The 72,089-nt window shown below is 34.6% G+C and overlaps 1 pseudogene; it reads left to right on the top strand.

Moving 5' to 3' along the window:
* Positions 1-34,788: 34,788 nt before the first annotated feature.
* LOC101671181 lies at positions 34,789-52,078 on the top strand (annotated as a pseudogene).
* The last annotated feature ends 20,011 nt before the right edge of the window (positions 52,079-72,089 follow it).

Raw genomic sequence — 72,089 nt, 5'->3', positions numbered from 1 at the left:
GTTCAGCATGTTTGTATGCTGCTGTATTGGGTTCAAAGTAGAGGAAAAAGTTTAGAAGAAAGGAGTTTTGTGAGCAGCACAGTTTAAATAGAAGAAGGGGGAGTTTAATTGAAATTAGAATTAACAGAACGGGAGACTGGGAATTCGGCCACAAATATATTCAGTTTAATGTATTTAGTGAATATATATTTTCTGGCCTAATATTTTCCATTCTTTCAGCAAAATAAGATGTAGATTTTCAATTTATCAATTATGTATGTTGAACTTGGATATATGTACTCCTCAGATAATCACTTTTATCATTTAGTTAAGATATGACAGCATTAAAGGCATAACACCAACATTTTTTTTTTCTGAGTTATAAAACCTTATAAAACTATTTATTGGAGAAAAACTACTTATTGGAGAAACTATTGGAGAAAACTATTTATTGGAGAAAAAACAAATATTACAAAAAAGAGGCAGAAAAGTATTATGAAACTTCAAGTACATATTGCTTAAATTCAACATTATAAACTCATCACCAATTTTTTTTTTTTTTTAAGATTTATTTATTTTAGAGATGCCTGGGTGGTTGAGTTGTTAAGTGTCTGCTTCGGTTCTGGTTATGACCCCAGGGTCCTGAAATTGACTGGGGTTGGACTGCCCACTTAGCAGGAAGTCTACTTCTCTCTCCCCCACTCCCCCTGCTTGTGTTCTCTCTCTGTGTCTCTGTCAAATAAATAAATAAAATCTTTAAAATAAAAAAAAAAGGATTTATTTATTTTAGAAAGAGAGTGAGAGCACATGTGCACATTTAGGAATGGTGCAGAGGGAGAAAAGCCCAAACAAATTCCAAGCTAAGTGCAGAAACATACCTGGGACTCAGTCTCACAATGCGTGAGATCACAACCTGACTCAAAACCAAGAATCAGGTACCTAACCAACTGAGCCTCCCAAGTGCCCCAACTCATCAACCATCTTGATTTACTTTTGCCCTTTACAATTCTCTTCTCCCCAGAATAAATATAAAACATAGCCCAGACTCTCTTTTGTTTTGTTCATTAATAATTGGCATATATCTTTGAGCTGGGGTTTATAACCTCCCAAAAAATAATAATAGTAATTCATTAATACCATAAAATTATCAGGGTTCAAGTTTACCCAATGGCCTTGTCAATTATTATTATTTTTAATATTTTATTTGGATTTGGATTATCATAATGCCTGAATTTTGCAATTCATTGATATTTCTTTTAAGTCTCTTCCATAGCTCCCTCTTTTTTGTATTTTATTTTTTAAAAATATAGGCTCATTATACTGAGAATTATCATGATATCTGAATTTGACTTCTTTGATCATTTGGTGTCCTATTCCATCATCTGATTTTTTAAAAATCAGTGATTAGAGACAGGTTTTGATCAGATGTAGACTATATTCACTAAATAGACAACATTGTGAACATTTATAAAAATGAACATAATGCAAAACATCTCTTATTTTGTGATGATAATGGTCATTAGTGATCATTGCCATAATTTTTCTTTTCTTTCGTCAAGGTTTACAACATGGCAATGTTCAAATTTTATATTCCACTATTTGTTAGCTAAAATGATAGTATAAATAGCAACTTTTCTTCATTAAATATTTGTTTTTCTTCACTGTTTATAGAGGAGGGAAATTCTTGATTTTTTTTCTTTTACTAACCATTTCTCTAAATAATTAGTTGATTCCTCAGCAGCCTTTAAAGCTGATTAATTAGTTGCAACTTTTAGTTTTTTAATTATCATTAACTGGTTAATTTAATGTGCTTCACTACTTGGACATTATTTTAATGGATGGTAATTGTCCCTGGTTAGGTCAGGCCTGTTTAAGTTGGCCTCTGAGTCCTTTTGATATGATCTCTGTTGTCTTTGATAGCATCTTTGACTTCTGATGTGGCAAAATGTCCCACATTTGTCTTGTATATTTTTCACCACTATTCTAAAGTAAATCACCTCTCTAGAGCCATTATTTCTTTTAGTAGGAGCCAGTGTTTGGACAGCACAATCAATTAACTACATGTCATCATTGCTGTCTTGGTCTTTGCTTTAGCTTTTTAGGTTTACACAGCTAGAATACATCTTGACCACAAGACAACAAAACAAAACAAAAACAAAAGAACATTGTGGCTCTACAAGCTTGGAAAGACAAGAAAACATGTTCTCCAGCCTTAATGTCACTGTGAAGGTGTTTTGTTGTTGTTGTTGTTGTTTTTTGTTTGTGTTTTTTGTTTGTGAGAAGAGATTACATTTTAAAAAGTAGACTTGATTAAATTAGATTTCCATCCATAATGTGAATGCAACTCATTCAATCAGTTGAAGGGTTTAAGAGAAAAAAGACTGAGGGCCTCCAAGGAAGAAGGAATTCTGGCTCCATTCTGCCTTTGGACTGAAGTTTTAATACCCAGTCGGTTGGCATGCACTGCCAATTTTGGACTAGCCAGCTCCTATATTTAAAGGATCCAACTTCTTAAAAATTTCTTTCTCTATTTTTCTTTCTTTCTTTTACACACACACATACACACACACACACACGCTTGATTTAGATTTTCCATAGAAATGAGACTACTATACTAAATGACTCTTTTCTTCCTTACCTTTTCCCCTTTCATAAATGGAAATGTCTATAATTGTTATTCTATGCTAACCTATCATTTTATTTTGGGAACACAGATCTGTTACTAAGTTTCATAGGCTTCTAGATAGAAAGGAACATTCCCCAGGATGGATCATACTCAAAGTTTCACCAATATCAATTAATTATCTAGATGAATTTTTGGACTTTTGAAATGATCATATTTATGTTGATTTTGATGCTATAATAGGCTTATACTTTTGAGGATGTTAGGATAAGTGAAAGTATTTTTCATGCACATGGTTTGTACATAAATCTATGGAGCAAAAGGCAGACTGTCGGGTGCTGTATGCTAGATAATGGCCCCAAAGTTACCTGGATCTTAACTGACAGAACCTGTATATATTATATACAGTAACAGGGACCTATCAGATATGCTTAAATTAAGGATCTTGAAAACAATGTGACCACTGACACAAAATGGTACACTTGTTGGCTTTAAAGATGGAGAAAGGGATCACAAGACAAGGAATGTACCTCTAGAAGAAGTATAAGACAAGAAAACTAATTCTTCCAAGAGATTCTAGCCTAGTGAACCTTCAGACTTATGTCCGAAAGAACTTTTAGAGAATAGCTGCTACTTTAAGCCATCAAAAAAAATGTGACAAGTTGCTACAACAGCCATAGGAAACTAATAAACATAGTATTTCCTTTTCTCCTACATCAGAAATCTCAGTTCCTAGTAACCAATAAGTACTCATTGCTTTATCCTATGAATTTTACACATGTCCCAGAATAATAATACCAACTCTACTGCAACAATTTGATACTGAAAATAATTTAAATTTTTTTTTTCATTTTTTTGTTTTTAGGGTATTTCCCATTATGGAAATATAAATAGTGATTTTTTAGTAGTGTGTTTCAAAGTAACTTCTAATTATGCAAAAAGTCTCCACACATATTAAGTATATCATCATTGTCAGATTCCTCTTTTTGTTGCATGAGCTCTAGACTTACTCCAAACTGTCAAAGTATCCAAAAGTCTGTGAATACATCATTGCTTGGGAAACTGCAGAATAGTGCTCCAGTTCTAGGTCACTCTTTTGAGGACTTTTTCTTCCTACCCATAGGGACTTGTCTTAAGATTCTTAATTTCCTCTCTAAAACAGCCAACAGTGCAGATAGCCAGTTGTACCCATTACAGTATGCACAGTATGCATGGTGTTTAGGGACCTGGAATGTGGCCCAGAGTGCCCTTGTGTAAATCCCCCTCCTGCAATTTACCATGTATGGTAACATCAGAACAATAGCTTAACCTCTCTGTGCCTCAGTACCTTTACTATACAATATAAGCATAATGGGACACCTGGGTGGCACAGTCCTTAAGCATTGCCTTCTGCCTCAGGTCAGGATCCCAGAGTCCTGGGATCAAGCCCCACATCAGGTTCTCAGCTCGGCGGGAAGCCTGTTTCTCCCTCTCCCACTCTCCCTGCTTGTGTTCCCTCTCTCACTGTGTCTCTCTCTGTCAAATAAATAGATAAAGTCTTAAAAAATAACACAAGCATAATGATAACACTACTTATTAAATAGGACTAGTATACTACTTTAGCTAATCTGTATCAAGGACTTAGAAAAGTGCCACATATGTAATAAGCAGTATTACTATTATTACCATGGCTGAGATAAACTGTTCTTGAGTATGAGGTAATTGGAACAACCAAACGCATTTACAAATAAATTTATTTGTTAACTGAGAAACACTTAGTTATTTTTCTGTGGTTATACATCCAATGTAGTACATGTGCAAACACATACAAATACACACACACCATATATATATATATATATATATATATATATATATACACACTACATACATTACAAGCATTTACATATTTGCTTGTATTTGAACTCACAGAAGGCTGCAGAACTTCCCATAATAAAATTATCAATTAAGGAAAAGGGGAGAAAAGGTTTCCATGGTCAAAGATAGAAAAAATGCTTCTCTAAATAAACCTAATTTTGTTGATTTGACTTTATTTGCATATGTAATTTACATAATTTTATAACAATAGAAACTTTTTAAAAAATATTTTATTGATTTATTTGACAGAGATCACAACTAGGGAGAGAGGCAGGCAGAGAGAGAGGAAGGGAAGCAGGCTCTCTGCTGAGCAGAGAGCCCAATGCGGAGCTCGAACCCAGGACCCTGGGATCATGACTTGAGCCGAAAGTAGAGGCTTTAACCCCCTGAGCCACCCAGGTGCCCCCCAATAGAAACTTTTTAAAAATGTGACTACTGCACATCAAAGGCAACATGAAACTTGAAAATAACTATATATTAAGTTTTGTCTTAGATAAGTAGAAACTTAATCTGACACTTTTTTCTAATTTTATACTAGAAAAATATAACCTGAAATTCTTCCATAGAAGTATTTAAAGATGTTCTGCATTTCTTTTCGAAGTTGCATAATAGAACATTGAATGGTTTTTTCATGGCATATACAATTAATCACTTCTTAGTTTTTCTTTCTATTCTTTTGCTCTTATAAGTTGTACATTTGTCTTTTTGTTTTTCTAGTGTGTCTTTGAGATAGATTCTTAGCAGTGAGATTGTTGAATTAAAAGATAAATGGACATACAATCTTACTACATAGTGTTAAATTCCCCTCTGGCTGAATTACTTGTATTCCTTGAAGTAATGTGTAAAACAGCATATTTACCCACAATATCAACTGCAAAATGTGTGGTCAAACTTTAAGAATTTTCCCTATCTACAAAATAAAACAAAATTAAAAAATTAAAAAAAATAAAACTTTCCTGAATGTAGCCTTAATTTGCATTTCTAGGACTATAAATGAGGTTGGGCTTTTAAAATATATTATTAAGGCAATTTACATTCCTTTTTCTGTGGATACTGTTCTTATTTCTTACCTGTTTTCATCAAGTTTTCAGGCTTTTTCTCTCAATTTTTAGAAGCTCTTTACATATTAAGGATTTTACCCTTTATCTCTAATAAAACTAACAAATACAATTTGCTTATAATGTTTTTAGCTATCCAAAAATTTGCTTGTAAGTAAAATTTATCAATTTTTCTATTGTTGCATCTGGATTTTTGAATCATCAATAGGAAAAATTTGCCCCACTCCCAACTTAAATTTATTCATGTTTTCTTGTATTACTTGAATATTTTGGTTTTTCTTTTTTTAGATTTAAATATCTGATTGATGTGGAATTAATTTTCTGTAGATTATGAAATTATGTTCAAATATATATTTTTCTGAACATAAACCAGGTATCCTTCTAAAGTTTATTAAAAAGACCATTTTTCTTACAAATTAAAAAAGCTAACTTCACTGCATTTTACATTTATATAGAGAACTTGGTTTGCATATTATTTTCTTTGGTCTGTTGAATCTGCTATTAGTACACCAATATTGTATTCTTTTTCATTGTTGAGGTTTTAAATGTGTTTGAGTATTTGGTAAGAATAGCACCCCTCTTTGCCATTCTTTTAAAATATTTTCCTACTTATTTTTGCTGTATTGTATTTCAAACTGTTTGTTTGACTCAAAATAAACAGATAAGTAAAAATAAAACTTTAATAGAATTTTTATTAGTTTTGCATTAAATTAGCTTAGCAAAGACTGACATTTATATGGTCTTGAATTTTCTTTTTTTTTTTTTTAAGAATTTATTTATTTATTTGACAGAGATCACAAGTAGGCAAAAAGGCAAGCAGAGAAAGAAAAGGGGAAGCAGTCTCCCTGCTGAGCAGAAAGCCTACTGCAGGGCTCAGTCCCAAGACTCTGGGATCATAACCTGAGCTGAAGGCAGAGGCTTAACCCACTGAGCCACCCAGGCGTCCCTCGAATATTCTAAGAACATGATATACCTTTTCATTTTCTTAAGTTATTCTTGTGTCTTTTAGGAGTGTTTTTACAATGTTGTGTGTGAGATTTTGGACGTATTTTTGTTAAGTTAGGATTAGGCTGTTAGATATACCCATCTAATGCTTTCCTGATGTTGTTGCTCAGTGATTTAGGATCCTCTGCATGTATTTTGAGCTTGGGGAGTTACCCTGTCACTTGGTATTATTGCATAAGGTGGCTGTAATATTTTTTTTCTTATTTTATTTATTTTGTCATGTTCTATTTTGTGAGATGATTTAGGGATATTCATAAACTACACTGCTGCCACTGTCACTTTTCCTGGCATGTTTAAGTATTTTTGAATCTCCGTATTTCTTAATATAAAAACCCTTTTACCAAATATGCAAATACTGTTTCAAAAATTAAGTGGTAATTATCCCAAGAACACATCTAACCACAAAAGAAACAATACATAGAATAGTGCCCTCAAGTGCTTACCAATTAAGATATACAATACAAATAATATCTGCAAGAAACAGAATGATTAAGTTGGAACCAAAGCTTCCAGTTTGCTCTTTCTAGCTCTCCTCCTAGTATATGATCTGTGACTCTTCCCCACTTTAAAGAAAGCAGATATTTTGTTTCTCAGTCAAAATCTCCAATTAAACCATAGTTTTTATGTACACAAGAGATATTGTGAATTATCTTATAACATTGGACTTAGTAAAACTTAATCACAGGTAAGGAATTAACTGATTGTTAATATATAACTATCTACAGGGAGAAAGTAGGAAGTGATTCCCACCTAGAGCCAAGCCTTGGAGGCCGTTTTTCTGCCCAGCAACATGCTCTTTGTAATCATGTTGGGTCTGGGAAATTCTCTGAGAAAATCTACTGCCAACAGGTCAGTGCCACAATTTCTCATGAGTAGATAAAAGAAGAAATGCACCCTATTCTCGGAATCTGGAGTCATAGCATGTCAAAACAATAGTCTTCTAGTAGATGACCATTAATACCACTGGCTTACATAGGTGATTTATTTTTCTGTCTCATAAAGAAATCAAGAGGAAGGCAGCCTATGGCAGCTCCTTCTGTCTTTCTGCTCCACTGTTCTTAGTATTTGGCTTTCCTATTTGAGTTTACCTCACTTTTGCAAGATCTTTATGAAGATCCAGTATTATTTCTTGGGTTAATAAAGCAGGAGGAGGAAGGAAGGAGAATACAAGGGAAATGAGGGACTTGCTAGCTAAGCTGGGCCCCTTTCGAAGGTGGTCTCACGAGTTTTAACCAATGCTTTCCATTTACATTTCATTCATTCCTCATGGCAGTGAAATCTAAAAAATATAGGATTTGGGAGGGGGGTTGCCTTTGTTGCTGTTGTTGTTGTTTTAGCTGGTATACTCCTAAATGAAGTAAAATTGGTGCTGTGTTCCTAAGGAAAATGAAGAGAATGAGTTTTAAGTAGGTAGCCATCCTCCTCTGCCACAGGATAAGACTGCATTTACCATCTGTCCTGTTGCCTTCTTTATTGTCTGAATAGGAGGAAGTAATTGTAATACTTGTAAGTTAAATTTCAAAGAAAGTATTTTAGTAATTCTATTATACTCCCCCCCCCAACTATAGATATCATTAATATTTAATCATCCTTAAAAACCAGGTAAAACAAACCATAATAAAAGCATTTATTCCATGAATGACTGGATACTCATCTGGAAATTAAAGAAGGAGCTATGATATTCAATCCTTACATAAGTAGAAAGCCTTTGTTTGTATTCCAACAAACAAAAAGCATTCTATTGCTTTTTGTTTAGGAAATCAGTTCAGCAACCATGCAAAGTTTAACATCCAAGGCAGATCAAGATGAATGTAGCCATTCTTATTAAATAGGGCACTGTTCGCTCTATGGAAAGAAGATATATTACCAGGGTGGAATGATATATATATTTCTGCAACATCTTGTAACCACACTCCATTAGGAATGATTACCATCACAATGCTGCATGGTCTGAATTAGGTTCATATTTCTTTAGAGCACAAGGGCAGAAAGAAGCCAGCTGCCAGATTGGCATGACCCAGTCTACTGCTCTGCCTGACCTATGTCAGGAATAATCTCAATCAAAGCTGTAATGGCCACCATGTTAGCCACGGCACTTCTAACACTGGTGACTTGTTGTTACAGCACTTGGTCTAAAAATAACTACCGTCCATCAGTGTCAGTGCATGAAAAATTGAATTTCATCAGAATTTAAAAGAATTGTAGGCTAGACTAATGCCATAAAGTCAAGTCTCATGGCTGTAATTTGTTCTCTTTATTGCAACAAGTTGGCAGCCTTCTGACTAACATTTTGCCGGTTTCTCTAATCAGAGGAGAAATGACAGAGTAAGAGTTTTCAAAAATATTTACTCACTTTTATCCCATGCCTGAATATGCATACAAGAGTATTTTAAGAATATCTTGGTTTGAAATAATTTACCATCTGACAATTGCTCTCTTGACCTTTTGAATTCAACTAACAGTGAATGTATTCTTAAATATATTCCTCTTTCCAGAAGAAGCTTCATCAATATATAAATCTAAAGTCATTCTGAAAATTATGAAGTGATATCTCATTGTAGTTTTGATTTGCATTTCCCTGATCAAAAGTGATATTGAGCATGTTTTCCTGAGCTTGTAGCCATCTGTATGCCTTCTGCAAAAAAGTGTTTATTCATGATTCTGCCAATTTTTAATTGGGTTATTTATTTTGGGGGTATTAACTTTTATAAGTTCTTTATGTATTTTAGATACTAACCCTTTATCAAGTATGTCATTTGTAAATATCTTCTCCCATTCCATAGGTTGCCTTTTAGTCTTGTTGATTATTTCCTTAGGAATGGGATGTATCCCTCACACCTGTAAGAGTAGCTAAAATAAAAAACATAGGAAACAACAGGTGTTGGTAAAGATGTAGAAAAAGGGGAACCCTCTTGCATTGTTGGTGGGAATGCAAACTAGTCTGTTCATTGTGGAAAATAATATAGAGTTTCCTCAAAAAGTTAAAAATAGAACTACCCTCTGATCCAGCAATTACACCACTAGGTATTTATCCAAAGAATATAAAAATGTTAATTCAAAAAGATACAAACACCCTGATGTTTATAGCAGCATTATCTACAATACACAAATTATGGAAGCAGTCCAGTGTCCATCAACTGATAAATGGATAAAGAAATTGTAGTATATATATATATGTATGTGTGTGTGTGTGTGTGTATAAAATCAAATATTACCCAGTCATACAAGAAATGAAATCTTGCCACTTGAGATGGCACAGTTGGAGCTAGAGAGTATTATGTTAAGTAAAATAAATCAGTCAGAGAAAAACAACTGTATGATTGCAATCATATGTGGAATTTAAGAAACAATAAGCAAGCAAAGGGGGGTAAAAAAGAGAGAGAGGCAAGAACAGATTTTCAACTGGAGAGAACAAACTGATGGTTACCAGAAGGGGAGTGGGTTGTGGAGGTTGGGTGAAATAGATGATAGGGATCAAAGAGTCCACTTGTGATGAGGGCCAGTTGTCATATGGAAGTGTTAAATCACTATATTGTATATCTGAAATTAATATTACAGTGTATGTTAACTAACTGGAATTTAAATAAAACTTAAAAAGATCTAAAGTGTACATAAAAAAGAAGTCATAACAATGGAACACAATGGAAGTGAGAAATCGATTCAAATAAATACGTGATACAAGTGGCATTGATTAAAGTAGGTCAGTCATTCAATTAGTGTTGGAAACATTGAAATAGCCTGCAGGAAAACAATAAAAAGTTGTATTATTTTTTTATTATTACTATGGGATAATTAATCATTATCTTAGAGTAAATTTCAGATAAACTAAATATCTTCTTATTTAAAAAGGGCATATATTGAAGTTATGTATTAATTTGGGGATGAATACTCACTGTTAATGGACCTAAATTTTAATCTTAAAGTAGCATAGAAAATTTCACAAATGAGTCCTCAGCATCATCCAACTTGATGTGTAACAGGGATGGGGGAGAATATGAATGTCCAAAGGTCTACATGGAAATTGCTTTCTAATAACTTCTGAGAATTCACTATACTGAGATTTTATTAACTGGCTCTTTGGAGTAAATCTTCATTAACAGAATTAGAAACCAATCAACCCCATTAATTTAAATGATTAATACAAATTATCAAGCAAAAAAAAGTAGTTTAAAAATAATTAAGTCAAATTTTCTACTTATTGAAGTCAAACATGAATTCTTATTTATAACTGTTAATAAAGGATAAGAGTTGGTTCTTAAGAACAAAGGGGACTTTGAAACAAAGTAATCTCTTTTTGCTTTTGGGAATATGTCCTAAAAATTATTTTATTTGCAAAAAAAGACAGAGATAGAAACAGAGAGAGAATCATATGAGTAGAGGCTATTCATTTTTCATGAGAGATTTTTTCACTTATATTTATCAGTTTTGCAAATTTGTGTGACTGTATATAGAGAGATAATGTAAAATATACTTTAGTCTGTTGAATGCATTAAAATATGTAGGAAAGCCCCGGGCTTAGAGAACTGGTACATACATCCTAAGTACATCTTTGTGATAAGGCAATCAAAGAGACAAGATGACTTGGGCAAGGCATGCAAGGAACAAAATAAAAATAAATTAAATAAATAAATTTTTAAAAAGTTAGCTTACCACAAAAGATCACTATTTATAAGAAATTTTATTTATTTTTACTTTTTTAATATTATTTGTTTTTTTTTAAGATTTTATTTTTTACGTATTTGATTGAGAGAGAGAGAGAGATGAGAGAGAGAAGAGGGTCAGAGGGAGAAGCAGATTCCCCACTCAGCAGGGAGCCTGATGCGAGACTTGATCCTGGGACTCCACGATCATGACCTGAGCCAAAGGCAGTTGCTCAACCAACTGACCCATCCAGGCACTCTATTTATAAGAAATTTTAAAAATAAAACACTATAAGTACAATAAGATTAAGAACATATGTCTACAAAATAAAAGAGATAAAATAAATCTTGCCGTTCTTTCTAAACATAAAGGCATATCTCACTCAGTTATGTCATTTACTACACACTTAGGTGAAAGAAAAAACAGATACACAGTGGACAAAAAAACAAAACCATAACAGGAGGCAGATTAATACAATAGTGGTTATGACAACTGCCTCTTATAGTTAGAAACTTGGATAGGATAATTTCATAAAGTCTTAATAAGTAGTAAAGCATTGTAGTTTTCTCCTAGGAATATTATGATATAGGGCAAAGGCCAATCCAATGAAGATTAGAGAAAATAACAAAATGTGTTCATTAACTATGTCTCAGACTTCTATTTTCCCCATTCCAAACTGTTTTATATCCTTGCTATTTCCACATGTATATAGGTGATATTATGAGTAGTTATAATTATTCCCAGAATACTGGGTATTAGGTTTGTAGATTATATTATTTATATTATTTTGGTTATTTCAATTACTTCTTGTGTTTATAATATTCTGAGTCACAAAATCTCATTCAGATTTACCATATTAAGAACATTTAAACTTAACCATTCTGGAGCAGCTTAAATATCAGGATAAAATCTGATGATGTTGCTCTAGTTTCTTTTGATTTTATTTGGTTTTGTTGCTTTCCATGCAGGTTAGTTGCGTCAAAGAAATATTTGTTGAATATATATAAGCACAGGATGGAAAGATAAATTCAGTATCATGTAGTTTAGAAATCAGAGAAACTTAGGAACAAATTCAGGTTCTTACACATGCTAGCTGAGCCAAGTACTTTTATTCATTCATTCAACAAGTGTTCATCAGAAAATGACAATATCAGGCACTATCCTAAGAGCTGAGAATACTGCAATGAACAAAGTACGTTAAGTCCCTATTTTCATTGACCTGATAGAAGAATAAGATAATATTTTAAAAGTTCATTTTAAATGATAATAAAATAGGAAGAAGAATACAGATTGAGAAAGCTAGATAGTATAGACTGTGGAAACATTTTTTGCAGAGACAGACAAGAAGCGAGAGAGGACTTAGAGATATTTGGGAAAAGACTCTTCTAGGCAGAAATAACAATCTGTGTAAATGCTTTAAAGGTGGAGAGTGAATTATAGGTAAGAGAAACAGAGAGAAGGCATGAGAAGAGCCAAAGGACAAGTTTAGGAGATGAGAAAATCAGAAGAGCAACCAAGATTCATCATTTGATTTCTTGGGCAAAAGTGCTTATTATGTTTTTAAAACTCTAGACACTTGTCTTAATTCCACCTTCTATAACATTGGACTGGGTGGCTTATGAATAAAAAATTATTTCTCACAGTTCTGGAGGTTAGAAGTCTGAGATGAGATTGCCAGCCTAATCAGGTTCTTGGTGAGAGCCTCTTGGTTTATAAATGGCTTCTTCTCACTGTATCTTCTGGAGAGAGAGACAGACTGACAGACAGACAAAGAGAGGCAGAGAATGAGAATGAAAGAGAGACATGTTGGGTCATTAATGGACCCAAAGACCCATTAAAGGATCCATTAAAGGTTATTAAAGGACTAAGGACATTAAATCATGAGTGACACACCTTCAGGACCTCCTCTAGACCTAATTATTTCTTAAAGGTCTCACCTCCAAATATCATCACATTAGGCATCAAGTCCCAACATATGAAGTTTAGAGGGACACAAACATTTGGCCCATAGCACTGCTATAAAAAGAATAGACTGTGTGAAGGTAGGAGAAGAAGGCAACTTTCTTTGGCAAGGAAACTAATTAGGAACTGTTCTAATTATTTAGACTCCAGTCAATAAAAGGCAGTGGTTCAGATCACAGTTTTAGTGGGATAAGTAGTGAGAAGTAGACGGTTTCTAAACCTATTTGAAAGGCCTTGGTGACCATCTTTGCTAATTCATCGGGAGGTGCGAGGTCTGCAAGAAAACCTGACACCAATAAAGACATAATTAGCTCCTCCAAGTTTTAATTTCTTCAAGCATGCAACAGATATAATATAACAATATTATAGTTATATTATTAACTATAACATAGGATTGTTGTGAAAATTAAATGTCAATGTATGAAAACAATTAAGACAATTATATCTATATATCATGCAAAATCATTATTATTTATTATATTAGAGATAATAAGCAAGTTTATTATGAGCCTTGGCACAAAACCGTTTTAAATTCCTCTGTAGTAGTCAAGGTCTAGTCATAGAACTTGATCTTTCTTTACCCTTATGGAAATTTTCTTTTATCTTTTTAAAAGATTTTATTTATTTATTTGACACACAGAGATCACAGGAGGCAGAGAGGCAGAGAGAGAGGAAGGAAGCAGGCTCCCTGCTGAGCAGAGAGCCCAATGTGGGGCTTGATCCCAGGACCCTGGAATCATGCATGACCTGAGCCTCCGAAGGCAGAGGCTTTAACCCACTGAGCCACCCAGGCGCCCCATCCTTATGGAAATTTTCTATCCCAAATACTTTGTTATGTGCATATACGGGTAGCTCTTCTGTACTACCTTCTTTATCAGGCAGAGTCACTTTTAATTCATACTACATTAACTTATCTTAAAAGTTACCTAGTTCCTGGTGTCTCTTTTCCCATGATTCCAGGTGTTTGCAAGCCACTAGCTTATACACACCGCGGAGGTGGTCATCTTACAGAATTTCTTGTTCTTATGGAGGAGATGGCCTCAAAGACAGTTTCAAATAGAACAGATTGGTGGCATGCAGGACCAGCATCAGGTTTAGGGTTGTCTTAACGGCAGGCAGTCAAGTAACTTTGAAACTAGAGGACTGGGTGTGGCTGCTGAGACGATTGCATCCCAATTTCTGTTTATTTAGTGGTGGCACACTCAGAAAGTGATAACAATGCATACCATACTGATACATTCTATTTTTTCCCTAAATCATGTAATTAAAACACAAATTGTAGGAAAAATGTAAAATATTGAATTTGTATCAGTGTTCTATAAAATATTTTCAAATTTCTGGAGATATAGTTGACCTTGCTTCCATGAATATATCTGTATTGTTATCTGTATCTATATCAATATGTATTTTTATTGTTTTATTCTTGAAAGGTCTAAATACAATTCCTAATTATGTTTAATTTTCCATTTTTTTTTTATTCTTGATAGAAACCATCAAAGAGAAAAATTTTAAAGTTAAGAAATAGGGATGCCTGGGTGGCTTAGTGGGTTGAACTTTGGACTGTTGGCTTTGGCTCAGGTCATGATCTCATGGGTGTGAAATTCAGCCCCACTTCCGGCTCCCCTCTCAGCCTCAGCTGGGGCGGGGGGGTGTGCTTGAAGATTCTCTCTCTCAAATAAATGAATAAATCTTTAAAAAAAAAAGGAACGTGAAGAAATAGTTTTCTTAGTCTAAAAAGAGTCTACTTGGCATTGTCTTATGTAGATTAAGTTAGTCTTATGTAGATTGTTCATCAAAATTATATATTTGACTTTATAGAAACATGTAAACTAACAGTTATAAACAGGATGATAAATTATTTCAAACTGTGGTAAAAACAAAATAATGGATTTCATGTATGCAATTTCCTTCCTATAAAAGAGTTAATAATTGCTCAAATGTTGCTTTTTTCTCAAACTTTCATTCACTTATTTGAACAACTACCACTTAAAAATATCTTTTGAATTTACTCTTTTTTTTTTTTTAAGATTTATTTATTTATTTGACAGAGATCACAAGTAGGCAGAGAGGCAGGCAGAGAGAGAGGAGGAAGCAAGTTCCCCGCTGAGCAGAGAGCCCGATGCAGGGCTCCATCCCAGGACCCTGGGACCATGACCTGAGCTGAAGGCAGAGGCTTTAACCCACTGAGCCACCCAGGCACCCCTTACATAACATGGATTGGTTTTCATCAAAAACTGGAAAATTACAGGTCAGGAACATCATTTGTATTTAGTTTTTAAAAAAAGTGACATAATTATATAACAGAATTTTGTTCTTGTAAGCACACCTCTAATCTCTCAAATTTCAAAAGCCACAGAGTACAATAAACTCATATAGTACATCCACTGCAGCTAAATCTAAAGAAACCAATTGTTCTTATGATCAAATATTTTAACAAAAATTCTACAAAAAATGTATTTTCTTTCTTGGTTCAAAACCCTCAAAACTTAGTACTTTTAATATAATGTTGTTTTTCCATGGGGGGGGCTAATGAATCATTATTATTTTTTTCCTTAAAAATATTTCTCAAACTTGCATGCTTATTCTTCTACAAACTAGTTGTGATTAAAAAAAAAAAAGAAGAAGAAGAAGAAGACAAATCTTAAATTCTTACTACAGTATAAAGTTGTGTTTTATTATACTAAGATTTAGTGATACTTTATAATTCTATGTAGGTATATGCCTGCTAATATAGTACTTTGAAACTCAGATTTCTGAGAGTCTACAAGAGGTGAATAGAACAGAAAAAAATAATGGAAATCTTTAAATATATTGATAAACCCTGTGAGACTATGATGTATTCATTTTTAATTTTGTATAGATTATTGAAAAATTATTTTCTTCCTATTTCTAAGTATTCACTTTGGATTAATATAGCATTTTTAAATAACAATACTATTTAAAAATATGGTATTAACCACTCTGCAAACCAGTTAAACCTGTAAGTAACCTCCATTAGCTCATGAAGTCTTTCTTGGATACTCCAACTAGCAGAATAGGAACTTTCAGAGTCCAGAAAGTCAAAGACAAAAAATTTTACATCTTAACCTGTCAAAGTTTCTTTAGGATTTAACCTAGGCCAATTTTATTCTGATGATGTTCAGCTTATTCAAAAGATTTTAGACCAGGAGTTCTTAACTTGGAGTTCGTGAACAGAAATGTTAAGAGATTTGTGAACTCAAATGAGAAATATTTAAAACTGTTTTTTTCCCCCCACTGACCTCTAATGAATAGTATGCATTATATTCAATTTTGACTGTAGTAATTAAACCAGAGTAGTATTGCCTGTACTTGAGATATGAGGCTTTGTCTCCTCCATCAAAATGGTTATAGGCACCTCAAAATATTGTTACATTCATTGCTACCTTAAAATCATAATTGCCAGATCAATTACTAAATATTATTTTGTGTTTTAGTAAATAAACATATGTAAAATATATTTTTAATAATTTATCAGCTATGTCTCATTAATATTCATTGTAATTTGATGTATTTCTTACATGTTTTTTAAATTATCCTAAATCATCCACAGACTCACCAGATTTCATAGCAGTTAATAACAAAAAACTTAAGAAATTCTCTGTTAGTCAGATAAAGCTGACTAAGAGTGCAATTTAGGTCAGTTTTATGCTTAATGATTTTCTGCCTGTATGATACATTCCTTGATAAGCAAGGGGCATTGAAGTTTCCAATGATAACTGTAAATTGGTCTGCCTGTTTTCAGTTTGAACAGTTTTTTGCATCGTGTATTTTGACATTCTGTTGTTACATGCATACACATTTAGGATTGTTATATCTTCTTGGGGAATTGTCTCCTCTATCACTATGTAATATTTCCCTTTGTCTCTGATTATCTTTGTTTTGAAGTCAGGCTAATCTGAAGTTAAATTCTACTTTCTTAGTTTTACCCTGGTATATCTTTCTCCATTCTTTTACCTCATTTTTAATCTATGTGTTTTTAAAGTTCTTTTCTTGTAGACAGCAAATAACTGGATCTTGTTTTCACTTTTTTAATTCAATCTGACAGTTTCAGTCATTTACCTGGTATGTTACTTACCAGTGATTATTGATATAATTAGATTGAAATTTGTCCTCTTGTTATTTTTGTTGTTCATTCTTTTGGCTTTTATTTCTTTTTAATCTATTTTTCTGTCTTCCCTAGTTTTAATTGAGCAGCAGTTATGATTCTATTTAATCTCCTCTCAGAATATCTGAATTATACATTAAAAAAACATTTTGGTGGTTCCTTCTAGATGGGAGTAGATATTTTGAAATAATGTATATCCATTTTGAAATAATATTATACTTCTTCAAATTTAGTGCAGATATCTTTTATTTTATTTATTTTTACTTACTTATTTTTTTTTAAAGATTTTCTTTATTTATTTGACAGAGAGAGAAAGAACAAGTAGTGGGAGTGGCAGGCAGAGGGAGAGAAAGAAGTAGACTCCCTGCTGAGCAAGGAGCCTGACACTGGGCTTGATCCCAAGACTCTGAGATCATGACCTGAGCTAAAGGCAAACACTTAACTGAGACAGCCAGGAACCTTCTAGCACAAGTATCTTTAACAAAATAATCACAATTCTTCTCTCTCCTCCTTTATACCATTGCTATCATTCATTTCAATTTTGCTATGCTACATACATCTAATATAGTGTCACAATTATTTCTTTAGTTAGTTATTTTTAGGGAAATTAAGTATAAGTAAATTAAAATATTATATTTTACTTCACATGTTCCTTTTCTGGTGCTTTTCCTTATATGTATACAAGTTTCTAATTTATAACAATTTTTATTGACTTCAAGAACTTGAATTCAACATATTTTGTGAGGCAGTTCTCCTGGCAATGAAATTCTTCAGTTTTTGTGGTTTTTTTTTTAAAGATTTTATTTATTTATTTGACAGACAGAGATCACAAGTAGGCAGAGAAGCAGGCAGAGAGGGAGGAGGAAACAGGCTCCCCGCTGAGCAGAGAGCCCAATGCAGAACTCGATCCCAGGACCCTGAGATCATGACCTGAGCCGAAGGCAGTGGCTTAACCCACTGAACCACCCAGGTGCCCCAATTCTTCAGTTTCAGAATGTATCTCTCCTTCACTTTTAAAATCATATTAATATTTTAAAATTCCCAATTTACCGAAAAATTTAGATCTAAAGAAATTTATGTTGCATTTTATTAGAATTATTGTACCAATATCAACATATTATTAACTCAATTGCATAGTTTATTCAGTTTCCTTGTTTGTTTGTTAGTTTTTTCCAATGTCTTTTCCTCATTCAGAATCCTGTCTAGAATACCACATTACACTTTTAGCCATCATATCATTTTAGGTTTCTCTTGTCTGTGATAGTTTCTCAGATTCTCCTTGTTTTTTTTTTTATATTCTTGGCATTTTTAAGGAGTATTGATCACATATATTATAGAATGCTCCATTATTAATTTATTTAATTATTTGTTTATATCAGTATGGACTCTTGAGTATTTAATTTATACTTTGAATTATAATCCAAGACTACTTTACTTTTGTTGATGAATAGTTTCAGCATTAGCCACTGGGGTCTTACAGTTGCCTCCTGTGTCCTTTTGACATACCACATCAGTTATTTCTTTCCTTTTCTCATTTTTCTTTTTCTTCTTCTTCTTCCTTTTTTTTTTTTCCTTTCTGGCTTTATAAAATGCTCCAGGCTCATCTTGTATATTCCCAGTCACAGTCTTAGAATCAGCCATTTCTCCAAAAAGCCTCAGTTCCTTGTTTTAGAGAATGTTACTAGAAATCAAGATCTAGGGACTAGGTATGCTCATTGTCACTAGAGTGTAAGTGCTTTTAGTCCCTCTCAGCTAACAGAAAAAGCAATGTGTTTATATTACATTACATGTTAGTTTATGCTGAGTTTCCACCTCGAATCCATTACCACATGGATTATTCTAGCTTACCCTTGCTCATCTGTAAATACCCACTCCAACAGGGAGAAACCTAGCTCCCATCATCTTCCATCCATTTCTGTCATTGTTCAAACTATGCATCGATAACTATAATATGTAGTATCATACATATATAAATATAAAATAATATCAGTATATATAGGCTCTGTATATATATATATATATATAATTAAATATATACAATTCTCATACTAGTATTTACATATAACATGTATATGCATATAATATATAATGCACATATACACACATATAGATATATAGTAGTATCGGAATTTTATATCTTTATTCTCATAAGAAACATCTTGGTCAAATTCGTCACATCATATTGAGGGAAAGTACTATCAACAGCCCTTACATTTGTGTAACCAGCACCTTATTTATATGCGATTCATGTTTCTTTTGTTCTCATGGACTGTTCTCTTGTAGTTACTTAAGTCAGCACTTTTTCTCCTCTCTCCTACCGTGTGGTTGTTTCATACAGTTATAACACAATTAATTTCTCTTGTCAAAGTCTGTGGTTCCTTACTGGGAATACTTCAACTTCTCAAACAATTTTTTTTTTTTTCAATTTGCATGGATCAAGTTTCAGTCTTTGTGCTGTAAAGGTCTACGGGTTTTGATAAATGTATAATATGAGGTATCGAACTTCACATTATGATACAGAATAGTTTTGATGTCCTAATCCCCCTCCCTCCACCGTGCTTCACCTAGCTAATCTTCACCCTCTCCCCTGAACTGCTGGAAACCAATGATTTTTTTTAAATGTCTCTATGGTTTTGGGTTTTGTCTTTTCTAGAATTCCATATTATTAAAATCATAAATATTTTTAATTAACTAAAGACCATAATATATTCATATGTCCTTAGTTTTTACCCAACATCCTTTTTTTTTTTTTTTTTTCTGTCACAGAATTTCATCCAGAACAATCCATTCATATCTAAGAATGATGCCTGGAACTTGGGGGAAGGGACTCTCTATATGTGGGCAGGACCTCTCTATCATTTTCATTTTTTCTCTATCATTTTTTCACTTTCTGTGTCTGGTCTCAGAGCTGGTTGCTTTGCTAGACAGAAAGCAGAAGTCTTTGCTGTGGGTTCATTCAATATCTTTATGAAAGTGTTGATTCGCAGCTCTTTGGCATTCACATTATGAAGTAAGGGGAGTAGAATTAATAGTATAACTACTCTGTGTAACTTCAATTAACTTCCCTGGTTTTCAGTCTCCTGACTAACCTCTGATATTCCTAGTGTTTCCAAATATAAAGCCTTTCCAAGACTCTTTTGGGCAGGATCATGGACTTTCTCTGAAGAAAACTATGTAAGTCTTCTGAGCTGCAGCTCTGCTCACTTACCTTATCAATTACCATTCCCCATCTTCATTTAACACTCCTGCAATCCGTTGAAATCTCTTCTGATTTTTTTTAATGATTTTCACCATTATAAATCTATATACTGTGTACTTCTATTAAATCATTTAATTATATTTCAGGAAAAAGGTAGAAGAGATAAATGTGTATGCAGAAGCCTTTATTTAGTCAGAATTTCCACCTGAGATGCTTGAATTTTAAAAAATCATATAAAAATTTATTTTGAAGGATACTAAATATTATCAGTTATTTATAATATTTTTATGTTAAAATATTCAATAAATAGTTCAGAGAAAGCCATAGCAGCTCAGATTATTTTTCTGTAACTGTACTGACTTCCAAAATAATAAGGCATTGACTCATATTTCTTACAAAATTTTTGTATTTAGTAACTTTTTCAAGTGACAATTTTTCTATTTTTCCAAGTAAATATATTAAGAAAAAGAAAACAGGGAGAAATTTTGACTAAAGCTATTACTTCAAAAATAGGCATTCCATCATAAATGCAGAGGAAAAATTTCAACTCCTAATAATGATCAAGAAAGATAGTGTGACACCTTCCACATGATCTTTATCCTGGATTTGTATAATTCATAGCCTGGTGCTAGGAAACCAGTTGCTTAACACAATTATTAAACATGACCACATAGTCACAGTAGCCTTTAGTAAGCCCTTTATGACTGTGATGGAATTTAATCAAGACTTGCTGATTCTCTTTGCTGGCTTTTTTAAACAGCCAGCCCCAACAACTATGCTGACAAACAATGAATCACAAAAGCCGGATCAGGACTCCTGTCCTGTAATTCACCTTTTATTTGCTGGCTGGCCTACTGACAACCACAAACAGCACCTGGAGGCAGAAAACCTCTTAAACATACATTTAAAAGTATGGCCTGTTGTTGTTGTTGATTATTGATATGTTTGCTCCGCTAAGGAAATCGGAAGACAAGATTATTAGACACAAGACATCTTTAAAGACTAGATATTTTCCCCTATACTAGATCTATTATTAAAGTTGATATAATAACAAAATATTGGTTACTGGGATAAAATTTGAAACTTAATGGACAATGTTGATATGGAATAGCTGCGATTTATTCCACAATCAGTTGCAGCATCTTATTACTTTTGCATAGTCTGAAATTATAGATGAATATTGATCTGAAGCAAAATAATTAAAAGGCAGGGGCACCTGGGTGTCTCAGTGGGTTAAGCCTCTGCCTTCACCTCAGGTCATGATCTCAGGATCCTGGGATCAAGTCCTACATTGGGTCTCTGCTTGGCAGGGGGCCTGCTTATCTCTCTCTCTCTCTCTCTCTGCCTGCTTTTCTGCCTACTTGTGATCCTTCTCTCTCTGTCAAATAATAAAATCTTTAAAATAAAAGGAATTAAAATGTAAATTGATAAGTATGTCTGAAGAATTTCCAAAGGTTAGCAAAATAAAATTTTGAAAAGTACTGATGAAATTTACTGCTTATTCTAAATTAAATTTTGCACCATTTTAAAAGCCTCAATTTGTTCTTTAAAAATAGGTAATTGGTATAAAAATAATGGTGAATTCAGAGTAATTTTTTAATAAAATGCTAATATCTACTGCAATTATATTTAAATGCAACAGGAATGCTATTTGAAATTAAAATAAAATTCAGTTATCATAATTTTAACTTTAGATCCAATTTTAGAGTCTATAAGTTTGCCTTTTTATAAAAATGATTTAAAATATTTCTTGAGAAATAAATTTAATTACTTGTTTTAGGAAATATATGCTGTAGATTTAACTTATAATAATAGATAATTTCCTGTAGTCCCAATTGTTTAACTAAAGTTATTAAACTAGCTTGTATGATCATTTTTCCCCCAAATGCTGATATTGGAGCAGATCACATGGTAATTAAGTCACATTCGGGGGAGACAGGCGGAGGGAGTCAAAACAACAGAACTTTAGTCCTCTAAACCAGAATTGTTTCTGCTATTGTTTCCAATGTGGCATGTTTCCAAGGTGGCAAAGGATAATGACGGAAACAAAGCAATTTACAAAAACAGGATAAGAAGGAAAAAGCTGATGACTGTTATGATCTTGACTCATTACTTCCCTAGACATGACTGATGTTTTATCCTCTCCTTCAAAACAGTCTGTATTGTAGGAATTCTGAACTAATTTACAATAGTCAAAATCACAATACATTCTATGACAATTGTTCTTGAACCTATCAAAGAAATGAAGTCACAGAGTAAATGGCCATCAAGAAAATAAATCTGAGTGAGACAAAAAGTCACAGCTGAGATCTGCTTACCTGGAGCAGAAACTTCTGGAACCATAAACATGTAGGAACCTTTACGGTAATTTGGATGAAAGGCTGGAGGGCTTACTGTGGACTACACTGAGAGTAAGACTCTCCTGGAGAATACAGTCTTACAAGGGCTACCATAATTTTGTGGCTTTAACCTATAGGAATCCCACAAGCATTTAACACTGAAGAAACAAGAAAGATTTCCTAATGGTTTTGGTAGAATTGGGGTATGTAAATATTGTGAATACGCCTGGAATGTCCTACATAAAAAAGACCTAATTTCTAGGAAAAACACTTTACATGCCTTATTCCACCTGGGGAAAGGGCTTTTCCCTGAGACCAGACCCCCTCTAGCCCTACTACCTCACCTAACAGGGGGAGAAATGGTGCTAAAAATACTTATAAAAATCACAACCCAGGGACACAATCCCACGAAATGAGATTTAATCTTAAAATAATAGAAATCTTTTTGCATCTATTCAAGACCAATCTGACACAAGTTTCCAGCATAACAACAGTGGACACAATCGAAGGAGCTAAAAAATACTTTTTTTTTTTTTTAACTGAGAGAGAGCAGGGGATGAGCAGAGGCAGAAAGAGAGAGAATCTTAGCCAGGTTCCATGCCTACCCTGGAGACCGAGTTGGGATCAATCTCATGACCCTGAGATCATGACCTGAGCCGAAATCAAGTCAGTTGCTTAACTGAGTGAGCCACCCAGGGACCCCGAAAAATACACATTCTAATGAAGGAGGAGTTATTAGAGAAGCCTACAGGCATCAAGGGTCACACAAAACAAGGATACCAGGGAAACTTGAAGTCTTTAACACTTGCAGCTACAGGAAACTAAAGAAGACCCAACTCCTAGTCATATTAGCATAAAACTTGCCTCTAACACCTATTTACCTCAGTTTTTATCACCTTATATGGCATGTCCACTTTGCAAAAAATTACAAGGCATGCTAAAAGACAAGAAAAGGACAGTGTAAGAGGGGGAAAGCAAGTTTCAAAACCAGACTCAAACATGAAATAGATTTTGGAATTTTCAGACAAAACTTAAAATAACTATAATTACAAAGGCTCAAGAGACTATTTTAGGGCAATGAAATTATTCTCTATTATACTATCATTGTGTGTTCATTACATCATACGCTTGTAAATAACCCTTGAAAGTTAGAACGCAAAGAGTGAACATTAATGAGTGCAATTAAAAAATAAAACTAGTGAATCCCGCTGGAATGCAGGATGTGGCAAAATAATCCCATTGAATTAATAGATCTGGGGAATAATTTTGACTGAAGTATAGGGACAATAAGATGCTGACATAAGTAACTTTGGAAATGTGTGGACTTGTTAAAACTCAAGGCAAAAGGAGCTATATACATAAATACTTCAGTGAATAATGTACTTTTCAATAGGTACGAGTGAACAGTCCTGATGCTGCTACTCCTGTGTAGAAGGACGGAGTCATTGTGTAAATAGGAGCAACCACACTTCTCACTGATAAAATGAGAGTTCACAATAAGCAAGAGGAAGAAGCTAGAATGATCCATATGATAATGAATTAGAATTGGATATCAGCATAAACTCATGTTGAGCTTAATATGGACAGAGATACTATAGAAATATAAAATGGGTCATAAAAAATAACTTAAAACATAAAAAGTGGAGTGGCCTGACAAATACTGACTCAGCTAGGTGCTCAAAACCTCCATCAACAGTGATAAGCATGTGTGATAAGACGGGTTGGTAATATGTACACTTGATATGATGTGATGAAAATGGCATTCGACCTCTGTGTTCTTCAATAACATTCATTCTGTGGTATGATCTGTGGCTTATGGAAAATTAGGAATCATTAGACATGGGTGGTACTGAAATCATGAGAATGGAGATCTTCCTGGAAAGTAAAAAGGAGAAAAAGAGAAGAAATTGTAAGCTTAACTATTAAAAATGTCAACAATAAAAATTCCTTTTTTTTAAAATTAAAGATTTCATTTATTTATTTGACACAGAGAGAGAGACAGCAAGAGAGGGAACACAAGCAGGGGAAGTGGGCTTTCTGCCAAGCAGGGAGCCTGATGAGAGGCTCAATCCTAGGACTCTGGGATCATGACCTGAAGCAAAGGTAGATGCTTAACAACTGAGTCACCCAGGCACCCCTAAAAATTTCTTTTCAGTAAGAAATTTAACCCCTACAGCTGGTTAACTTTAATCAGTATAACTAGAATAATGATTTCTAAGTTTGTTCTTTGCTTCATTCTACGTGATCGTTGATTTTTGTTTGAGTTCCTTAAGGTATCATTAATATTTCTTTATATCTCTGTTTCGTGCCTCCTCTTTGAGTATATTATTGTGGAGCATTTAGTTGTAGATCCCAGGAAAAGCTTGGCTATGGCACAGCTTTGTCTGTCTTATTTGAACACATTTCTGCCATGGTCTCTTTACAAAGATTTTAAGATTTTATTATCTTTACAAGATGTAAACTGTGGAGAGTGCTTTCAAGACTCAGGCTCCTGTAGAAATTTTAAATAGAAAATAGAAAATCTGCAGGATTCTACTGTTTGAAAAATTCTGAAAAAAACATTAATATTAAATAACTTTATACCCAATAGTATACAAATAAGATAGGCCGTAAATATTTATGAGGAAAAAAGTACATGTGTTAGTATAATGCAATTTCTCAAGATAAAACTGAACATAGTAAGATATTGAACTAATTCTTATCTAGGACACAAAAGTTGCCTTTTGATTTTTATGTTTTTCTTTTTTACAGTTGAATTTCACACAGAAGATTGTCCTGAGTGGATCTTGTTTTAAAATTCTGCTTTTTCACCAGTTTTGGAAACTACTTCTAGAAAGGCATATTTTGTGTAGCCCTGTAGCAATACAAGTAGCTTCTCTAACTTGAGGTGTTTTATTTTGCAGGACAGCTGTTGTGGCTTCTAGCTGTTCAACCACCAGTATATTTAAAACAAATAGCTATCACCAAGTATGCAAGCCCTTCAGCAATTAGGTACAAAATGTATATAAGTACTGGGTAAGAAAAGGATTTAAAGAAAATAGAATAAGTCCCAGTATAGATACTTAGTTGAGTCAATGCCACTGGAGAAGCAGAAAGATGTAAGTTTGGGATGTTTAGCCCATGGTCACTCTATTCATTTTCCCTGCTAACTCTGATGAAACAAACACCTTAATATGAGTTTACACAGGAAAATGAATGATAAACTTTAAAACCACTAGAAAATCTATCATTAGAATATTCCGTAATTCTTTGTCCAAAACAAATTCTGGTAGTTAAGATAGCTATAAGCAAAAGCAAGCCTGTGGCACAGAAATCAGGCCTAACTTCTTTTCCTAAGATTTCTTTAAAGGTTCTAATCAAATTATGTCAAATTAGTCATTCTTTGATTGATTTTTCACAATAAGCAGAGTGTAAATTATTTATCATATAAATATAAATATAAATTAGGCAATATATCATGATATTAATTCCCTAAGTTATAATTTCCACTTTTATTAAAATTTATGTTTTGATCCCCTTCAGGCAACGATTTCCTTCTCTTCTCTTCTATTCTTTTCTTTACTGTTGATGTTTTTCTTATTTTTATATGGATAAAAATTATTATATTATACTGCAGGTATCCAAATATTTATTCTGCAGGTATCCAAATATTTATTCATTGAATATCTATTCCAGGCACTATAGGATAAATCTAGTTAATATTTTTTTCAATAGAGATAGTGATAGAAGAGAAATGATAAATAGATAGATACATAGATATAAATATGTAGATATAAATAGCATTTCTATGTATATATCATCTCTATATAAACTTTCATAGATTCTTTATACATTTCTCTATATATTACATAATATATATTTTTATTCCCACAATTAAAAATATAACAATCATAAAATATAAATACTCATGCAAAGAAAAATAACAAATGAACTTAATTTTTCTAATAATTTACTTTTTTCTTGAGAAACTGCCAATTTCAATTTTTTTCTCAATTTTTTTTTAATCTTGCTGACTTAGTAGGCAATGATAAAATCTAAAGTAGGTTAACCAATACCAAAAGACAAAAGTTTTGTTCTTTTTAAAATAACCATGATACTCATAGATACATACATATGGGCATACATGCAAGTGCTCATGTAGCTGACTTCTCCATATCAGCATATAAAGTCTGTAAAACTTAAGGACTTCCTTAATAGCGCATTCTACTTTTTTATATATTAAGAAACTTTGAGGAGAAAATAAAAAATAGTAAGTGATGAAAGTTTGTTTCTTTCCCCTTTTCTTTTTTTCTTTTTTTAAAGATTTTATTTATTTATTTGACAGAGAGAGATCACAAGTAGGCAGAGAGGCAGGCAGAGAGAGAGGAGGAAGCAGGCTCCCTGCTGAGCAGAGAGCCCCATGCGGGGCTCGATCCGAGGACCCCGAGATCATGACCTGAGCCGAAGGCAGCGCCTTAACCCACTGAGCCACCCAGGCGCCTCTCTTTCCCCTTTTCTAACTGAGTTTTCTCTTTTTAGGTCTGAATATTTCTCCATATATACTGTTAGAGAGAAGTTAGTAAGATGGTGGGAAAAGGTATAAACTCTTCTGTTATTTAAATGTAAGTTTTATGTGACCCCTGTCAGTTTCAAGGACATTTGAGGAACTAGTTCAGATAGAAATTGCTTTAAATTTAAAAAGATAACTGATTTTTGTAATCATTTTATCATATACCAGTGAGTAATCCTACAAAAGTCAGGCATAGAAATGAAAGAAATTAGTCCACTCTTACGAAGTCATTCTGACTTTCTGACAATGGTTACATAATCAAACAAAAGTTACAGGAGGGAGTCAGTCAAAATACTTATGTTTAGAATCTAAGACTGGATTTCTAAAGGTTATTTCATTAATTCCAAACATTACTCAACCATAAATGGCACAAAACTAAACCCATGAGTACTTTTATTTTACTGTGTTTTAATGCCAATCTTTAATTTTCAATTTTGTTTCTTTTCCTTTATTGTGTCATTAACAACATCTACCATACTTGATGAATGCTGATTTTGAACTCTTGCCTTTTGCTTGGTTAGTTCTTGGGCATAATACTATATGGAATGAATTATGAACAAACACAAAGAAAGCACACACGTAAGTCAAAATGTTCCTTGGTTTATTTGTATGATTGCTTCTTTGCTTTTCTTTATGTTATGAACATCTGAAAATAATAACTTTGGTTATTATAATTAAGAAATTAGCATAAACACGGTGCAAGAGGGTGTGTGGCAAAATACTTAAAGAACCATGAGTTTAGGAAATCAACCCTCCCAATTATTAAACAATAGTGGTGAAAGGGAGATTTGTTTAACCTCTCCTTGTCTTAGTTTCCACAAAGAAAAAAGTTGAAGATAGAACAGAACAATTCTAAGTTGAAAAAGAGAGAGAGAAAAAAAAAAGAGAGAAAGAAATATAAAATATTTTTGAATGAGGATTGTTATATAGTAAGTTCTGACTAAACATTGCTTAATCGTATTAATAACCACATCTGTTCACTGAGATTTATTGAGATTCTGTTCTAGCATTAAGGAATAAGATTACTGGCAAAATGGATATGATGGAGGGGTATACGATAAAAATTAAAGAGAAACTTGGTAACTTCAAATGGTAAAAACTGCTATAGACAATATACCTATATGAAATTCAAATGAAACTAAAAGCAATATTATTTATGTGGGGTGCTCAAAGGACTTTTCTTAAAAATGTGTCATAGTAATAAGAATAGCAATCTGATAATATTAAGTATACTTATGACAATAATTTTTAAAATAATAAATTAACAAATATTAAATGCTTCTAAGTACTTTCCTTAGAAATTTATATATTGTTCTATTTATTATTAATGAAAGACTTATGAAGCAATCCATCATTATTCACATTTTATTAGGACATTAAGTAAATTGCCTGAGATCATATAACTGTTAAGTGCCAGATTTGGACATTTAAACATAGGCTTGAGAGTGAGAAAATATAAAAATAAATCACAGAATATACTAAATAGCTTTGAGAAAAACACTGTGATGTCAGCCTTCTAAGAAATTCAATTCCACAAAATTTTACCTACACCAAAGATCCAGTTCTGTGCTAGATACTTATGAGAACTATGAATGAATTTTAAGTCCATCCTACCCTTACTTGACTTGCTTGTGTTGATTTACTTTTATACTCTCATCTCCTACTTTTTCTCTACCATTTTCATAATCTCTTATATTTACTCACAACACACTAGTGGGGAATATCTTTCAGATTGCATTTCCATTTTTTTTTCTCCACAAGAGAGGAGTGTCTGACCTCCCTCTGTGACCAGGGGACAAATGAAACCAATTGACCACCAGAGAACTTATCTCCAATTTAAAGGCTCATTAGCAATGTGCCCTAAGCAAAGAAGGGGGAATGGCACCTCTTTAGTTATGTGCCTATTTTACACTAAGTGCTAAATTAGTTGTTTGAAAGTCTTTAATAATTTTCTTCCACTGCACTCAAAAAATATTGTAAATCAAAAGTAGATGAGTAGGAGCGCCTGTGTGGCTCAGTGGGTTAAAGCCTCTGCCTTCGGCTCAGGTCATTATCCCAGGGTCCTAGGATGGAACCCCACATCAGGCTCTCTGTTCAGTGGGGACCCTGCTGCCTGCTCTCTCTCTCTGCCTGCCTCTCTGCCTACTTGTGTGATCTCTGTCTGTCAAATAAATAAATAAAATCTTAAAAAAAAAAAAAAAAAGGTAGATGAGTGGTATGATTATCACCTCTAATGAATTCCTTCTGGAACCCATACAATACAGTGGGAACAGTACAGAACTTAATAAATGTTGTTCCTTACTGTGCTATTTTTGAGACAAGTGTGACTGGGAAAAATTTTAAAAAATGTATTAGGTAACTATTATGTATTAGGTTACTAAATGTATGAGGTAACTATTCCTTGACAGGTACCATGCTCAGTGCTAGAGATACAAGGTGAGGAAGAGACTCTAGCCCCTTCACCTCCAAATCCCCTCAACACCTCCAGGGAAAGGCACAGGTAAACTACATATAACACGATGCACAAAAGGTGTAATACAAATACAAAGAACTTGCAGCGTTGAGTCTACGCCTATTTTTTTTAACCATTCTATCACTGTTGCTGGCATTTGTAAGTCATGTGATAAGTAATTTTAAATAAATGAATTAGAAAATAAATCTCATTTTCAAGTCTCATCAGAATGAATGAATGAGTGATTAACTCTGCTTGAAGGAAACCTGATGACAAATCAGATTAAAAGTGAGTAAGATTTTCACAGGAAAATAAGGCATTTTAGGAAAACAGACAAGATGGGTAAATTTATGGAAGCCCGAGGCATGAGCCTGTTTCAAGCGTTAGGGAAAGAATTTTTATTCTTTTTGTTACAGACCATAAATCTTTAGCAAAAAATTATGGATTAAAGTTGGAAAAAAGAACGTTGGAAAAAATGGTAAAGAATCTTATACTCTAGGCTAAATAAATTTTATTTCATTATAGCTTAAAATGCATGTTATTTAAATTTATTTCCATCTTAAACCTCAAAATGAGAATAACTTGAAGTGCTTTGCCTACTTTATAAGTTGTTTAATAAGGATGTCAGTCTAAAAACAAGAAACCTCTTCAAGAGGCAAAGCATTTATTTGGAATCAAGGAAATTTAAGGCGCACAGATTTAGAGAAAAAACCAAATAGGGTTTTGACTTTGAAAGGTGTACTCAAAGTTTTTACGGGCAAAAAAGAAGATTAGGTAAGTTCTTTTTAAGAAGAGTTTATTGATGCTGACAAACAGGGCTAGATTTATATGTCACTAATTGGTCAGAAAAAAATGGTCAGTAGGCTAAGTAAGGTTCAGTTTTATCAATCTTTTCAAACAGGATTTTCTTATTCTGCTGACTTCTTGGAAAGTTGGAGATTTGTTCCAGTTCAAAGATTTAGGAAATGGGATGTGCAAGGTAGATCCTCTGAAATGGTTGATTTGGCTCAATTTCTTTTTAATTTTTTTAATTTTTTTTATAAACATGTATTTTTATCCCCAGGGGTACAGGTCTGTGAATCGCCAGGTTTACACACTTCACAGCATTCACCGAAGCACATACCCTCCCCAATGTCCATAACTCCAACCCCCCTTCGCCCAACCCCCCTCCCCCCAGCAACCCTCAGTTTGTTTTGTAAGATTAAGAGTCACTTATGGTTTGTCTGATTTGGCTCAATTTTAAAAAAGGTTCTACTTATGTCAGTTTTCACATTTTCCCATTTTGATCTTTTCCTGAAGACATCCTTGATCAATCATTTGAATTGGGTTTTCTCATTTTTGTTTTCAATCTCTGATTGTCAGGAAGATTCTTTAATCCCTCTTTGCCAGGAAGTCTCAATCCTGGTGTGTCACATCCTATTTTGGAGGGAAAGTAGTATAATTGGGAGCCTTTCTGCCACATCTGAACAACAAAAGCACCAAACTGGAGGAAAGCTTGTGGCCACCTCCTATGAAATAAACAACGGTTGCTAAAGTTCCTTTAATTGACTAAATAAGTATTACAAATCAGTTCAAAACATTGGATTACCATTACTCCATGGAATTTTTACACTACTGTAAAAACAATAGAAACAGAGTCTTATAATAATAACTATCTCTAGAATCACAAGCAAAACGTTAACTCCCAAGTTGTAGAATAGTTCTAAACTATGAGATTATACCTAAGGGTTTTCAACTACCTAAGTCAAAAGACTTGTAACCAGTGGTTTTGTTCTTTTAGTTTTGTATCATGTTTCAAGCAATCTTAAAGAATTTATCCAAGTACAGTAGTTGGTATTAGCAATGGTACAGAAGCCATCTTGCTTTAGTCAAGAGCAACTCTGTTATCCAAAACAAGTGGAGGGAGAGAATTTAAAGATTATTTTGGGGCAGCTATTGCCTTAGCAGTAAGTAGATTCGGCAGTTTATACTAAACTTTTAGATACATTTCAGATCATAGATTCATTCAAGCCACCATGAAAAAAAGATTCCCCCCAAATTTTATTCTTTCATTGTTAGAGATACCATCTGAAAATCTTCATTTTATTCTCTGATGTAGATTTAAGAGTGATGTCCAAAGCTAAATCTCTGATTAGGTAATGAAATAGACATGACCAATTATTCAACTGTGCATAAACTCCAAGTTCCTTTGAAATTAAACAATGTGTACTCCATATATTTTTCCATCATATACAAGTAAAAATATGTCCTAAGGAGGCACAGATCATGGAATTATCATAACGAGATTGACTGAACCAAGGATCTGAATGATGCAAGCAATTAAGATAGCTATATGCAGGTGGAGTGAAGTTATATCGGGACAAAGAAGTAAAGGTTGCAGAGGGAAAACTTGGAATCTGGGATATATGACAAGCTTAACGTTCCATTTGTACAAATGTTATCTCTTAAATCTCTAGAGGTTTGAATTGATAGGCTAGAAGTTCAGAATGTATCCAGGTAGATTTTACATGATGTTTTACATAATTAGCACAATAATTTAGGGGAGGAATGAGAGAGATTGGTGGTAATTAAATGTATGGGAGGATCTCTAGGTTCATGTATTGAGCGAGGCTCCTGATGACAAACCCAATAATTAGTCAAATTTCCTTCATATGGAAGGAAATTGAATATGAGGACAAGGGAGTTATCCTTCCAGGCAGACTGAGAAGGAAAAGTAAAGATAGCCACTAGAGCAGGTATTCGACTTCTTACATTAAGATAAAAATAGTCTTCCTTTGCAAGATAGAAAGGAACTGCTCAAAAATAAATACAAAGAATGTAAGTTCAATAGCTAACACTGTAATTACAATGTTTTCTGTAAAGGCAGGATCCTTATGGTACATTTCAAATCCAAAGATTAATAAGGTGAACCTTTTTTAGGAGGCAATTAACAGAAGAAGGGCAAGCAGGGGGAATAATATCCCGAAGATTATAGGAATTTTCATTGAAATACTCTAAGTCCCAGAGCCACTGACTAATTTTGTTGGAAGGAGTTACAGGGAGTCTAGTATACAACTTATAAGTAAGAGAATACTGATAGTATGAGCAAGAACCTTGGTATACAGGCCTGGCCCAGAATCTCCAGAAAGCTGTCGAGGTCATATGTCATCTGTTTCAATTACTGGTGAGCTTTAATTTTAATTCTCCCTTTGATTCAGTAGTCCAGCAGGGAGTAGGGACTTTCTTTAAATGAGAAACATGAATCCAAGAATCAATACCTTTTAGTTTGCAGCACAAGGGTTAGTTAAGAGTACCTGATTTGGTCCTTTCCATATAAATTGTAAGGAATCCTTTCGGAGATGTCGTTTCCAATAAACAAAAGGAACTGGTCGTGGGTTGTGTTTTATTTGTCTCCCAGGAGTGTGATGTGAAAAGATTGTTCTCCAGGGCATGATTTTTGTCTGGGGCCTTAATCAGTCCCTTGCAAAAGTGGAGAATATCTCCTTTAATTAATTGAACATCAAATGCAGCCAGGGCCAGATTCATAGGTCTCCCAGTTACAAGCTCCAGGGGAAAGAGCTTATGTTTTTGGAAGGGAGCAGCTCTTAAATTCTATAGGACTATAGGAACTGCTTTAGGCCAAGTCAATTTTAATGTTTCCATAAATTTAGCCAATTGTGTTTTAATGATGCCATTTGTCCTTTCCACCAATCCATAGGACTGAGGGTGGTAGGTACAATGGAAATGCTGTAATATAAGCCAAAGAAAGTACATTTGCTTCACGACGTGGCCAGTAAAGTGTGTTCTTCTGTCACCATGCAATTCCAAGGGTATGCCCCAACCAGGTATTATCTTTAGTAACAACACTTTTGCAACAGCTGAGGCAGTTGCACACCAGCAAGGAAATGCCTCAACCCAATGAGAAAACATACAGCTCACAACAAAGACTTAGTTGCAACCATGACAAGGTGGCACTTGGATAAATCCATTTGCTGGATCTCAAAAGGCCGACTAGGTAAATCAAAATGTCTGAGAGCTGTCTGAATCATTTTCCCTGGGTGAAATTTTGGACAAATAGTGCAGGTTAACAGTGCTTCCTTAGCAGCCTTAGAAACATTTCCCACCAGTATTGCTTCAAAAAGCTTATAGTTTGTCAGTTGCCCAGTGAGTCATTTGATGGGTTATTTCAAGTAGTTGTTTTGATGTGTGTGTGTGTGTGTTTCAGAGATTCTGGGAATATTGGTTTGTTACTTGGGCTGTACAATGAATTTGTTAAGGAACTGAAAATGCAATTGTCAGTCCAATAAAGTTTTTCTCTGTGTGGTACACTGGACCAGGTATCGTTTGCAGTAAGGTTCAAATCTTCTGAAAAAATAGTATTTGCTATGAAGTTATTAACTTCAGTGGAACTTAAGGCAGGCTCTTTTTGCTGCTTGATCATCTCAATTATTTCCTATAGCCTAATCTGATTCTAATTTTGAATACCCAGAGAACTTGATAAGGGGGGGATTCCATTGAATCTAAAATTTCAATGACAAATGCTATATTTTTAATTTCATATCCTCCAGAGATTAAGAAGCCTGTTTCCAAGAAAAACCAAAATCATGAACAACAAAGGCATAGTGACTGTTTTTCCTTTTGCTGAAACATAAAACCGCTACATAGTAGAATAGAATTCTGCCTGTTGTGCCAAAGTAGCCATTGGTAAAGGAGCTGCTTCCGTTATTTGGAAGGGAGTGGTAATAATGCAACCATCCAGCACAGTTATTTCCTTTCATTATCCCTTAGAAAAGAACCATCAGTAAACCAAGAGTTCACCTGAATAGCAGAGTTTTCTGAAAGTCATCTCTAGGTGTTAGCTGTTGGTCAGTCAAGATTAGACAGTCATGGTGTGTCTAGTCAACAGGCAAAGGGAGAAGAGTTTAAGGGAGACTTCTTGGTGGGACTGGGTCCAAACACTATGGGTTGCAGAGGAGAGCCAGGGACCTTGTCTGAGGCTCCTCTCCTCCTCTCTCTAGCATGCCAGGCGGGGTGGAGCCAGGCAGTGGCAAAGGTTTTCCGCCCTTCCCTCGGAGGTCACCTGGGACCCACGAGGTAGGTGCCCTGACTACTGCACAGAAGTCCCCAGTGCCTGAGATAGGAAGTGCAAACAGGGCGGTGAGTGAGCAGTGAGCCACCAGAGCGGCCCCAGTGCCGGCCTCCTACATGCAGGAGGCAAGAGGTTTTGTGGAGGAGGTGACAACTGTAATCTAAATAAGTAAATAAATAAATGGATGAATGAGTAAATGAAGCGAGATTTAATGTACAGAGAAGTTAAAGTTAGAAGAGGTGAGTCAGCTTGCAGGAAGATGTCGAGTGTAATGGGAATTTAATCAAGCTTCTGTTCAAGAAGCAAATGGTTAAAAGAGAGCCCACCACTGTCTCTTGTGTTGATTTGGTAAAAGCTGCTGTGGCTGAAGTAGCTCTCATGCAAAGAGAAAGTCCATAGACTACTGGGTCTAATAATGCTGGCCGTGACAGCAAAGAGGTCTATCCTAACCTCTCTATTTTTGAGTATGGACAACCAAGGTATTTCCTTCTTTCTTGGTATAAAAAGGAAAAATTAAGGCTGTTAATAAGGGACCCCAATGCAGGAGGGCTGAGGAGTCCTTTTAATTGGGCAAAAGTCATGAGACTATTTCCTCCCTTTATATAGTATCTAATTAGTCAGATTTTAGTTAAGAGTTGCACAGCTAGAGACAGTTTTGATATCTAGTTCCTACAGTATCCTACAAGGCTTAAAAATTCTTAAAAGTGTCCCTTGGCTTTGGCTGTGGGAAGCTTAGAATGCCTGGAGTCTGCTGGAGTTTAAAGAGGAGACCTCAGTAAGTGATTAAATGTACCAAATATTTAGCTTGAGTCGAATGAACTGAATTTTTTCTTTGAGACTTTGTCACGGCCATCACCTTTATTTGCTAACAGTTTAAGAAGGTGGATACATCCTTCACTACAAGTGGAGAAAAAGAAAAGATCAACATAATGTATAAGGGTTTTTTGTTTGTTTTGTTTTTGTTTTTGTGGGAAAATACCATCTGCCAAATCTTCATGGAGGCTTGTGAAAAAAAATAAGAAAGACTATCTAGTTTAGTGGCATCACACTCCAATCACATTATTGTGATTGTGATGAAAGCAAATAAAAATTGGCTTTTGGGGATCCACAGGGATACTATATAGGCACTACAAAAATCAATTATAGTGAAAAACTTACTCTTTGTAGGAATGGAAGTTGGAAAGTGTGAAGGTTATGGAGAACTTGGTGTCAGGAAGTGAAAGTGTTATTGATATCTTTGTGGTCCTGGACAAACCTCTACCCTTGTCCATGAAGTTTCTTCGCAGAAAGGATGAGTGTACTACGAGGACTGATACAAGAGACTGTAAGGTTTTGAGCCTTGCATTCCTCTATGATTGGTTCTATTCCTGCAATAGCTTCAAGATTTAAAGGGTATGGCCTGATATTAGGACAGGGTTTGCTTGGATCAACTTGAATCTTTACTGGGGAAGCTGAATGGATCTGCCTGGTATCTGTTGTGGTTTTTGCCCTAAGTCCTTTAGGGACTTTTTCTAAGAGATTTAAGTTCTCAGTGTCCTTATTTGCTGATTTAAGTGGAAAGACTGTTAGGGGTATTGAATGGTTTCCAATGCTGCCAGTTGAAGGAAAGGTTGAACTGATTTTAAGAATTATTTCACTTTTTTGGGAAAAAGAGGTAGCAGTGTGCTATTTTTCTAAGAAGTCTCCTTCAAAGTAGATGGACAGGCACTGAGTGGACTAGTAAAAAGGAATGCCTGTCCTGAAGAGGGCCTAACTGAAAAGAAAAGGAAAGAGACTTAGAAGATGTGAAGGGTTTATTAGAAATTCCCACCAATGGAATTTTTTCAGTTCTCCTATTAAGGGATTGTTTGAGGATGAATTCAGAGGAGTTGTGACAGTGTCTGTTAAAATTGTAAGAACCTCACTTCCAGTCATTACAGAAGTTTCACCGAGATGATTAAGGGGTGAAATCAGAAAGACCTCTTATTTTCTGGGAGCAGAGGGGTTGAGGGCTTTGTGTTAGAGGATTGCCTTTAGCGTTTCTGTTTAAGGCAATCCTTTTTCCAGTGTCTAGATTTTTTACAAACATGACAAATATTTGTAGGAGAAGCTATTGGTCTACTTTTTGATTTCCATGGACAATGAGAGGAGGCAGACATCTGTTAGAGTTGTAAATTTAGATTTTATTTGACTTTTGTTAGCTAGTGTCCTCAAGGGTTCTAGCTAATTGATTGGCTGGGCTGACTTGATCAGGGTAAACATTGTCTCCCATTTCATCCCAGTTTTTTTGTTTGTTTGTTTTGTTTTGTTTTTTACCAGTAGAGAGAATTCACAACAGAAGCCATTTGCAAACATGGAATTGAAGGCCATCTGGGTGGAATCAACATCTAAAGGAAGGCCCGAGTTTTCCTTAAAAACAATTTAAAACTTATTATAGCAGTCAAAACTGGTTTATCAAGCTTTTGAGTATTTGTTTGGATTTTATTCCAGTCAATGACTTTAGAGAAGACACGGGGAATGGCTTCATGTAAAGTTTTAGCAATCCACCCAACAAGTACCCTGTCCTTTGGTAAGATCATTGGAGATGATCTAATGGCATTCAGCTTCAGCATCCACTATTGAGCTTGACCCTTTCCAACAAATAGATGGACCAACATTTAAAGATCAGATAAACCAGAATGATAGGTTTGGATGAAAATATTAAATTTATCAGCAAACTGATGAAGATCTTCAGAAACTCTTGAAAACTCCTTAGAAATAGCTCTCAACTCAGCCTTCATCTAGGGAGCATACAAAATGTTCATGACTGTAAGTTTCAGATCTAGCCTTGAAAAGGTATATTGGAAAAGGACAATGTGAAGATGATGAAATAGAAGGATTTAGAGAGACCTTGGGATCTTGGGGGTAAAGAGGGAGTTTGGCCATAGAGGGACAAAAAGAAGTAGAAGAGGGAGAGGGAGAGCAACCTGAGGCACCAGAAGGAGGTGAAGAGAATAATTTTTTTTAAGACCTTATGATTCTTTTCTAATTCAGATTTTTTCTCTATTAATTTGGAAACAGTATTCTGAAAAGAGGCAATCAGTCTTGAGTTCATTTTAAAGTTTCCAAATGCCAATTAAGCATCCCATTTGAATTTCTCTGGTTTTAAATCCATGGTTCTTAAGTCTAATTCTGTGAGTTCCAAGGAGCCACAAAGTGTCCACTGTAACTGCTAATTATCTTTGGAATTTTAGGTTCACTGAGATAATTATTTATAAGAAGAAGGATCAAAGTTCTTAAACATAAAACCAGCTGAAGTTGCTGAAGAAAGAACCTCTTGAAGAAACTTAGAATAAGAAACCAATTCAAGAGGTTGGCACTTATTTGGGATCAAGGAATTGCTATTTGGGGTACACAGATTTAGATAGAAGCCCAAACAGTGTCCTCCTTACAGGAGGTGGACTCAGGGGTTTTATGGACATAAAAGAAGATCAAATAAGTTGTTTTTAAAAAGAGTTTATTGTTCTGATAAGTAGGGTTAGATTTATACATCATGTACATCACTACTGGTCAGGCAAAGTGGTCACTAAGAAAAAGTTCATTTTTGTCAGTCTTTTCAAATGGGATTTTCTCATTCTTGCTGACTTCTTAGAATGTTGAAACGTGGCCCAGTGCAAAGGTTTAGGAAATAGGACATGCAAGGCATTTCCTCTGAAATACCTACTCCAATTCTGTTTTCATTTATTATTATTATTTTTTTTTATTTTATTTGAGACAGAGAGAAAGTGAAAGAGAGAGCACAAGCAGGGTGAAGGGCAGAGCACTAAGCAGGCCCTTCACTGAGCAGGGAGCCTGATGTAGGATTTGATCCCAGGACTCCAGGATCATGACTTGAGCTGAAGGCAGACACTTAACCCACTTAGCCACCCAGGAGCCCTTCAGCTCTGTTTATAAAATGGCTGAAATAGGGGTGCCTGTGTCACTCAGTGTGTTAATCATCTGCCTTTGGCTCAGGTCATGATCTCATGGTTTTGGGATTGAGCCTCACATCAGCAGGGAGCTCAGCAGGGAGCCTGCTTCCCCTTCTCTCTCTGCCTGCCTCTCTGACTACTTGTGATATCTCTTTCTGTGTGAAATAAATAAATAAAATCTTAAACAAAAAATCTGTACCCCCAAAATAAATAGATAGATAGATAGATAGATAGATGATAATAAAATGGTTGAAATATGGAAACATCCCAAATGTGTGTTGACTAATGAATGGATAAATATTCCAATATATATTGGAATATAATTCAGCTACCAAAAAGAGTGAAATCTTCCCATTTGCAACAGCATGAATGGATTTAGAATTTCATATGCTAAATGAAATAAGTCAGTAAGAGAAAGACAAATACCATATGATTTCACTTATATGTGGAATTTAAGAAACAAAACAGATGAACATATAGGAAGGGGAAAAAAGAAAGAGGCAAATCAGAAAACAGACTTAACTAAAGAGAACAAACTGAAGGTTACTAGAGAGGAGGTAAGTGAGGGGATGGGCTAAATGGGTGATTGGGATTAAGGAGGGCACTTGTGATGGGCACTGGGAGTTTTATTTAAGTGATGAATCACTAAATTTTATACCAGAAATTTTAAAAAATAAAAATAAAAATAAAAATGGCTCTTCTTATTTCATTTTTCATAAGCAAAGTTGTATAATTAATTTAAATATACTTAAGAAATATTATTTAAATATGAGGACTTATTAATAAGTTATATAACAGAATTAGAGAATAAAATTACTGGGCACTTAAATATACAAATAAAGGACAAATATCGGATGGGGCATAGCATGGGAGATTTATTGTATTATCCTATTATTATTTGACAAAATGTTTTATATCTATATTTTTATGATCATCCCCTACCCCATCATTGCTGTTTTTAAGTATTCCTCCATCATTTTTGCATAACATATTACATGTTAATATAATTAGAAGAAAGGACAATATAATGTGTTGCTCCCAATAGTGTACTTTGTCAAAGTTTAATTTATTTAATATTTTTGATTATTCTAATTTCTAATTAATGGTGTGTTAATAGTTTTGAGTGAATCCCTTAAGTTCTTGGTGTCATGGGTTCCTATTCATGTTATGTAAAACATTGGACAGAGAGATACTCTCTGTAGGTAAAAAAAGGGGAAAACTAAATATTTTCAAGTGGAACTCACAGTATAAAAAGTTAATGAAATTGATTTTGAATCCCAATCATTTTTATGGTCCTTAGTTGTATAAATTAGATTAAACATTCAAAGAAAAAAAGCCCATTGATATCATCTTATTCCCTGTGGAGCAGATGTCCTTGTCATACAAAAACATTAATACTAAATAGCAAGACTGTGAAATGTGTCTACATTAACATCACGGTTTTAGAATATTTCTCATGTTATGTAATATATTTTACTATGCCAAGCCTTATAGTATAGTGTTTATGTGTACATGTTTCATTCAGACACAACTGGATTTAACATCTGGCCATGTTGTTTACTGTCTGAGTGAGTTAAAGTCTGTCAGTTTACCTTATCCAAGTCATATATCCCCTTTCAGCAATGTTCAGGTAACAATGTCTACACAAAGGTTATTGTATATTAAATAACATATGTATAGGACTAAATTTTATGATACATAGTAAGTCTTGGTTGTTAAAACACTCTAGTGTCTAAAAGATGCTATAATATTGAAGATTTTCCAAAAAATATTTAATGATAACCATCTCTAAGATGTAATTTTTATTGAAGTCTTTTAGAACTTTAGATAGTGTTATATATTCCCTACACCCATCCCAATGAAAGGTTAAAAAATATATATATAATATATATATATATGAAAGGTTAAATATATATATATATATAATATGTATATATAAAATTGTATGTATATCTTAAAGATTTTATTTATTTATTTATTTATTTGAGAAAGTAAAAACTTCTCAATATTATATGACCAAGGAACTTTCTTCCTTATTCTACTTTATTTTTTCATTTATTTTTTTATTAACAAGCAGTGTATTATTAGCCCCAGGGATACAGACCAGTGAACTGTCAGGCTTACACACTTCACAGCACTCACCATAGCACATACCGTCCCCAATGTCCATAACCCCACTACCCTCTCCCTACTCCCGCCCAGCAACCCTCAGTTTGTTTTGTGAGATTAAGAGTCTCTTATGGTTTTTCTCCCTCCCTATACCACCTTGTTTCTTTTTTTTTCCTTCCCAAACCCCAAATACCCCACTTTGCCACTCAAATTCCTCATATCAGTGAGATCATATATAATTTATATATAATATAATTTTCTTTCTCTGATTGACTTACTTTGCTCAGCATAATACCCTCTAGTTCCATCCACATCATTGCAAATGGCAAGATTTCATTTCTTTTGATGGCTGCACAATATTCCATTGTGTATATTATATATACACACACACACACACACACACACATATGTATATATATATATTTATATATCTCACTTCTTTATCCATTCATCTGTTGATGGGCATTTAGGTTCTTTCCATAGTTTGGCTATTGTGGACATTGCTGCTATAAACATTCAGGTGCATTCTTCAAATCACTATATTTGTGTCTTTAGGGTAAATACCCAATAGTGTGGTTGCTAGGTCATGGGTTACCTCTATTTTCAACATTATGAGGAACTTCCATGCTGTTCTCCAGAGTGGCTGCAGCAGCTTGTATTTCCACCAATAGTGTAGGAGGATTCCCCTTTCTCCACATCCTCACCAGCATCTGTCATTTCCTAACTTCTTAATTTTAGCCATTCTGGCTGGTGTGAGGTGGTATTTCATTGTGGTTTTGATTTGTATTTCCCTGATGCTGAGTGATGTGGAGCACTTTTTCATGTGTCCGTTGGCCATCTGGATGTTTTTTTTTGCAGAAATGTTTGTTCATATCCTCTAGCCATTTCTTGACTGGACTTTTGTTCTTTGGTTATTGAGTTTGATAAGTTCTTTATAGCTTTTGGATACTAGCCCTTTATCTGATATGCCATTTGCAAATATCTTCTCTCATTCTATCAGGTGTCTTTAGGTTTTGTTAACTGTTTCCTTTGTTGTGAAAAAGCTTTTGATCTTGATAAAGTCCCAATAGTTCATTTTTGCCCTTGCTTCCCTTGCCTTTGGCAATATTCCTAGAAAGAAGTTGCTGTGGCTGAGGTCGAAGAGGTTGCTGCTTGTATTCTCCTCAAGGATATTGATGGATTCCTGTCTCACATTGAGGTCTTTCATCAATTTTGAGTCGATTTTTGTGTGTGGTGTAAGAAAATGGTCCAGTTTCATTTTTCTGCATGTGACTGTCCAATTTTCCCAACACATTTGTTGAAGATACTGTCTTTTTTCCATTGGACATTCTTTCCTGCTTTGTCAAAGACTAGGTGACCATAGATTGAGGGTCTATTGCTGGGCTTTCTATTCAGTTCCATTGATCTATGTGTCTGTTTTTGTGCCAGTACCATACTGTCTTGATGATGACAGCTTTGTAATAGAGCTTGAAGTCTGGAATTGTGATGCCACCAACTTTGGATTTCTTTTTCAACATTCCTCTGGCTATTTGAGGTCTTTTCTGGTTCCATATAATTTTTAGGATTATTTGTTCCATTTCCTTGAAAAAAAAATGATGGTATTTGATAGGGATTACATTAAACATGTAGATTGCTTTAGGTAGCATAGACATTTTCACAATATCTGTTCTTCCAATCCAGGAGCATGGAACATTTTTCCATTTCTTTGTGTCTTCCTCAATTTCTTTCATGAGTACCTTATAGTTTTCTGAGTATAGATTCTTTGCCTCTTTGATTAGGCTTGTTCCTAGATATCTTATGGTTTTGGGTGCAATTGTAAATGGGATAGACTCCTTAATTTCTCTTTGTTCTGTCTTGCTGTTGGTGTATAGAAATGCAACTAATTTCTGAGCACCGATTTTATATTCTGACACTTTACTGAATTCTTGTACAAATTCTAGCAGATTTGGAGTGGAGTCTTTTGAGCTTTCCACATATAGTATTATACCATCTGCAAAGAGTGATAGTTTGACTTCTACTTTGCCAGTTTAGATTCCTTTATTTTATTTTTGTTGTCTATTTGCTGAGGGTAGGACTTCTAGTACTATGTTGAATAGCAGTGGTGATAATGGCCATCCCTGCCATGTTCCTGACCTTAGCAGAAAAGCTCTCAGTTTTTCTCCACTGAGGATGATATTTGCTATGGGTTTTTTGTTTTGTTTTGTTTTTATTTTATTTTTTTTTTTAATAAATGGCTTTGATGATATTGGATATGTACTCTCTATCCCTACACTTTTGAGAATGATATTTGTTGTGGGTTTTTTTTTTTTTAATGGCTTTGATGATGTTGAGGTATGTAGTCTATCCCTACACTTTGAAGAGTTTTGATAGAGAAAGGATGCTATATTTTGTCAAATGCTTTTTCAGCATCTATTGAGAGTATCATATGGTTCCTGTTCTTTCTTTTATTAATGTATTGTATCACATTGATTTGCAGATGTTGACCCAAACTTGCAGCTCTGGAATAAATCCCACTTGGTCATGGTGAATAATTCTTTTAAAGTGCTGTTTGATCCTATTGGCTAGTATTTTGGTGAGAATTTTCACATCTGTGTTCATCAAGGATATTGGTCTGTAATTCTCTTTTTTGATGGGGTCTTTGTCTGATTTTGGGATAAAGGTAATGCTGACCTTATAAAATGAGTTTGGAAGTTTTCTTTTCATTTTATTTTTTGGAACAGTTTCAGGAGTATAAGAATTAATTCTTCTTTAAATATTTGGTTGACTTCCCCTGGAAAGTTGACTGGCTCTGGACTCTAGTTTGTTGGGAGATTTTTGATAACTGTTTCAATCTCTTTACTGGTTACTCCTCCTCCTCCTCTTCCTCCTCCTGAACCTCTGTTCAGGTTTTCTATTTATTCCTGGTTCAGTTGTGGTAGTTTATATTTCTCTAGGGATGCATCCATTTCTTTCAGATTGTCAAATTTGCTCACATATAGTTGCTCATAATATGTTCATATAATTGTATTTCTTTGGTGTTGGTTGTGATCTCCCTATTTTATTCATGATTTTATTTATTTGGGTCCCTTATCTTTTCCTTTTGATAAGTCTGGCCAGAGGTTTATCAATCTTATTAATTCTTTCAAAGAACCAACTCCTACTTTCTTTAATTTGTTCTACTGGGTTTTTTTGTTTGTTGTTTGTTTTTTTGTTTGTTTGTCTCTATTTCATTGATTTGTGCTCTGCTCTTTATGATTTCTGTTCTCCTGCTGAGTTAGGCTTTCTTTGTTGTTCTTTCTCAGCTACTTTAGGTGTAGGGTTAGGTTGTGTACTTGAGACCTTTCTTGTTTCTTGAGAAAGGCTTGTATCACTATATATTTTCCTCTCAGGACTGCCTTGGCTGTGTCCCACAGATTTTGAACAGTTGTGTTTTCATTATCATTTGTTTCCATTATTTTTTTCAATTCTTTTTTAATTTCCTGGTTGACCCATTCATTCTTTAGTAGGATGCTCTTTAGCCTCCATGTATTTGGGTTCTTTCCAACTTTCCTCTTGTGATTGAGTTCTAGCTTGAGAAGATTGTGGTCTTAAAATATACAGGGAATGATCCCAATCTTTTGGTACCAGTTGAGACCTGATTTGTGACCCGGGATGTGATTTATTCTGTAGAATGTTCCATGTGCAGGAGAGAAGAATGTGTATTCTTGTTGCTTTGGGATGGAATGTTCTGAATATATCTGTGATGTCCATCTGGTCCAGTGTGTCATTTAAAGCCTTTATTTCTTCATGATCTTTTGCTTGGATGATCTGTCCATTTCAGTGAGGGGACTGTTAATGTTTCCTACTATTATTGTATTATTGTCAATTAGTTTCTTTGATTTTGTTATTAAGTGGTTTATATAGTTGGCTTCTCCCATGTAAGGGGCATAGATATTTAAAATTTTTATATCTCCTTGTTTGACAGACCCTTTGGATATGATATACTGTCCTTCCTCATCTCTTATTATTGTCTTTGGCTTAAAATCTAATTGATCTGATATAAGGATTCCTACCCCAGCTTTCCTTTGATGCCCATTAGCAAGTAAATTGGTTTTCACCCCCTCCCTTTAAATCTGGAGGTGTCTTTGGGTCTAAAATGAGTTTCTTATAGACAACATATTGATGGGTTTTGGTTTTTTATCCATTCTGATACTCTGTGTCTTTTGATTGGGGCTTTTGGCCCATTTAAATTCAGGGTCACTATTGAAAGATATGAATTTAGTGCCATTGTATTGCCCATAAAGTGTCTGTTACTGTATATTGTTTCTGTTCCTTTCTGGTCTACTACTTTTAGGCTCTCTCTTTGTTTAGAGGACCCTTTTCAGTATTTCATGTAGGGCTTGTTTGGTATTTACAAATTCTTTTAGTTTTTGTTCTTCCTGGGAGCTTTTTATCTCTTGTATTTTTAATGATAGCCTACCTGGATATAGTATTCTTGGCTGCATGTTTTTCTCATTTAGTGCTCTGAATATATTATGTCAATTTTTTCTGGCCTGCAGGTTTCTGATTCTGATACCAATCTAATATATTTACCATTGTATGTTTCAGTCTTCTTGTCCTGAGCTGCTTTCAGGATTTTCTCTTTGTCACTAAGACTTGTAAGTTTTACTATTAGATGACGAGGTCTGGACCTATTTTTTACTGATTTTGAGGAGGATTCTGTGCCTCCTGGATTTTGATGCTTATTCCCTTTGCCATATTAGGAAAATTCTCTACAATAATTCTCTCCAGTATACCTTCTGCCTCCCCCTTCTTCTGGAATCCCAATTATTTTAATATTGTTTCATCTTATGGTATCACTTATCTCTCAAATTCTCCCCTCGTGGTCCAGGCATTTGTTTCTCCTTTGCTCAGCTTCTTTATTCTCCCTCATTTGGTCTGCTATATTACTAATTCTCTCTTCTGCCTCATTTATCCTAGAAGTAAGAGCCTCCATTTTTTTATTGCACCTCATTAATAGCTTTTTTTAATTTCAGCTTGGTTAGATTTTAGTTCCTTCGTTTTTTCAAAAAGGGCTTTTATTTTACCAGACAGGGTTTCTCTAATATTTTCCATGCCTTTTTCAAGCCCAGCTAGCACCTTGAGAATCATCATTCTGAACTCTAGATCTGACATATTGTCAATGTCCATATTGATTAGGTTACTCGCCTTCAGTACTGCCTCTTCTTTTTTGTTTTGTTTTGTGGTGAGTTTTTCTGCCTTGTCATTTTATCCAGATAAGAATATATGAACAAGAGAATAAAATACTAAAAGAGTGACAAAGACCCTAGAAAAATGTATGCCAACCAAATCAGAAGAGACCCCAAAACAGGGGGAAAAGTTTATTTATTTGTTTATTTTTAATAATTAAACATATGTATTAGACTGGTGAATAGAACAGAGCCACCCACTTGATTTTGGGTGTATTTTGGACTCTTAGAAGAAACTATATCCTAAAATTTTAAAGAAAGAAAAACGTGTGTATATATATATAACTGTAAAGATGCAAATTAAAAAAAAAATCTAAAAAACGAACTGATAAGATAAGTTGGTTGGAAAATGAAAGAAAAAGAAATTGGAGAGAATTTGCTCAGGCTGAGGCTAGAACAATGCCCTGTACTAGATTTAGGATATATTTTGATCTATTAGAAGACATTGTATCTCAAAAAATTTTTAGAAGAAAAAACCTTATATGTATACAAAAATAAATAAATAAATAATAAATAAATAAATAGAGTTAGATACAATGAGGGATACAATATGACTATAACAATGCAGGTTTAAAAAAATTTTAGAAGGGTATTGTTAAATAAACTAGTTAAACGTGTTCAAAGTGGAAAGAGGAAAAGTTAAAAAAAATAGAATAAGAAAAACAAAATAAAAAAAATTTCTTTAACTTTGCAAGACTAAATAATCATGGGGAGAAAACCATCAATTCCATGCTTTGTTTTCCCTTCCTCTGTAATTCTGCTGTTCTCCTTGACCAGTGAGCTTGGACTTGGCTAGATGTTCTTACTGATCTTCTGGGGGATGTGCCTGTTGTAGTGATTCTCAAATGTCTTTATCCCAGGGAAACTGTGCCACCCTTGCCAGGGGCCAGGCTAAGTAAACTGCTTGGGCTCACTCTTGGAAGCTTTTGTTCCCTGAATACTTCCCATAGAGCTCTGGAGGACAGGAATGAAAATAGCGACCTCCCAATCTCTCACCAGAGGGAGCCAAGAGCTCAGGGCCCCATTCCTCAGTGCACCCTCAGAGAAAAGCAGTCAATCACTCCTGTTTCCCTGGTCTCCAGCTGCCCTCTGAGCTCACCAGCCTGTGACTAAGCATTTCCATCTCTGGCACACAGCCCCATTTGGAGTTTCCAAACATAGCAGATTCCTGCCATTCTGCTCTTCTGGCAGATAAAGGTGGAACTTCTTGGATCTGCCACTTGTAGTGTCCCTTTCAGAAAGTGGTCGAATTTCTGTTTCTGTAATTGCTGCTCTTCTTCTCTTTGATCTCCTGTTAGGTTTGTAGGTGTTTGAAATGGTTTGATAACTATCTAACTGGATTCCTGTGACCTGATGTCATCTCAGTCTGCTACTCCTCTGCCATCTTGACTTCTCCCTCCATTATTCTCCTTTTGTGTGTGGGTGCGTGGTAGTAGTTATAACTATAATCATATTATGGAAAGGCTAAAACCACACTTAATTGTCTTGCTCCCCTACTAAAACCCTGCAAAGTTTTTTCATCACACCAGAGTAAAAATCAGTTTCTCCATGGTTTACAAAGAACTACATGATTAAGCTCCTGATCTTCTTTCTTTCTTCATTTTCTGATTTTCCTCAGGTTCATTCCACTTAAACCACACAGAGTGCTTCTGCTCCAAGAATTTTCTCTTATTGTCATCAATATGTGAAATAGTTTTTTTCTCAAATAGTTGCAACTTTATTCAGTTGTCTCCTCAAAATTCGCTCCACCATTCTATCCATAATGGCACTCCTGTGAAACTATCTTGTTCCTACTTCCTTTATATTTTTTTCTAATATTCATCACATACTACCTGAAAATTATACCCAATATTTATATCATCAATTTCTGTGTCACACCCAAATCAGAAAATAATCACTTAGGGCTCTCTTGTTTATTTCTATTATCCATCAGTATGTAAAATATGATCAACATATAGTAAAACTCAAATATTTCTGAAATATTTAGCACACAGCTTACCAGAATTTGGAACTTAAAAGTTACACCTAAAACAAATAAATATACTAATTTTAAAAAGATTTTATTTATTTATTCATGAGAGAATGAGAAGCAGAAGTTGAGGGAGAAGCAGGCTCCCTCCTGAGCAGAGAGCTAGAGGCAGGACTTTATTCCAAGACTCTGGGATCATGACCAAAGGCAGACACTTAACTGACTGAGCCACCCATGCATCCATAAATACAGTATAAATTAATTTAAATAAAATCAGTTTTGAGTTATCTATATTTTATGTTATCTATAAATTAGGTGTGATTAAGTTAGTTCTTCTAATATTGATTTTGAAGTAACAAAAATCTTTTTGTAACACATCTGATGAGAAAGATGAAACTTACAAAAGATGGGGAAATTATATCTTGACTTATTCCTAAAATAATGAATAGAAAGAAAAAAAATATTGTAAAGAATACTAAAGACACTATACACAAATGCTTTTGTTTAAAAAGTGTTCAAAGACTCTTTTTGGTTCTAATTAGTGGAAATTAAATTTGAATTATTTGTGTTTGCATCTCTTCTCTTATTGACAGTAGTTATTTTGGTAATACAGCATACAATTACTCAACTCTAAATTGCTTTTTTTTTTTTTCTTTCCCCATCCCAGGTAACTCAGGATTATTAGGAAAAGCAGGGTTATAAAACATAACATACTTGGGGAGCCAGGGTGGCTCAGTGGGTTAAGCCTCTGCCTTTAGCACAGGTCATGATCTCAGGGCCCTGGGATCAAGCCCCACATTGGGTTCTCTGCTCAGTGGGGAGCCTGCTTTCCCCTTCTCTCTCTGCCTGCCTCTCTGCCTACTTGTGATCTCTCTCTCTCTCTGTCAAATAAATAAATAAGATATTAAGAAAAAAAAATAACATACTCTAAATTCTTTTTGAAATCAATCAGATAATTAATGTTATTTTTTTCCTCTCCTACATACTACACAGTTGAAGTATCTGCTGTTAAGTGTAAGATTCAAATGCTAACTCTACACATCTGATGAGTCTAGGAATTTAAACAGTTATTATAAAAAACTGACATGTTCTTATAAAAACCAGAATTCAGTCTCTTACCTTCTATTTATTCAAAAGCTAAATTTTACAGCTGTGTTATCACCACCAACTGAAGTTGATTTAAGAGACACAATGTCTTTTTTTTTCTTTCTTTTTTTTTTTTTTTTAAGGCATGACTTCCATAATAATTGATGCAAGAGAGACCCCTAGCAGCATCTGCACATGCTGAACTCTTAAATCAATGATGCTGGCTTTATTCCCAACTAACAGGTATACCTACATTGATTCATCCTTTTGTGCCACCAAGAAAGGAAATATGACATCAGGGGCATTCACCCTGACTTTTCCAAATATTCATGATATGATGTAATGTTTGCAAAAATATAGGTAGTGCTTCACTTTTTCACCCTGCACTGCTTAGCCAACCCAAATGGATGAAGTCACATGGATGCTAGTCAGGATGAAATAATACTTGGCTGAAAACCACAATTTTTAAAGAGAAAACCCTGACCACTTGCCTTCTCTAGTCACAGATTTGCAAAAGATATATGCAGAAAAGGTGTACAAGACAAAAAATCTTCCTATTTTAAAAAATGAGACATCATGCCTCAAACTTATCAACAATCCTCAGTAGCCACTGGGTGTAGTTGGAAGAAATGTGTTTGGTGGTCTCTGGGTGTCCAGGATCTAGACTGTCTAGACTGACACATGAAAGAGAAGAGAGGTAATCCCAAAGTGAGATATCAGGGAGGAGAAAAGCAATGATATACATACCTGTAGCACTTAAATCTGTACCTCAATCCTCCTCTGGGATCAGGTTTCTAACTGAACAATCAAGGGCAGCCTGAGATCTTACCATCCTACAGTTTTTACAGGGATATTACAAAGAGAGACAAGAGAATGATAGATTTCCACATTATCAGTGGCCCGATACTTACTGCTCACGTGAGCTGATATGTTTTTCCCACAAAGGATGGAAGGGAGAAGGAAACTTACTTACTTTCTTTAGATGCCAAACATTTCCCCACATTTTGTTCTTTATTTTTAACTCACTGGGCTTAAAAGTCAGACTGTTTTCAGCCAGAAATGTTTTATCTGTGAAGGAAGAGGCTCCACAGAGTAGAGTATCAAAACGTTCTTATATAAGCCTTCCTGTATTCCTTTATTCTCACTGGTCTAATATGCATATTCATCTAGAGTAATGGCATATGCGTTTTAGACACAGAGCCCTCTGACATGGACAATGAAATTTACTTTAAGAACATACAAGTTATAGAATGAAATTTTAACCTTCAAGAGCCCATCTTGATGTATGCCAACATATTTGTCTATCCAAGCTCACTCAAAGGGCTACACAGTGGTTGCTATATAATAACATGATGCCAGTCATAAGGACAGCTTCAAATTTGTCCCTGCCCCATAAACTTTGACAGTGGGAACCTCTCACATTTTCAAGTGAATCTATTGATTCCACAGTGAAATTAATGTTCCACGATATATATATAAGCATCTGACCAACTCACTTACTCTGTTCAGTGCAAGTCAGAAAGATTTCACCTGGTGCCTTTTGAAGTTCGCTTCTCTCAATTAGCAGCCCTATCATCTCCTCTAAGCTTGTTCTCTTTCACTCCTCTACCACTGAATTGCCCCAACTCCAATTTTGTCTTAGGGGCAAGAAGAGATATAAGAATATAATACCACCATTCTATGAAAAAGAAAATTAGAACAATGAAATCGTTTCAAAATCATATGCAACAGTGCCTAGAATGCTCACACCAATTTCTTCTTAAAATGTCATTTTTTCAGCAAATTAGTGTTTCTAGAATCTATCCCATGTGGCTCCATGGGCCATTCCTTTCCACATTATACACATGCTTTCTGCTCCAGAATAATAGGAGAGGTTTCTATAAGAAGTTCACAGGTTAGCTCATACAGCAAGATGTAATGAAATACCTATGTCCTATTCTCTAAAGGTTTGTATAGTTTATGTGACATTATCTATAAATTATGTTTGCTTTTTTTAAGTAATCCTAATCCAGGGACATTAAGAGTACTTCATAGATAATGACTTGTATCATTAATCTATTTCCCCAGACATTCAATTATCATATTTACAAGGTCACGTGCCTTTTTTTTTCTTTCCTCTGAAGTATTCCCTTGTCCATTAATCATAGAAGAAACTGATCACACTGGAGAAGGTTGGGTCTAGGCTCTGCAGGAGGCAGGCAAGGCTCTGCAAGAGGCAGGCAGGCAACTATGTCTACTGGAGCCTGGGCCTTGACTCACTGCCATCTCCACTGCCCTTAGGCCCATAGGCAGAAGCCACAGTGACCAGTCAGAATGGCATGATCTTGAAGCCCCACTGCCATAAGAACTGACAGATGTGCATGGCTATGGGTACAACCAGCCTGCAAGAAAGATCTGCAAACACAAGGCCTGGCAAGCCAAGGTAAGCCCCATTGTCTTGTGCCCTCCCTTCCAAGACTGGTCTAGCCAATTGTAAGATGTCCCACTATGAGTATCACACCAAAGTGTGAGCTGGAAGGGGCTTCAGCTAGGAAGAGTTATGGGTGGCTGGCATCCATGAGAAGGTGGCATGGACCATTGGTATCTCAGTGGATCCAAGAATGTGGAACAAATCCACTGATTCCATGTAGCCCAATGTGTCATGGCTGAACTAGTACCACTCCAAGCTTACCCTCTTCCTCAGAAAGCTCTCCACCCCTAAGAAATGAGACAGCTCTGCTGAAGAACTCAAACTGGCTACAGAGCTGACAGGACTAGTCATACATATGCCAAGTATCTATAAAAAGAAGAAAAACAGTGTCATTACGGAGGAAGATAATAACTTCAAAGTTTGCATAACCCATGCTGATGTGTGGCTCTTTGCATCTGAGTAAAAAGGGCCAAGGAAGCTGCAGAACAGGATGCTAAAAAGAAAAAATAAAGTGTCATTGGCACCTTGCAATTAAAACAAGAAAGGAAGGAAGGAAGGAAGGAAGGAAGTTAAGGAAGGAAGGAAGGAAGAAAGAAAGAGAAAGAAAAGGAAGAAAGAAAAAAGAAATTGATCACAGGTCAACTTGTTATAATTTTTTTTTCTGCCTAGTCTAGATATTGGTCATATTTAGTTGCCATTCCTTGGTATTTACCAAGGATGCATAAATACTGATTTGAAGGGATACATAAACCCTGATGATTATAGCAGCATTATCAGCAGTAGCCAAATTATGGAAAGATCCTAAATGTCCATCAACTGATGAATGGATAAAGAAGATGTGAGAAAAAAAGAATGAAATCTTTCCATTTGCAACAATGTGGATGGAGCTAGAATATATTATGCTAAGTGAAAAAAATCAGTCAGAGAAAGACAAATACTATATTATTTCACTCATATATGGAATTTAAGAAGCAAAACAGACGAACATATGGGAAGGGAGGAAATAAGAGAGGCAAACCAGAAAATAGACTCTTAGCTATAGAGAACAAACTGAGGGTTCCTGGAGGGGAGGTAAGCAAGGAGATGGGTTAAATGGGTGATGGGGATTAAGGAGGGCATTTGCTTTATGCACTGGGTGTTGTATGTAAATGATGAATCACTAAACCTTACACCTGAAACTAGTATTACACTGTATATTAACTAACTGAAATTTACATAAAAACCTGGAAGAAAAATTTTTTAAATGTACATTTTAATTTATATTTATATTTATGACCATATAATTCCATAGGTCTTTTGATATTCTTTGACAAGCTCTTTCACTTTTTTCCTCCAGCATTCACAGTTATTTGAGCCTATTTATAGGTATTGATGGAGACACTTATTTTCTTCTGTAATCTTCTATAGCCAAGTTCACATTTCCCAGCTGATCCATTTCCATAAGAATTTCTACATATGTTTAAAATCAGAACTTCATACAAACTACAACGAAGTTTCCAAAAATATTTTCTTGTCCCATAGATCACTGAGATAATCAGAACCAACTCTTACTTGCATTTGTGGCTTATGTTATATTTCTGTTGGACTGTGCTGATCTACTTCTACCAGGTTTATTAACAATAGCAAATGAATATAATTTTTGCTACCTTTCTTTTATTCTTATATTTGCTATTAATCCACTTAGACTGTTTCCTTTAGTCAATTTCTATTTGCTCCAAATTTTATTGGTAACACTTACCCCAAATAATTTGCCTGAAATCTTTCACTAGTTTATATTGAGTAAAAACTATCAAGTGTCTTATTCTTACTCTATTTTTCTACCCTGTCATTTTCCTACTAAAATATTTCAATGTATTGAACTGAAAGACAATGATCATAGCACCAATCTGAGTAGACATAAATATATCATATTCTCCAGTCAGATTATCAGACATAACCTTATTCAGTACCAAGCTTTATTGGCAGTCAAAGCAGGCGGAAGGCTAAGATTTTGTATGTGGCACCATAAGCCTTTTCTTCCCACATTGGACATCTGTCCTATGGTCCAGAGTAATGGATGAGGTCTCTAATATATTTTATTGGTCATCTCATACAGCAAGGAATATTTAATTTGTGAAATATTTTCACTTTATAGCTCAAAAAGAATATGGGTTATACAAAATTCTCCAAAGAGCTTTGCTTCATAAATTTACATATTCTGTTTATCAATTGCAATTCTAAACCAGAGGCAAACTATTAAGAACATTTCATTCAGAAGGACTCTACTCCCCACAAATATTATTAGTCCTACTTACCCAGAGGTCCAGCTACCATGTTTAAAAAGAGATTAATCTATGACGCCACCTTCTGTTCTTTTTCTGAGGAAAAGTCTTTGGGAACCAAGAAACGAAAGATCAGAGGCCAGTCTTTTTTTTTAACTCTTTCTCTTCCACAGTAATTAGTTCTAAACAATTAATACAATGTTACTTATGAATTATGATAGAAATTTTAAAAAGAAAAATATTACTTATTTAAGGTTTGCCAGCCCTTGCTGTCCATTGTCCATTGTTCAGCATATTTGAACTCATACTTCTTTTAGACTTAGTTTCTGCTAAGGTTCTTATAAGCTTGCAAAAATCCATGGATAAGCAGAACGACTACCTATTTAAGCCACCTTCCTTCTATGAGTTTACAATCTGAAATACAATTGTACAGTGGCAGAGTTTTGAATATATTTACTAAATCTAGTTTTGTTTCTATTTCCTTGCCCCCATGTGCACATATGTGTATACACATATATGTATATGTAAAGTATACATATGGTAGAAATAATAAAATATGTGCATAACATTCAGGTACATATCATATCATATATGGTCTATTTTTACAATTTCCTTTTTAAATCTCTACCTCAGCCCTCATATCTGTAACTCCAGAGTAAACTGAACATAATAAGCTTTACTTTAGGACTCTCCAATTTTGCAAGTTGCTCACATTTGAAACAGTAAACTCTCTGTGCAAACTTTGCCTCTCCATTTCCCCTACTCTCAATTACCTGCTATTTCTCAGCATTTCTCTGTCTCCAACAATGTCCCAAACTATCTTTTTTGTCCTGTGCTGTAATTTATTTTCCAGGATCTTGTGTTCCTTAGTCCTTGAGATCTTACATCAGTGGAGACTTGTCCTGTGGACCCACAGTTGATAAGCTTTGTAATCTGCCTTAAATGATTTGAAAGGAGCTGCTAGTCCTGCTGATGTTTCTAAGCCTGTGCTCTCAGATTCCCGACTCATCCCCAGTCAAGGGATCCTCCCCTAAATTATATCTCCTTCTTGAGTGGTGATTACTGTTCCAGACTCCAGAGACTTCCTTCTCCATGTCCTCATTTAGCGATATTCACAATAACAATATCCGAATAAACTTGGTTTTTTATTATTTCTTCACCTCAGTAGTAAACTTCCATTCCCTCCTCTCCCTTCCCCATACTTACAAGTAAGTACATACTTAACTTATATACTTGCATATCTTTTTCTCATAATCTTTTTAAAATTATGTAAAACATTATCATGATTCCAAAGACTCAATGGAAGCAACTCAAAGAGAGGATGGGAGGGGCTCCTGGGTGGCTCAGTGGGTTAAGCCTTTGCCTCAGGCTCAGGTCAAGATCCAGCGAACCTCAATCAAGCCCCGGGGAGCCTGCTTCTCCCTCTGCCTGCTGCTCCTCTGCTTGGATGTGTGCTCTCTTTCTCTCAAACATATATATAAAAAACAAAACAAAACAAAACTTTTTCTTAAAGCATTAAATATAAAACAACAGCAACAGCAACAAACAAAGAGAGAATGGAACTGAGAGTGTGGAGTGTGGTAGTGAAGAGCAGGAGGAAGAAGGAAGTCCTAAGTCAGAGGAGAGGTATCACCCATGTTTTACCCACGAGCGAAGCCTCTGAAGTCTTTAGGAAAACAGCCACACAACAAAAGGAGAGAACAGTGGATCATCTGCCTCACCAAATGTCTACAATACGGATGCACTGTTAAGTGTCATGTACAGAACTGGAAGGTGAAAAAGATGGAAAATTGGGTTCAGAGCTTTAATCATTGCACAGGAGTGAGCATTTTCATCTTTTGAGTTGAGAATGTTCCTGTAACCTATCAGTTCCTTGAGAGTAACAAAAGAAGGAGAATATCCGTGAGACGTGGCCAAGTTGTATCTGAGGACAAGGAAGATGGTCCTCATTAGATAGATTTTTTTTTTTTAATGGGAAATGAAAGAAAATTTTATTTCATTCAGATCAGAACAAGAGGAGGTTGTTCAACAAGCTGGTTCAGGGTATATATACATTATATTTCCCTGGAAGAAACCTTATTAAGATATAAATATAATAAAAGCAAACACGCTGTGTAGGAATCATCTATATACTGGTTTAAATGTTGCCCTAGTAATAACAAAATTTTTTTGGAACGCACTATAGGTATATGTAATGAGAAGATCATTTCCTACTTCCTGCCCATTGAGAACACATTACATATAACTGGGTGTAAGTTGACATGTTTATCAAGCATATTTTTTAGCTTAGTGCTAATTAATCCCTTTCATAGAAGGAGAAAGTGAAGCATAATATGAATGAGCTGTTTATCTATAATACTTCAAGAGTAATAGGCATAAAGTCAAGAAAAGCGAATTTTAGGCCATAATCTTAATGAGTAGATAAAGATGTATCAGCATGATCCGGGAACCTCTGGGCATCCAACAAATTGGCCGTATGCTAATTTCACTATCAGAGCCACTTCCAGAAGCTAAAATGTAGCTGGAATGGGAAATACTTGTGTTGTGCTCCCGTAAGCCTGGTATATCTGTGTTTTCTAGACATTTGGAGACAGTGAATCAGACCCAGGAGGAATTTCTACAACTCCCAGTAAATAGCAAATCCCATTTTATAAATTACAGATTATCAAGGCTGGTTGCTAATCTCTAGGGCCCCCTTTTTCTGACTTCGTGCAGCTCATTTTACAAAATCCACAGAAGTGTTACAGAACATACCATGTGTTATCCCCAAACACATTACTTTTTAACAATTGATATTTATATAGAGCCTCAAACTATGTGCTTTCTAAAACACATTTTGTTTGATTATCCCAATAACAATTCTCTCTAGAGCATAATTTGTTATTCACATTTTGTATAAGAGGAAATAGACATAAAGGCATTTTGTGACTTGGGCCAAGTTACTCTCATTCATCTAATAAACACTGTGAAATCCTTAAATACATAAGAAAGGAGATGTAAGAGAATAAAAAATAGACTTTCCTTGGCATTAAATAGCCACAATAAATATGCAAACACCTACTATAAAAAAATAATATAAGTGCTTAACAGGAAAGTCCAAGAAAACGATGCAGAATTCAGAGGATGATGTGAGAACCTAGGAACGGCTTCTTAAGAAAGAAAAATTTAGTTAGATTTCAAAAGAATATAGAATTTTACGGAGAAATAGAATGAGGAAAGGAGGGGTATTCCAGGCAGAGGCAGTGGCACTATCCACTATCAAAAGCACAAAGCTCACTTTATGTGCCTGGGGGGGGGGGAGAAAAAAAGATATGTTGAATACACTAGGAGCCTAGATCTTCTAGCTTGGCTCCTGTTCATTCTTTCTACACTTCAAGCTGTTTCTGGGCATAAACAGGTTTCTCTAGGCTGTGAGTGATTGAGGATTGAAAATGAATTAAGTTCAGTCCCCTGGAGTTCAATTAGGGTTCCCCAGGGTGTCCTTGGAAGAGTCTTGGAAAAGTCTCAACATTGAGATTCAATCTGGAGGCACACAACTGGGCCTGGAGGATTACACCCCAGAGTCATCTGTCAATCACTCTCTATCTCTCAGTAGCTGACTACAGAGGAAGAAAGTAATTGGGTGCCCATGGGGGGCCACCTTCTGAAACTTCATTATTGATAAGCATCTAATTCTCTGATGGTAATAAAGAGAGAAGATAATCAGACCACAGGGAAAACCAGAACTGAGGGTCTCTGAATAGGACAATAATCTCTTCTACTAGTGTGTGTATTGTGTGAGAATGATTGACATTCACTTCTCTAATTTCAGGGTTTTTAAAATAGTCTCCTCCCTCCCCATATCTCCTTAGCCTCACCACACATATATCTATCTTATAGGATCATCACTGCATTTACTTTATAAGAAAATAGGTTTAGAAATTTTGCTCTCTAGATTATATATTTCAATTAGATTTTTCTTTTGTATTTGTGAAAGTCATTTCCTACTGTTTCTGAGGTTTTTATTTTTTTAATTTTTTAAAAGATTTTATTTATTTATTTGGCAGACAGAGATCACAAGTAGGCAGAGAAGCAGGCAGAGAGAGAGGAGGAAGCAGGCTCCTGCTGAGCAGAGAGCTCGATGCAGGGCTCCAACCCACGACCCTGGGATCACAACCTGAGCTGAAGGCAGAGGCTTTAACCCACTGAGCCACTCAGGTGCCCCTTCCTTGAACATTTTCATAAAAAATACTAATTTTTAGCATGTTTTTATTTGATTATTTGGATATGATTTGGAGGTTTCTTGATTTTTTTTAAAGATTTTATTGCTTATTTTAGAGAGAGAGAGAGATAGAATGGGTGCATGAAAGGAGAGCAGAAGGAGAAAAGAGAGAAGGAATTTGAAACAGGTTCCGCACTGAGCATGGAGCCCCATGCCAGTTCTATACCAGGATCTCAAGATCATGACCTGAGCCTAAACCAAGAGTCAGGTGTTCAACTGCCTGAGCCATCCAAGCCCCCAGAGTTGCTTGATATTTAAAAAAAAAAAAAAAAAAAAAAAAAAAAAAATCCTTTTTAGAGCCATGAAATACAAATATTGTAATCAGTTCAAATAACTATGATTGAAACATTGATGAGATTAAAACAGTTTGATTTTCAAAATACTCTTTTTAAAGCCATTTTTTTCATTATTTTAATTTGAAATCAAGTGAGTCTTTGGGCATATACAATATTAAGTAGAATACTTAACTTACAATATAAGTAACATCTGTTGCCACACAATTTTCTTCTAAGGGCCTAAGAATGAAAATAAATAAGATGAATCAAATTTACATAAGACAAAACCATTTTTCTGTGGGACTAATTTTTAGACTATACGGGTGAGAATTTTATTCAGTTGTTGTTAAGAGACACCCCAAACCGTGGTTTCCACTGTGTTGAAATAGAAGCTGATTATTTCTCATAAACAAAGAAACACCCCAAATAGTCAAGTTCTTCAAGCTTTGCCATATCTGTGGGCTGAACTTCATTCTCACTTTCTCAAAAAGACTGTCAGATATCTGAAAATCATATCTTTGTTTCAAGTTAGAAGAAGAGTAAAGGATTACAAAGATATGTGTAAGATGACATATTCCCATTTGAAAAGCCACTCCAGAGTCCTATCCGTGTACTTCTGCTTACATCTCATGATTTAGAATTGCTTCATTTAACCACAGATAATCAAGGAAAAGAGGGAAATGTATTCCTTTTAAAAAGGCACATTACCATCCTTACTGAAATCATGTTATATCAATATAAAAGGCAAATATGTGTGGGATAGATAACTAATGTTCTGTCTCTCACATATTCTATACTTGCCCCTAAATTGTTAATTTAGTGTTGAGTCTTACAATGCGGGAAGAATGTTGGCTTGAATCACTGCTCCAAAAGGACACTCAATAAGAATAAAATTAATTACTTATAGGATATCTTATGAGCTGCATTGTAAGAGTAAAATGATTAAGAACTTGGGATTTAGGTCAGCCAGACCTGGATTTTATTCCTAATAATGTCACTTATAAACTGTATAACCTTGACAGGTTATTTAATTTCCCATCTCGGTTTCTTCATCTGTAATAGATGATAATAATTTGGCTAGGTTTTATAAGCATTATATAAGTTAAACCATGAAAATGCCAGCGTAGTCCCTGGCATAGAAGGAGCACTGAACACAGCTTAACTATTATAGCAATATGATTAAGAAATTTGCAAATTAGAGTTATGTAAAAAAAATATAGGAATGTTACCATTCTTGAAAACATGAATTCCTGCTTCAGGAATATTACAGGAATGTTTCATATTATTTTTCCCCCATAGTTCCATAAGTTTTATAGATTTGCATAAGGCATCCTATTAAAATGACAGTCAAAGGGAACTTTATTTAAAAATTGAAAATGGCATGGGTGTGTATTAAATATATTTTTTTAATTTGGCATTTTAGCTATTTTGAGTATTAGAGATGATGTTTGAAAATGAAGTCGAGTGCTATAATATTTTTTGATCTGCTTTAAATCAGAGCAAAATAAAAATATATTTCACATTTCCCCTCTCTGTGTAACAGAAGCAGGTTGGAACACATGTATGTGATACAACCAGTTTTTGTTAATACTTGGATAAAAGATAAGTACTGAATGATGCCTACCTTTGTCTTTATGAAGTATGCCAGGTATAAAGAATGTGTTGAGAATACAGAAGTGAGTAGAATTCTGCAATCCATTCCTATGAAATCCCTCTTGATCCTGGAATATCTTTCTGCTACCACTTTTGAAAGACCACAGGAAAGTTCCTATTTTGGTATTTTCATGGGTCCATGGTATCTGGGGAGATTCTGCATTTTACCAAAATTAAAGATGGACTGTAGAAATAAAGATTTTTTTTTTCCCTCTTGGTTTCATATATAGGACTTAGTATTACTAAAAATGAGACATTCGGAAATAAAAATTCAGAATCTGTATCTGTCTCTCACTTCGAAGAGATAATGAAAAATTATCTATACCCTAAGTTCCAATATATGGGATTACAGTGTGTTGACTTTCTGACTCAAAAAGTTGCTATGATTATAGACAATAACATTAAGATATTTATCATTGGGACATCCTGTAGCTTTCAGCATCACTATGTGTGTCATTAGTCTTTGAATGTCGTTAGTGAGACCAGTAAAATAAAGCTGTAAAAACCAATTCAGTATATTGTCAAAACAAAGTAAAAAATTAGGGGGGAACGGTATAGTATAGGGATAAAAAGAATAACCAGTACCTTTTTACAGAAAAAACATAAATTATTCCATGTGACATAAAAAATAAGAAAATGAGAAGCTTTCACTCCTATAATATGAATTTCAAATTCTAATTTTCATATCATATTAATACATATTTTTACTTCTTTCACTTTAGGCACTTTTGCTGGTGAAGAAAACTCATTTCAGAAGTTAAGAACTTGAGCTTTCCTTTTCATAAATCAAAGTTGCATATAGTTATGCTATCATAAAAAAGGTATTAAACTGGTAAACGGGTTTTACTGGAGTTTATGCACCTCGCTGAAGAATAACAAGACCGATATTTCAGGGCATTTATTTGGAAAAGTACACTTGCAGAGACTTTCTGTAGACTATGATAAATTTCAGATGCACAAACTTTACAATAGAAGCTCTGGTACTTTTGCCTGTTTGTGATACAAGCATTTTTATAAATGTCACAGTTATTGATACTGTAAATACATTTTTTTAAAACTTTCTTTACTGACAAAATAATTCCTATACCAAAGCAGAAAGATTCTTAAAGTTACTTCAGAATTTACCATATCCTGGTTATAACCAATAGCTGAATAGGCTCTGTTTTTAAAATTATGTTTTTGTAAATCTGTTGGCATTTCGTTAAACTAATTATTGATTTCCTCTCTCTTAAACCATGTCACTGCCTTTCCTTTTCAGGCTACAGTCCTTCTACTCTTTCCTGTCCCAAGTTTTAGCACAACTTTTACCTCTAAATTACCACCTTCTTTGATTTTATATTCTATTTTCAGTTTAAAAATCCCAAGTTTAGCTTTCATAATCCTGAGTGGTTCTGTGTCCTCTTTGGGGGAGACCTGCCTTTCTCTCTGGGTCAGGCTGTTTTGTCTAACTCCTCACAGGCTCTCCTTTCCTCTCTGTGCTATGGAGCTCCACTCTTGTGGACCTTGGAACCAGCTTCTACCTCAACAGGAGTTGCCTTTCCCAGGAAAGCTGGACTCCAGATGCTTCTGTATAAGAGACTTCTAGTCCTCTGGTTGAACCTAACTTTTCTTGAGAATATCAGGTACTTAAATATGCAGGCTTGAATCACCTTTTAGAGCCTTATCTTTTTCTTAAGTAATTTGCAAAACAACAATATCCTCTGAGTGGGATTAATTCCCCTGCTTTGTATGATTTGGATAGTTAATTTAGAAATAATTTCAAATCGATTGAAAGAAAAACTTAAATGGATGATTTAAACACTCACATTAAAAGTTAATTAGTGTGGGTACATCGTATACTATAAGGCAAGGATCCTTGAAGAAATTGACTGCTTCTTCTCATGAACGAAATATGTAAATATATCACATAGTTATAGATACTTGAGTAATGACGTGTTTACAGATATCATTATGGATGACATTTACAGATAACTTGATTAATCTTAAGAAGTTAGGTATTGATCATAATAAGGAAATACTGTAAAACATGACGACTACAGTTATTAATGCTGTGTTGTATAACTGAAGTTTGCTAAGAGTAGAACTTAAGTGTTTCACACTCACAAAAAGAGATAAATATGTGAAGTGAGGAATGTGTTAATTAACTACATGGTTGGAACACTTTGACAATATATATGTATATCAAATCACCATAATGTGTACTTTAAATATCTTACAATTTTACTTGTCAATTATACCTCAATAAAGTTGAAAAAATTAAATAGGGAAATATTTAGAATTTCAACTAATTTCCTCTTCAAAGTAAACTATCTGTACTTGCTTCAAATAATTTACTACTTTTCCCAGAGACTCTTTTAATAGTATATTTTATTTCTGTACCTGTTACTTAGAAGTCAGAACAGGCTGATGGTATGATTATGCATATGCATTATGTAAAAACAACCCAAAGATAAAAATATTAATGTATCAAGGAGAAAAACACATGTTAGAGACAACCAAGGTCATGAAATGTAAGATACGATAAATTCAAGAATTGTTTATTATATGTCAAAATAGTAAATTTCTGTGATAAAAGCTTCAGTAGGATTGTAAAGAATGCCCAAAGATTCCAAGAATTGGTAAAAAAAAAAAAAAAAAACCTGTCAGAAAGCCAAAGTTTAGAGCAAAACAAGGCTAACAATTGCTATCTCTGAACTGTAGCAATATTTAAAGAAGGTATATAAATATTTTAGCCAAGTCCTTTTTCTTTGGTTGTGGGATGCTAAAAGGCATTGTATAATAATTTGATTTCAGTAATTTATGTTTTTCCCAGTGATTACAGAAAAAGAGATTTCTACTATTCTAGAATGACCTTAATAAAATTCCATATTTATAGGGAGAATATAAAAGTTCATTTTAGAAAAGTCTTGAATTATTTAAAACAGGCCCCAGAAGAGACAAGACACCAGATATCTTTTATAATCTCACAGCTGGTTTTGAAGGTTATCTTGATAGTAACGTCAACTTCTTCCAAAGACTCAGTTTTACAGCAAATTTACATGAACATGGATCATGCTTTTAGTTCATTTTAAGAGAACTCTTCAACCTCAGAAATTAATATGACCTAATTATAGGACAAGGAGCTGACACAGCAGGTGCAGTGAGAACCGATACATCTTGCCTAAAGCTTTAGAGGGTCCAGATATCTCAGATTTTCTGCTCAATTTAAATGTGGAAAGCGTGGGGGGATCGAAAGCACACAGAATAAGAAGGGATCCTCCTTAAAAAAAAAAGGTGGGGGCGGATTCTTGGTAGTGTGTGTTTGTTTTATCCTTGTCTACCATAGGAAGGCAGCAGAGTAATACTCAGCTCCTCAACATCTGGTCTGGAGAGCAGCAGCAGCAGCATCACCTGGGAGCTCATTAAAAATGCACACTCTCTGCCTCCAACCCTGACCCATTCAATTAGTATTTACATTTCAGCAAGTTCCAGACTGATGCATCTGTGGAGTCCTGGGATCCTTGTACAGTAGAGCAGATTAACTGAGTTCAAGTGGCCTTTCCACTTCCTAGATGGGTAACATAGGCAAGTTACTTAATTTTTGTGCTGTTTTCCTTACGCGAAAATGGAGAAATTAATAGTGCCAGCCCCTTCGGGTTAGTGTGATGACTAAAGAAGTTTTTCACGTAATAATACTCTTAGAGTGGACCTGAAATATAAGAAATGTAGGGAAGTGTTTGATAATACTGTTGTAATTCCTGTTCAGATTGTGAGTACATGTTCTTTTATTTTAGGAAGAATAAAAGAGGACGTGGGATAGGGAGAGTTTGGAGGCTGGAGGGAAGTGAAAATGAAGGTGAAGAAGGGGTCTAGCTCACTTCCTGCTTCATGGCTAGAGACCTGAACTGATTTGGAGCACTGATGTGTAATTTTGTATATCACTAGTTCAGGTGAGGAAGTAATTTCACCTCAGCTTCCTTCCCTTATTGCCAAATATCCCAATTATCCCTAAATATTATTAATTAAGATGACAAAACCATATAAGATACAGTTTTGAAGAATAAAGGGGAACATCCATAAGTGTACCATCAAAACATCTGCTTTATTTTTATTGTTGTATGAAAAGTCAGAATAAGTTCTAATTTTCTTGATGCTGTGAGTGCTGGGAGCACTTCTTCACTACTTGACACCTGTGCTATCCGTATCAGAGTATGTATGTGCCAACATTATGAGTATTCCTTCTGAATGATCCCAAGTTCACTGGATGTAGTGAATTCTTTTCATAACCTTGTGTTCACAGTATGTTGATTTGTGGGTGAGATATCAATAGATCCTAATGTAAAGTTTAAGTTCATGGTAGGGTATTTATATTCTCATAGCTCTGCTTGAGCTATTTGGTTTTTTTGGATATTATTTCCTGAATTCTAGCATATCTAGTTATTTGTCTAACAATTAGTTTGAAAAACAATCCTAAACTTTTTCAGAAGTGCCATATATATATGTCAGTTCTGAGTATGTGGAGCTAAGTTTGCAAAGGGAGTATTAAAGAATATAAAAATTTTTGACTTTTGTCTACTTGAGTTCTACATTTATTGACCTCAGTGTTCCAGGGACATATTAATGAGGTTTAATAGAGCAGAAGAATGGAGTAACATATTTGGATATAAATTCGGTGTTGTATATTCTCTCTCTTTTGTGCTGTGTTTTAGTTTTTGTTTTGATTTTGTTTAGGTTTTTTTGGTACCAACAAATTTTTATTGCTACAAAATGTATTTCACTATGGGTATCAATTACATGCACAAATATTTACATCATATCCATTTACAATTATAATTCATTTATAGTCTTATCCAAAAATTTATGTATTGCCATCATGAATAAAATGCTTCTATTTTTCATTAATAATGAATAAAAATAAGAAGAGTTATCCCCATGTGGATTTTCTTATGTGCAACTTGTTCAGGGAGAAAGTAAATGGGATTATAGTAAATCAAAACTATTTGAAAAATTGCGCAAGTCATTTGAGAAATGAAAGAGATGGCTGGGTTCATCCATCCTTACCAAGATGTTAAACTGAGTTGAGTTCTATAATAAAATAAATTCAAATACTGTTTGCACCCACGAGTGCAGAGGGGAAAAAAACGTGATATGAGCATGCTTGAACAATTTGACCTATTCAACTTTAATAGGCTATTTAGAAAAATATGCATTAAAACAATAAAATAGTAAAAGCAAGAAGTGTGAAGATTCACATTTAAAAGTTTAAAAAATGTTTGGAATACAAAAGGTTCTTTTTTTCTGGAATAAACAAAAGAAACATTTACTATAACTACTGAATGTGTCAAAAAATATGACTAGAAATATGAATGCACTTGCATATGATGTGATGTGAATCCAGCCTTCAGAGAAAATCACCAAGGGCTTTGACTTTGGAGTGCAGTGAAGGGTTTTTGGATTATTTGTGGATTTACATGAAGAGCTGTTTTGTTTTTGTTTTTGTTTTTTTCTCCTTTTGTTAAATACAGAGATAAGTTAAAATGAGATGTGAGGACTACTCAGAAATATATAGTAAACAATGTCATTCTGAAGATTCCTTATTCATGGCCACTTATTATAAGATGGCTATGTCTCCAAGTCAGTAGGACCATTTTTAGGGACAGTCACTGATGATAACATCTGTTAAGACATGTTTGTTACATTACTTATAGATAATAATATCTCAACAAAGAACATCTTTCGGGTAGAGAACTGAACTATGAAGGCAAAGAATTTGTGAAAACTGAACATGAGTATTTGGAGATATTAATGACCACTGCATGTTTCCATATAATGTGCTATTTCCTCCCGTTAAATTAATGGAACTATACATGGAAACAAGACACCTAAAATAAACAATAAAAACCTTTAAGATAAGAGTAGTTTGATTTGATGTACCTAGAATTCTCATTAATGGCTGTATTGAATTGTAAAACTTGGTTTTTGTTTGTTTGTTTGTTTGTTTGTTTTAACTTATGTCCTATGAGCTTAAAGCGTTAGGAAATTTGATATACTCATGAGTCAATAAATGTAAAGATAAAAAACTTGTTCAGTAACTAAAATTTCTACATACACGATCATCTTGTACTGATTTCATATTACAGGTACTTATATATTTAAAACATAATGTCTATTGGGATGCCTGAGTGGCTCACTTAGGTAAAGGTCTGCCTTCAGCTCGGGTCATGATCCCAGAACCCTGGGATCCAGCCTGGCATCAGGCTCCCTGCTCAGTGAGGAGCATATTTTTACTTTTCCCTCTGCCTGCTGCTTCCCCTGCTTATGCTTTCTCTCTCTCAAATAAATAAATAAAATAAAATAAAACATAAGGGCTATTTGTTTCAAAATTATGTAATTATAACTAATTAATGACATCATTTAGTTAATATAAGATTTTTTGAAACTTTTTTTCTATGTATTTGTATGATCACATTCTGAAGTTCACTTATGCACTTATGTACAGATTTTGTATGTAGGAACTCAGAAATTTATCCACAAATGAATTAGAACTTAGAGAAGGTGCTTAAGGTTACTAAGAATATTTTTATTATTTCAGTCATTTAAGAATCTCTATTAATTTGATTATAAGATTCGGTCAGATTTGCTAGCATTGGTTGTTACTGCAATATAACAAAAATATAAAAATAGCAAATACTAAAGAAAAATATTAAACTGCTGTAACTGCCTGTAACAAGTATTTTAGTAAAGTTAAGAAGGAGGCAGAGAAGCATACTAACAAGTATCTGGGAATAGCGCATCTCAGAAAGCAAACACGTTTCATACATCCGGGGAAGAAGCTCGCCTTTCCTAATGCAGGAGCAGTATGTCTGGAGTGGAGGCAGCAAAAACGTGGTTGGAAGGAATGAGGCCAGAAATCTGAAGAGGGACTAGGTCACTGAGGAAGGGCTTCTCCAGTGTGTAAAATGGGAGGTCAAGTGTTACACCTGGGCTTAATATTGAAGGCCATTTTGTCCCTGAGGAGAGAACAGGCTGTAAAAACAGAAAAGTAAGACAGAAAGACCAGTTTAGAAGACGTTGGCATAATCCCGGAGATGAGGACCAAGGGCCCTCAGTGGCAGGGGCAGAAGTGGTAAGACAGGGTCAGATCCTAGATATAGTTTAAAAGCGGTGCCAAGAAATTTTACTGAAGGATTGAATGTGTTGAGTTCATCCTGTTGACAAAACAATGTTTTAATACTGCGAATCTACACATTTTACTTATTTATTTATTTTCGTCTACTCATTTTAGATTCATTTTTCTTGACACAGGTTTTCATGCAAACTATCTTTTACAGCTCTTCTGCTAAAATGACATGATTGTTATGATTCAATAACTGAGAAAAACAGCATCAGTTCCACGTGACTCTGAAATAAGAAATGTGACAATTATCCACAGCAGGGTTATAACAATAAGCAGAAGAAAATTAGACAAAATAAATTGAAATCTGGTACATATGGAGTATAACTTTAAAACTAATTATTGTTATTAAGGCACCTAATTTTCTATACTTTCTCTTTCTCTAGCTGCTCTAGTTAATTTTACTGTACATTCTATTTTAGCCCTTCACTAGGGTCCCTCCATATTCCTTCTGGGAAAGATATAAAGATATTTATTTCTTGAATTTCCTTACTTAATGAGTTTTCTCTTTTTTATGGGTTATACCTGTTTTGCCTATCAGATAAATCTGTTTTAAAATATCTCTTGCATCCTTTTCTCTCGCAAAATTGTCCATAGAGCACCATTTATTTATTCAACTATTTGAAAACACTTTAGTATTGAGGTTGTTATATTTGATATTTAGGAAATCTGTGCAATGTTGTATGTTAAACGTTATACAATATTTCCTAAAAATTCTAATTGGATAGAATTCCTCCCTCATCAATTTAATGATTTTATAATATCTAGTGCCAGAAATTTAATTTTTTGTTGCCACTTGATTAAGATCAAAGGCGGGGCAAAAGTGGACAAATAATAGTATCTTGTGAAAGAAATATGTCTGACAAGATTACTAAATATCATGCCATGCTGATGTCAAACCATTCTGCTGTTCTTCACAGAGAGCATTTCTGAGTTTTCTAAAGCTAAATATTGATCCACTCAGAGAAAGTCAGAGTGTCTCAATTGCCTCAGTAGTTACCCCAGGCCCTTCATCATCTCCACAGTACTTGTACCCACCAAATCTCTTATCTGTGGGCCTCCTTGTCTGCTTCACATAAACAACTTCTGAATTCCCTTTGTCTTGTATGGACCTTATTATAACGTTTTCACTAAATGATTTTTAAAAGGTCAGAGGAAGGTTACTGAGAGAGGGTTGTAAGGTACTTTATATCACATACAAGAAAGATCTTATCACAGGCTGACATTTTTGGACATTCCTAGCTGTCAGCTGACTCTTGTGAGTTTTCCTTCATTAATGCTTACTTCTAAACAATAGGTAATACTTTGTGGGGTCACATGATCCTGCATAGCCTCCCAGAGAATCCAGGAAAGAGAGCAGGTAGGGTCCCCACATGAACACGTTATATATTCAATATTTTTTTTAAATGTATGAGAAAGGAAATTTTACTATTTATCACCAAAAGCTTATTATAACACATAAACAGTCTGAACTTACAAAAAGAAATGTTGACACTTGGAAAAGTGTAATTAACCATGCAAATCCTAAAACTCATACAACAATTTCAAACCAAGAAAGAAGTGAGAGGTGCTTACGGTCTGCTTTGGGGCCAGAGCATCTTTTGAAAACAAGTATTTGGCCAATCTCTAAAGGTGGATTTATTTCTGCCACATAATTTCAAACAGTCAAAATTCCACAGAAAATATACCCACAAGCAAAACCTTTTTTTTTTTCCTTATAGTCACAGTGTCACAATAACTAAGGCTGCATTTCAAGAGTATGTGTGTGCGTGAAATCATTGCAGACCTTGTCTAAAAACGTTTTAAGAACTACATTTCAAATTATGCTGTTTTCATCAAACTTGGTAGGATAAAAAATACAGAGTTTATTTAAGTTTATTTATCTGTCTTGTAATGCTCACATTTGTTTGTCTCTCCCTAATTGGACATCCTCTCTGCTTCTGCACTTCTTAGTCAATACAGCATCAGTAGAAGCCGAGTGACTAAATCACGTGCTGGGATGTCTCAATGCATAAAAGAACCATAACCTGCTTTGTGGTAATGCAGCTCATTTGATTTCCTCAAAGATCAATATATGTAGAAAAGGGGAGCAAGAAAATGGAGAACAGAAATGAAAAAAGATGAAGAGAACTGGAGGAGAAGGAAAAGGAAATAAAATGAGTTGTTGGGGGAAGAATCACTGATTTAAGGCTAAAAGGAAATGTGTACATCTGTATCTAATATCTGGACCACTTTTCAATAAACTATAGACTTTTCAGACTAAGTACATAACCCAGGAGAAATTTAGGGAGGCATCAAAGGCAAAAATAATTTTTTTACAATGCTACTGAATCTGGAGTTGGAATTCTAGGCTGGTAGTCAACATTATGGCTGGATTGATATTGTTAATCTTGAAAAATGTGTGGTTCTAATTTTTGTCTTTGGAATCACAAATAATCACTTTCTTTAAAGAGGTATTACATTTTAAAATCACCTATATCATTAAAAGGCATTCAGAAATATGCAGTTCCTTGATTTTGATTCTACTTGGCTTCCATGGGTTCGTAATCAGAATTCTGTTATGACCACAAAGCTTTGGAACAAAGTATATGATTGTCTATGAATCTGCTCACTTTACCCTTACTATCTTATCTATATTATCAGCAAAGACAAAACAGGCATTTACTGCTTTGCCACCACTTCGATTTTACTAAACTTACTTTGGGAAAACCTACCCTGGAAAGGCATTGTGCAGAATTACTGTGGGGAAAAGAAAAAATCTTGTTTCCTGTTCTTTCTGGACTGTACCAAAAGCATCTGAAAATTTGCAAGACTTCAGTATTACTGTAGGAAGCTCAAATTGCTTTGATTTAAAATGTCATCATCGGGCACCTATCTGGCTCAGTTGGTTAAACAACTGCCTTTGTCTCAGGTCATGATCCTGGAGTCCTGGGATCTAGTCCCACATCAGGGTCCCAGCTCCACGGGGAGTCTGCTTCTACTTCTGACCTTCTCCCCTCTCATGCTCTATCTCACTGTCTCTCTCTCTCTCAAATAAATAAATAAAATATTTAAAAAAAAATAAAATGTCATCATCAAGAAAAAAATTTAGAATTCATAATCCATGGAGCCTATGCACATACAAGCTAATCACATTCAGAACTTTTGAGGTCAAGATTCATATCTGAGTCTGAATCAATATTAATATTCCTTCTCGGCACTTGGTAGATGAAAAATGTTTTCTACAAAAGGAAGAGCTTCTATTACTTTTATTAAACAGTGGTTAGTTGGCTGCACTTTCCTTGGATTTAAAAAAGATAGTGTAGAAATGGCTGTGCTTATAGTTTCATAGTTTGCAAGAAGTGCTTTTGAGAAATGATATTTTAACTTTATAGGATTTTATGACTTAACAATAATAGTATTTTCACTCACTTCAATATGCTTTTTCCATAGAAATCTAACAGTGTTAAAGTATACTATCTCATGGGTCTTCATAACAATCCCATTATGTCTGAATAGATTCCTATTTGATAAATCTTTGAAAAACCTGCTTCAGATGAAACATCCTTATTGTTCTCCCAAGCATAGATTAATTCAATCCTCAACCAATGTCTTCTATGAGAATGGGAGCACATGAATCACTTTTTTCTAAATCTAGGTTTAGAGATAGAGCTTCCTTCTTAACTCATATGGATTTTCCCTCCCAAGAAATAATCATCACAGGGTCCTATGGCAGCCAGGGTAAATTGTACAGGGAATAGTCCTGCCAGTTTCACCATACTCTTCCCCAATTCATTCATCAGCTTTCCTAACTTCTTTAAAGAGTGCACTGTTCTGCCAATAAAAGATGAGAAGGGGAGAAATGTCAGAGAATTATCTTTCTTCCGTTCTCTGGAGCTAAAGATAATTTTTAGCTGAGATAATTTTAGGAATATTTAAACCATTTCAGTGCATAGAAAAAAAAATCCAAGAAGCATTTAGAAGAATCACACACATCTTATTATGCATCAGGCAATATACTGTATTAGTTTCATTGTTTAGGAAAAGCCTCTCTAGTTGCATCTTATGGGAGAGTAAGTAGTTATTTCCATTGTATTTCCATTGCCTGAATGTTCACAGCTGTCACAACCATCACCTTGTTGCATATAAAATAGCTAGCCCTTGTAAGACTCATTTGGCTTAGCAGTCACTGTCTCTATAAAGTGTGTTAATATTAAGACTATTTCACCAATAAGTGAAGTCCAGGCAGTTGAGTCTTTGTTTCACAAACTAGTACAGTTCAAATGTCACATGTAAGAGATTTATTTTTTTTTAAACATAAAGTGAAATTTTATTTTTTACCCTATCTAAACAAGTAGTCTTCAGGATAACAAAATAATGGTAGATTTTATAATTATCAGGAACTTGTGGCAATAAACATTGGATTCTTCTTTTAGATTTTTAAAGTTATTGTTTTAAATTCAGGGAAAACGAAACAAAACAAAAACAAAAAAAGGTCATTTTTAGTCTCTTGGTAAAAATTGGATTATTCATTAGCCAAATGGCCTTGCCTGCCAAAGATTCTTGTGTCCTCATTTGTTTTTCCTGCCACTTCACCCTCAGGAAAGGTTTACAGCAAAAGGAAAAAGGAAGCCTTTGAGAGTTTTTCTACTCTATTGCTTATGGCAGAATTTTAGCCATAGTTAGTTTTTGTTCCCATGGCTTATAGTTCTACCTCTTGCCCTAGTTTTCCAGTTTCCATTCGGCCCCATAATAACAGAATTGCTCAAAGTAAGACAGTATCTTTTTGATTGATTCATTAATGCAACCCTTTTATTTCTCACAACTGCCGTCTGTATCTCAAACCTCAGTCTAGGTCCCCTACACGGTAGAAACGGTCTTCATTATCCTAAAGTATGTCATTTGGAAAAACATACTTGGGAATTATACCAGACAGGCT

Source organism: Mustela putorius, unplaced genomic scaffold, assembly GCF_011764305.1.
Source record: "Mustela putorius furo isolate JIRA1106 unplaced genomic scaffold, ASM1176430v1.1 tig00003927_pilon_pilon_pilon, whole genome shotgun sequence".
Classification (NCBI taxonomy): domain Eukaryota; kingdom Metazoa; phylum Chordata; class Mammalia; order Carnivora; family Mustelidae; genus Mustela; species Mustela putorius.
The sequence above is the reverse complement of the archived record's forward strand: the minus strand, read 5'-3'. Positions and strand labels throughout refer to the sequence as shown.